Consider the following 54439-nt stretch of genomic DNA (forward strand, 5'->3'; position numbering starts at 1 on the left):
TTATTGATGCTTGTCTTGAAAGTACTATTCATGAAAAGTCTTTGCTTTATGATTCATTTGTTTACTCATGTCATTACCATTGTTTTGATCGCTGCATTCATTACATATGCTTACAATAGTATGATCAAGGTTATGATGGCATGTCACTCCGCAAATTATCTTTGTTATCGCTTACCCGCTCGGACGAGCAAGAACTAAGCTTGGGGATGCCGATACGCCTCCGACGTATCGATAATTTCTTATGTTCCATGCCACATTATTGATGATATCTACATGTTTTATGCATACTTTATGTCGTATTTATGCATTTTCCCAAGCACTAACCTATTAACGAGATGCCGAAGAGCCGCTTGTCGTTTTCCGCTGTTTTTGGTTTCGTAAATCCTAGTAAGGAAATATTCTCTGAATTGGACGAAATCAACGCCTGTGGTCCTATTTTTGCACGAAGCTTCCGTAAGTCCGAGGGAGAGTCGAAGTGGGGCCACGAGGTGGCGACACACCAGGGCGGCGCGCCTAGGCCCTCGGCCGCGCGGCCTGCTGTGTGGGCCCTCGTGACGCCCCTTGACTCCGCCCTTCCGCCTACTTAAAGCCTCCGTCGCGAAACCCCCAGCACCGAGAGCCACGATACGGAAAACCTTCCGAGACGCCGCCGCCGCCAATCCCATCTCGGGGATTCAGAGATCGCTCCCGCACCCCGCCGAGAGAGGGAATCATCTCCCTGAGGACTCTTCACCGCCATGGTCGCTCCGGAGTGATGAGTGAGTAGTTCACCCCTCGGACTATGGGTCCATAGCAAGTAGCTAGATGGTCGTCTTCTCCTCATGTGCTTCATTGTCTGGATCTTGTGAGCTGCCTAACATGATCAAGATCATCTATCCGTAATGCTATATGTTGTGTTTGTCTGGGATCCGATGGATAGAGAATACTATGTTATGTTGATTATCAATCTATTACCTATGTGTTGTTTATGATCTTGCATGCTCTCCGTTATTAGTAGAGGCCTCGCCAAGTTTTTACTCTTAACTCCAAGAGGGAGTATTTATGCTCGATAGTGGGTTCATGCCTCCATTAAATCTGGGACAGTGACAGAAAGTTCTAAGGTTGTGGATGTGCTGTTGCCACTAGGGATAAAACATTGATGCTATGTGATACGTCTCCGACGTATCGATAATTTCTTATGTTCCATGCCACATTATTGATGATATCTACATGTTTTATACACATTATATGTCGTATTTATGCATTTTTCGGCACTAACCTATTAACGAGATGCCGAAGAGCCGCTTGTCAGTTTTCTGCTGTTTTTGGTTTCAGAAATCCTAGCAAAGGAAATATTCTCGAATTGGACGAAATCAACGCCCAGTGGTCCTATTTTGCCACGAAGCTTCCGTAAGACCGAGGGAGAGTCGAAGCGGGGCCACGAGGTGCGCGACACACCAGGGCGGCGCGGCCCGCGGCCCCGGCCGCGCCGCCCGTGCGTGTGGGCCCTCGTGACGCCCCTCACGCTGCCCTTCCGCCTACTTAAAGCCTTCGTCGCGAAACCCCCAGCACCGAGAGCCACGATACGGAAAACCTTACCGAGACGCCGCCGCCGCCAATCCCATCTCTGGGGATTCTCGAGATCACCTCCGCACTCCCGCCGGGAGAGGGGAATCATCTCCCGGAGGACTCTTCACCGCCATGGTCGCTCCGGAGTGATGAGTGAGTAGTTCACCCCTGGACTATGGGTCCATAGCAAGTAGCTAGATGGTTGTCTTCTCCTCATGTGCTTCATTGTCTGGATCTTGTGAGCTGCCTAACATGATCAAGATCATCTATCTCGTAATTCTATATGTTGTGTTTGTCGGGATCCGATGGATAGAGAATACTATGTTATGTTGATTATCAATCTATTACCTATGTGTTGTTTATGATCTTGCATGCTCTCCGTTATTAGTAGAGGCTCGGCCAAGTTTTTGCTCTTAACTCCAAGAGGGAGTATTTATGCTCGATAGTGGGTTCATGCCTCCATTGAATCTGGGACAAAGGATGTAAAGTTCTAAGGTTGTGGATGTGCCGTTGCCACTAGGGATAAAACATTGATGCTATGTCCGAGGATGTAGTTATTGATTACATTACGCACCATACTTAATGCAATTGTCTCGTTGTTTTGCAACTTAATACATCGGAAGGGGCTCGATGATAACCCGAAGATGGACTTTTAGGCATAGATGCATGCCGGATAGCGGTCTATGTACTTTGTCGTAATGCCCAATTAAATCTCAGTAATATTCATCATATCATGTATGTGCATTGTCATGCTCTCTTTATTTGTCAATTGCCCGACCGTAATTTGTTCACCCAACATGCTATTTATCTTATGGGAGAGACACCTCTAGTGAACTCGTGGACCCCGGTCCATTCTTTTACATTGAATACAATCCACCGCAATAATTGTTCTACTCGTTCTTTGCAAACAATCATCATCCACACTATACATCTAATCCTTTGTTATAGCAAGCCTAGTGAGATTGACAACCTCACCGTTTCGTTGGGGCAAAGTACTTTGGCTGTGTTGTGTGTGTTCCACGTTGGCGCCGGAATCTCCGGTGTTGCGCCGCACTACATCCCGCCGCCATCAACCTTCAACGTGCTTCTTGGCTCCTCCTGGTTCGATAAACCTTGGTTTCTTTCTGAGGGAAAACTTGCCGCTGTACGCATCACACCTTCCTCTTGGGGTTCCCAACGGACGCGTGTTGTACGCGTATCACTATGTCCGAGGATGTAGTTATTGATTACATTACGCACCATACTTAATGCAATTGTCTGTTGTTTGCAACTTAATACTGGAAGGGGTTCGGATGACAACCTGAAGGTGGACTTTTTAGGCATAGATGCATGCTTGATAGCGGTCTATGTACTTTGTCCTAATGCCCAACTAAATATCACAATACTCATTATATCATGTATGTGCATGGTCATGCCCTCTCTATTTGTCAATTGCCCGATCAGACTTGTTCACCCAACATGCTATTTATTTTATGGGAGAGACACTCTAGTGAATCGGACCCCGGGTCCTATTCTTTTACATTGAATACAACCCACCGCAATACTTGTTTTATCGCTTGTCGCAAACAATCATCATCCACACTATACATCTAATCCCTTGCTGTAGATGATAGCCGTGCTGAGATTGACAACCTCACCGCTTACAGCAAGCACTTTGCATTGCGCAAGCGTGGCCCCACGCTCGCTGAAACCTCAGGTGGGTGGTAATACCGCCCGCGACAAAGGGCGTGTCCCCTGCGCGCCCCAAGCCTGCCACGTGGTGGACTATATGTCGCGGGTGGTAAGCGACCCGCGACAAAAGGCCTACCTTTTATCGCGCCTTTGTTGTCGCGGCTGGCCGCCCACGACAAAAGGCCCTTACGACCTGATGCGTGTAGTTGACACGTCCGTTGGGAACCCCAAGAGGAAGGTGTGATGCGCATAGTAGCAAGTTTTCCCTCAGAAAGAAACCAAGGTTTATCGAACCAGGAGGAGCCAAGAAGCACGTTGAAGGTTGATGGAGGAGGAGTGTAGTGCGGCGCAACACCAGGGATTCCGGCGCCAACGTGGAACCTGCACAACACAATCACAGAACTTTGCCCCAATGTAACAGCGAGGTTGTCAATCTCACCGGCTTGCTGTAAACAAAGGATTAGATGTATAGTGTGGATGATGATGTTTGTTTGCGAAGAACGGTAAAGAACAATTGCAGCAGTTTGTATTTCAGATGTAAAGAATAGGACCGGGGTCCACAGTTCACTAGCGGTGTCTCTCCCATAAGATAGCAGATGTTGGGTGAACAAATTACGAGTTGGGCAATTGACAAATAAAGAAGGCATAACAATGCACATACATATATCATGATGAGTACTATGAGATTTAATCAGGGCATTACGACAAAGTACATAGACCGCTATCCAGCATGCATCTATGCCTAAAAAGTCCACCTTCAGGTTATCATCCGAACCCCCTCCAGTATTAAGTTGTAAACAACAGACAATCGCATTAAGTATGGTGCGTAATGTAATCAACACAAATATCCTTAGACAAAGCATCGATGTTTTATCCCTAGTGGCAACAACACATCCACAACCTTAGAACTTTCTGTCACTATCCCGATTTAATGGAGGCATGAACCCACTATCGAGCATAAATACTCCCTCTTGGAGTCACAAGTATCAACTTGGCCGGAGCCTCTACTAGCAACGGAGAGCATGAAAGAACATAAATAACATATATGATAGATTGATAATCAACTTGACATAGTATTCAATATTCATCGGATCCCAACAAACACAACATGTAGGATTACAAATAGATGATCTTGATCATGATAGGCAGCTCACAAGATCTAACATGATAGCACAATGAGGAGAAGACGACCATCTAGCTACTGCTATGGACCCATAGTCCAGGGGTGAACTACTCACACATCGATCCGGAGGCGATCATGGCGATGAAGAGACCTCCGGGAGATGATTCCCCTCTCCGGCGGGGTGCCGGAGGCGATCTCCTGAATCCCCCGAGATGGGATTGGCGGCGGCGGCGTCTCTGGAAGGTTTTCCGTATCGTGGCTCTCGGTACTAGGGGTTTCGCGACGAAGACTATATGTAGGCGGAAGGGCGGAGTCGGGAGAGTCACGGGGCCCCACACGCTAGGGTCGCGCGGGCCCCCTCTAGGCCGCGCCGCCCTAGTGTGGCGGCACCCCGTGGCCCCACTTCATCTGCCCTCCGGTCTTCTGGAAGCTTCGTGTAAAAATAGGCCCCTGGGCGTTGATTTCGTCCAATTCCGAGAATATTTCCTTACTAGGATTTCTGAAACCAAAAACAGCGTGAAAACAAGAATCGGCTCTTCGGCATCTCGTCAATAGGTTAGTGCCGGAAAATGCATAATAATGACATATAAAGTGTATAAAACATGTGAGTATCATCAATAAAGTAGCATGGAACATAAGAAATTATAGATACGTTTGAGACGTATCACGACCCGCCAAAAAAGCCCTGTTTTCCACTAGTGCCTCCTACCCTCGCCGCCGCCGGAAGGCGCCACCGGCAAAGACCGGACGGCGTTGGCGGCGGCGAGGACTTCTGCTGCGGGACTCCATCCGGCAGTGGGAAGGCAAAAAATTAAACTAATGCAGTTGGAGCGCCGACTCACCACGCCGGGTAGCAGCTGTTCCGGTTGCACGGCTGGAGCAACAATCGCGTCGGCACCAAGTTTGCCGATGGGCGTCTGCCCTACGGCGACGGAGCATGGACCGTGGGTGCCGGCGCGCGCGTGCGGCCAATCTCTGGCGGCACATGACGCTGCCTTCGGCGCTGAGACTGCGCACATGCTCACCGGGACATGCGTTCCCTACAACGGTGGATCTGACCTGCACGCCTAGATCTCTGGAGGCCATAGGCTACGCCTGTGATTGCGCCCTCGGCTGGCCTCCTGATCGGGGTGGTTCAAGGGAGTCCCGCTGTGTCGATCCTTCTTCGCGCGAGAGGGTTGACGACATGGCTGCGCAGGTGGAGACCAGGGCGTGTGGCGGTGGCGCCGTCGAGTGCGGCGCCGGCGGCGTACGGCAGCGAGGCGGTGCGGAGGCAGAGGCGGCGTGCGGTCCTGTGGCGGCTCGATTCCCATCTTGGGTTCGATCCCGTTCATCGCTGCGTGTGTCGTTCGGGCTAATCTCTGGGCTCCCTGCGCTTGGAGGTCGGCCTTCTCCTTCTGCTCGCCGGTAACTGGCCGGTGCTGAGGGGACTGCTATTTCAAATGAATAAAGTTTGCGGTCCTAGGATCCCTCTTGTGCGAAGATGAATATCTTCCTGATGTCAGCACTTCTTGATCTGACCGGAGCGGGGGGTTCCGGAAGGCTCCGCCGACGAATGTAACAGCGCATATTCTGCCTGGAGTTTGCTGGATCAGGAGGTATTCGGTCGTGCGCACCCATGCTTTTATTCCGGCCGTTTGGTTTTGGAGGGAGTGGCGTGAAGCTCTGTTCTTTCTTGCTATATGGAGACATTCTATTCCATGGCGAAGTTAGAAGCGGGGAATACCATGATGGCAGGATGGAAGTGCTAGCAATGGAGGTTCAAGTCTTTGTGCTATTGAGGGATTTGCTTGGTTTTCTGGGTTTCGCAGCAACGATATGCAAGTGGGGGCGGCAACACAGGTGAAGTTCAGACTCCTACCTCTCAGGGTGAAAATCTAAGGTCTGGCCTTAATTCTTAATTGGTTGTGTCTGGCAATGATCTTGTTGGAGGCATTGTTTTGAGAGTGAGGACTATCTTCAGGGTGAAGATCTAAGATCTTTGATCAGGCGACGATGGCGCTTGTGCCTTTGTTACCTTCTTGGAGCCGTCGCTTATGAAGAGTCTGGAGTTCAGGTGTTGTGTTGGTGGTGGATGTATTGTTGCTGCTAGGACTGGAATACCATAGCAGAACTTTTCTTTTCTTAGTTTTCTTTTCCTTTTTTTGGGTGTGTGCATCTGTACTGCCATTAGGGTATTGCGCTGTTGCAGAGGCTGGGTGTAATTGATATCTTTTGATATGAATATATTCCTTTTATCGAAAAATTCAGATCACTCCAAGTACTCAACCACCTTGTTTGTACCTGTCTACGACCGTGCATACATTGCCATATGAGCACAAACCGGCTAATTCAGGACTTTCAGATAGGATCGGCACGACCAGCTTCAAAGTCGGGCTCGTCGACCATATGAGCACAACCACCTTGTGCTTGTACCACCAGCTGGCAACTCCAGTTTTTTCGCTTTCTTTTTCTGTTGTGGGTGTTCTTGTTGTACTCCTGGCCATGTTGGCTTTGTTAATTCAAAGTCGGGCTCGTCGAGCCTTCAGTTTAAAAGATAGGATCGGCACGACCAGCTTCACATCATGTCATGACCGTGCATGCATTGCCATATTTTAGCAATTTTCCCGTTCTATTAGATAGGATCGGCACAAAAATATATGTGTCAATCATGGAGGGTGTAATCGACGATCATGTGGAGTAATCTAAGAAATTTTGTACTAGATGACATAAATGATGTCATAAACGCACAAGTGGAATTCATTCTTAATTTAATTATTGTTATGTGGAAAATTGCCTTGAAAAATATATGCACACATCTTTCTAATTGTAAACTTTATCTGCAACTTAATTGACTCCAAAACTAATATTTATCAGCGACTTAAAAATATTATAATGGGCATTGCAAAAGGGAAAAAAAATGTGTAGTTTTGTGGTGCACTTGGTGCAGCTGATAAAAATTGGCATGTTTTCTTGATAAATTAAGGGGGAAATTCATTAGGAAAGGAAAGCAACATGTATCTATATTGTTACAGTAATCCAAGTATAAGTATAAAACACAGCCCCACAAAGAAGAGAAATGTACCGTTGTTGATAATAATATTGGACCAAATTCTAACACCAAATTGCATTAGCTACTATTGATGTTGAGCATATGGCTTATTTCTAGATCTTTTTTCTGACTCTTTGTTCAAATTTTTGTGGCATGTTATATGTGAGTTGTGTCGATGTCCTAGCTATTGTCACAGTATTCTAAAATGTGTGGGTTTGATAATTGGGTCGGGTGCATCTGTGATGATGAGCTAGAGTTGGTAACATGTGATGTCAATCCACAATATTTCTTCACAAAAATAGGACTAATTTGAACAACCTTTGATGTCACTTGACACTAGGGGTCTAAATGGGTAGGATAATTTTTACATAGAATTCCTTTCCATGTCCATTTTAGAGAATCCATATCCTGTTTGAAGGAATATGACAGATAAGGATATAAGTGAGTTGTTGAGTCCGTCCATTAGACAATAGCTCACCTATATAGTCACTCTATAGAATATGAATGTTTTGTTGAATCGTTTTATCAATTATTTTTGGTTGTATAGTCTGCGGACTTACTTATGTGTGTACATGTTGGATTAATTTTGTTTGTATCCCGAGTCTGGTAACATATTTTCGGATTCGAATCCGTAACCGGTCATTATCTGACCCGCTCTGAATCCTCGTGAAAACATGGTTTATGATTTGGTAATAGGAAAATCCGATCAAATCCGCTCCCTACTTGACACCGTAAATATGTGTGAAGTACCGCCACTAGGGTCCGCCACATGTCCTGGTGCACGAGATATTCTCCCCCATTGGGACAAGTAGTTACATATCCACCTAACCTATTTGGGTTTTTTTGCTCTCTTTTCCCACATGGAGTGGATTTAATCCGTGGCCAAATGATCAGCTATTTCGTTCTTCCTTTACTTAACACATGTGTACCACGTGGGGTCATCAAGTCTGCGATCTCATATTTCCGGATTCAAATCCGTAACCAGTCATTATCCTATTCGCTCTGAATTCACCGAAAATATGGTACTCCCTCTGTTTCTTTCTATAGTGCCTATAGATTTTTGGCATTTATTTCAGAATATAAGGTTGTAGCTTAGTTTTTTTTCAATTACCCCCTCCCCGTTCAGCTCCCAAATCGTTCAGCTCCCAAAATTGTTATGATAAGTTTGGAAGATATGGATTTCCCAAATTTTACGTTGATCTCAAATCGTTCAGCTAGGGGTCTTGTGTAAAAAATACTCTTGCGCTAATTTCCGTGCCAAAAAACAATAGGCACTATAGAATGGAATAGAGGGAATATATCATATGGTAATAGATAACTCGGATCTGACAACCATAAATATGTGTTTATGGTGGCCACTAGGATGCGCCATATGTCTTGGTGCACGAGATATTCTCCCCCATTGGGACAAGTAGTTACATGTCCACGTCACGTATTTGAGTTGTTTGCTCTTTTTTTTTTACTATAGCAAGTTGATTTAATTTGTGGCCAAATGACTTTGTTCTTAGTTTACTCTTTTTTTTGCGAAACACAATACAGACGTAAACGCTCACATATACACACATATGTAACACGTGGTTATCAAGTTTGCGATCTTATATTTTCATATTCAAATCCATAACCGGTTATTATCCGATCCGCTCCGAATCCAACATAAAAACATAGTATATAATTCGGTAACAGAAAACTCTGGTCCAATCCGATCTGCTCCGATCCATTTAGCGTGTGTTTGGTTGAGGACCAGAGGGTGGATGGGATGGGATGGTCCTAATTTTGAATGTGTTTGGTTGTAAATTAAGAGGGATGGTACCATTCATATAACAGAATATACCACAAAGATGCTGACTCAAGTGATCCCTTTAAATTGGCCGGACCTCTTCATCCACGTATTTCCAATCGGTGGACCGCTCCTAATCTTTTTCTCTAGTGCTAATATCAACACGAGCCGCCCAATCGGAGCACACTGTCGCCGCGGCGCCGCCCCATAGGAGCTCACCGCTGCTGCCCAAAGCCACCACCCCATCCAAGTCCGATCTCCACTCGCTAGGCCACCGCTCGCCGAGACGCCGCCCCAGGCCTGCCCGCATCAACCTCCGTGGCCGCCGGCCGGTTTTAGGGGAGCTGCAGCCGGCCGAGACTAGGGAGCCGGCGGTGGCCGGGAACTGGAGAGCCGATTGCTGCTAGTTCTAATGGCGTCCTGATCCTGGTCCTGGTCCTTCCGAACCAAACAAAAGCTAAAAAATGGACAATCCAAGATTCCCATACTCAAGGTGTGGATGATCCCATCCCATCCCTACAAAGCCATCAACCAAACGCACGCTTACGTTCCTACATGATACCGCAAATATGTGTACTGCCGCGAGGGTGCGCTGGATATTCTCCCCCATTGGGACAACTAGTTACATGTTCACGTAGCGTATTTGGGTCTTTTGCTCTCTTTTTTCAGCAGGGAGTGGATTTAATTCGTGCCCAAATGATTAGCATCCTACGAACGGTCTCTCATCCCGCTTCGTTCTTCGTTTACTTAACACCCGTGTAACACGTGGGGTCATCAAGTGGTGTACCGTACACACCCAAATTGAGTTATGAACGCGCATTCAATCCTATCTTTGATTTGAAGAATCGTTATCTAAAGAAATTCTCTCTTTGAAATAGAACCAGGTGAAGACTGGACAGCTCATGATTGAGTACGTAGGTAGAATAGTAACTCAAGCGATCGAGCAGATTCATTTTGACATTTGAACCTCCGGTGTCAATTTTCTAAGGTTCCGTGAGAGAACCTGCGATTGGTAGCTAGCCAGGGAACGATCGATACGACGAATTTGACCTTTCATATAAGCACAAATTTGCAGCTTGTACCGTTGCTGGTTTAGCTGCTTGAGAGTTCAGACATACAGAGGGGAAAGAACGCGAAATTCACCGCAAAATTCAGTCACGGACCGTCGCAAAAATTAGGACGACGGTCGAGACTGCTATTTTGTTCTACTCGTAGTCGTGGATTTATTCGGACAGAGTGCCGCTAGAGGTAGCTAAGAATTGTTGTCTGTGTTTGCGTAGGCGCAAATAATACTATAAGTAGACGCGGAATTCTTAGTTTGACACCGTGTTTAGTTAGCATGGCATGACATGCGCCTACTTGATCTATCAATGGAAAGGGAAGTATGTACAGATTAATAGCAGTCCGTCCTGTCCTTGCATGCATGCATAAATGCTGATAGTGACAATGATATGACAACTATAGCTAACATCATGCAGTGTGGCGCAAAGAGATCGACAGTGTGAATCATATGTGCATATACATCCATCAATAATATTCTTCAGCTGAAATACACATGGACCACACATTAGAAACCGTTCGCTACGATATTACACTAGTTGATTAGAATTGGACTGACGCGTTCCAGCTAGTTTGTACATAATAATACAGCAATAATTCTTGTATAACTATACATACTTTAATACGTACCTGGCTACATATAAAAAAGGTAAGATGGGTGCATCGATACCCCCAATAATTAAGGTATTTTTTCCCTGAAGTTTTTTTAATATGATTTCAATCCTATATAAAAGAACAATTTTGTTAAGTTAGTGTTGGTTCAAGTTATACACCATTCGATTGCATCCTGATTCATGCAAATAAGTTATAAGTGGGGTTGCAACTGAGTTTTTTTTTTAAAGTGAATTTCATTTTTTACCCCGTAGTTCTGCAGTTGTGACACTAATTGCTCCGTTGAATAAAAAATCATCTAGATTATGCATTTTAGACTATTTGGATCCTCGATTTCTGGTGTGTATTCATTGGGAAAGCTATAAGGTGATTACCTAAGTTCAAAAATATCAATACGGGAACGAGAAATGAAACAATTGGATAAGAGAAGTCTGGACATAATCGTAGACGAGGGCTTCCGATATTTACACATTTTGTCGCACCACATCGACGAAATACATTGGTCATATCTAACAAAAACAAACAAAATGCTAAATTGAGGTAAAACCATGTCTAAACACTCCTAGATGGGATAGTTTTGTAAAAGTTGCACTAAATGGGGTAATATGTGTCACAAATACGCAACTATAGGGTAAAAAGTGGAATTCTTTTTTTTTATTGCAAGTGAGAATGCACCTAGTAAAATGCTCAGACCTTGATATTGATTTATTATTCTTGCTAGTCATGAGTAATGAGTTGATGATGTTAAGTGGATTCATAGTCAACTGGGAACTAGTCAAACCCATAAAAGAAAGGATGTTTTATAATTTATCGTTTCCATTTCTACATATCTCCTTCTCTCTAAATTATCGTCATTTATATATTTTTTATGTTCACTAGACTGCGATGCAACCAGATATATTCGTCACTAGATTGCCAACAACACGTGTGCTAAGTCATCATGACACCATATGTTGGTCATCGACTAAACCTATCCGGTTCTCTAGCTACTCCCTCCATACCGGTTTACAAAGCAATTACGTATTTGGAGAAAAAACTTTGACCACTAATTTAATCAACATATAAGATACATATCACAAAAATTATACTATTGGAAACTTCTTTTGAATATGAGTCCAATGGTATAATTTTTGTAACATATATCTTATATTTTGTTAATTAAATTTGTAGTCAAACTTTTTATCGAAATACGTAATTATCCTATAAACCGGGATGAAGGGAGTAGTAGAAGTTTAAATAATCGATATCATATTTGCCCTGGATTTGTGAAAAAGATCAGCACATCTCTCAGATGGGAACGTGCCTTCATACTGTATTTCTAATTCTGCATTCGGCCAAAATTTCTTGTTTATCTAGTACGGAGTATTCAGGAAAAAGTCATTTGCATAGACCTTAGACTGACATTGACGACAGAGTTCCCGGCCAATTTTATTTTCAAAGCACAATCGTCATGCAATTGCTGCCGTCCACGACCGACGATTTACATCAACCGTCACGCCGTGTCCATGATCGACGTCTAAAAAACGGTTATCTGCCTAGCATTTTCAGAGCAGACGGTGTCACAAGCACTTAAAAAATCATAATTACGTCTGCAACAACGGATCCAACACAAGAGTCGTGCCAGCAATATTTTCCCGGTTAATTGATCGTCTTGTGCTACCATGGACTTGTGTACCGTTTCTCCATTGTCAGTTTACCTCTTCTCCATGGACTGGCATTACAGATTTGGTCTAGGAGAGTACACTTTTGTCATCGGAGATAACCTGAGTAATTATAATTAATCAGCTCGACAGCTCCACATCATGCCTGCTGGGTGCCGTATCAATGCAACCAGATATTCAGATCAGTCCAAGTAATTAACCACCTCGGTCGTGCCCACCTATGACCGTCCATACATGCATTGCCATGTGAGCACAAACCGGTTAATTCAGGGCTTTCAGAAACCTGGCCTAGGCTTTTTTTAGAGAAACAAGAGAAGCTTCTTTTTACGGGGAAACAAAAAAGAACTGCGAACTCGTTTCGCACCCCTCATTTCATCTCACTTTGGCAAAAATGGAATGACATTGATATTTCATTTCATTTTTTTAATTTGAAATTCTAAGCTAAAAAAATCAAGTTTGGCTGCCACAATGATTTATGGAACGATTTCCAGAGGAATAACAGAGTTAAGCACATGAATTGACTTACCATACGATACCAATTCGTGAAATTTACAACTGAAATGACTGTTCCAATTCCATTGCAGCCAAACATGTTATGTATGGAACCTCGATTGAATTTCACAATTCTGGCACGAAATGATGGCTGTCAGATGAGCTCTACATGTTCCATTAATAGAAAGGATATAAGGACCTGAATTCATGTCTACGAACGCTTAATACTCGCACTTTCTCAAAGTGAGTTGGGCCAGCTAGCTAGCTCGGTAATGGTTAGAGTGTCCGAATTTGGAGAGATCAATGGATACCTAGACCTACATCTTAGCCAATATCAAGGAAAGGCAGGTGTAGATTACGCTTTGTTTTAGAGCTGCTTGATCAGCACGGCAGATGGAAAATGGATCTTCTGCAGAAATATTTCGTTCCAGCATATATTAGTAAAATCTTCAAAATCAAAACTTCTTACTTGGTCCCAGACAAACATGGCTTATTTATGGTTCGTAGTGCCTACTGGTTCACCATGGAGGATACATGGGTTTCATCATTGGTTTTTTCTTCAAGTATGGGAACATAACAGTGTGGGATTTCATTTGGAAATCAGACGTGCCACCCAAAGTGCAGCATTTTGCATGGAAGCTTGCAATAAATTCTCTCCCAACATGGTGTAACAAACAGAGACGGAATCTGGAGGTTTCTGATCGGTGTCCTGTATGTGGAGTGGAAGCTGGGGACAGTTTCCACCCCTTTATTCGATGTTCCATTGCTAAGAATCTGTGGATTACTATGTCTGACGTTTGGCATCTCCCTGATATTGACTCAGTTCAGAACACGTGCATTGAGTGGCTTCCCAGCTTGTTATATAATACTACAAGGTGTAGTATAAATATGGTGTTGATGACCTTGTGGAGATCCTGGCATGTTCGGAATGAGATTGTCCATGATAAACCGCCTCCTCCAGTTGAAGCCTCCAAGAGATTTCAAGTAAATTATCTTGATACGTTGATCCAAATAAAATATCATTCTGGGGAGGAAATAATCAAGGGCAAGTTCTTTTCAAATCCTGAGGCGATGAGTAAGCATGACCAGAAGAACAAACGGCAAAACCAAAATCTGCAATGGGTCCTGCTTGCGATAGGGTGGTGCAAGGTAAATACTAATTGTTCCTTTGGAGCTAGTGGAGATGCAGGTTGTGGCGTTGTTGTTAGGGACCATGATGCTACAATTTGGTTGTTTGCCTGTAGACAGCTTTTGCCCTGCCGTGATGCTTTAGAAGCTGAGTTATATGGAGTGTTGGAAGGCTTATCTCTAGCCTTACATTAGTGCAATCAGTAATTGGTAACTGAAATAGATTGTCTGGAGTTGATAAGTCTGCTTAAGAAAGGGGACCTGGATAGATCTGTCCATTCTACTATTATAGAGGAAATGAAAACCTTGCTTAAGATCAGACAAACTTGTGTTATTCATGTTAGTAGATCTTAGAATACTAGTAGCCATTTTATGGCTAACTATGCTAAAACTAGAAACCATACGGCAGTGTGGCTATCCTCCGGTCCGGAGGGTTTAGCGGGCATTTGCAATAACTTTTGTAATCTGAGTATTTGAGTAATACAAGTAATTTTGCAAAACGAAAAGCTAGCTAGGCACCCTTTGCCATGGACCGGAAGTAAGCTTTCAGGCAACGGTGGAGTCGTACGGCTCGATCGATCTGACGAAGTATATGTCCACGCCCCTCTCTCTCTCTCTCCGGACTCCGGAGAACCCAGCTGAGTTAGCACGAGCGAGTAGCTAACTAGCTGATGGCAACACGGAAATCAGCGGTCCACCGGCGGTGCACGCTGTCGTGGAAAGTGGTCAGGTCAGGGCGACGACGCATGACCACACCCGGCCCAAAGCACGTGTCAACGTCCTCTTTTAGCTACTCCGTTTGTCAATTTATTCTTCTTCCTTCTTACTAAGGGTCTATCAATGTTTCTCATCAAAAGGCTTGTAGGCATGAACTTCTTATTTGACAGCATAGAGAACACAGACCACTGAGATTGGACATGCTGGATACGGCAAAATACTACTCCCTCCGATCTCGCCAGGGCTTTAGTTCAAATTTGGACTAAGCCCCCAACACTTATTATGTATCAGAGGGTGGTAGTAATGATCATCACCCACAAATGACTACCATCACAAGCACATAAGATCAAAATGTCTCAAAATGGTTTTCTAAAGAACTAATATCAGTTTTCAAGTTCAGAATTTAGTGTGACACAGTTTGCCCCACATTACATCCTCTCAAGGAAAAAAACCAACTGATGTTCTTTAAAAAAAAAAGTAAACTGATACGTTACAGGGGAGCAACTAGCAGTCTAGCACCATGTATGCGCTGTGGTTTTCATGGCATAGTATCAGAACAGAATGCCTTTACAGAGTAACGGTGTAAAAGCGAGAACGAAGGATTGGCAAACCCCACTCACCAGAGTAGTCATCAACTTGTATCAAAAAGCCTAGTAGCAGGGCTCTGCTACATCATACAGAAGTAACATGCCACCTTGTATGATGTCAACCAAGCTACTCGGCCTCCTTAACATCTGAAATCTCCATGTCTGATGCTTTGCTTTCAGGCACACATTCTGGGTCTACTGTCTCATCCCCACCATCGGGCTGCTCGTCTGATCCATCGCTCTTCAGGCTGGGTTTCCCATCGTCAATTTTGGGGATTTTGAGCCCAAAACGAAATGATATCCTGTCAAGCAGCTCCTTCCCATCCATGGGTGTAAGCATGACACACAGATTGGTCTTTCCTTTCCAACAAACTATGGCGATTGCATTGGGATCCATGCCTATGGATTCTACATCCTGATGCCCTGGAATATTAATAACGAATGTTCAGTTGTCATTAAATCGTGATATTCATCATTTTTAAGGGCCAAAATGAAAAGGAGTGTAGTGTACCTTCGCGCAGTATTACGACACAACAGCCTCGTAGTAGAGCTGAAGCTTCCTCGCCGAATTTTGCATCCACAAAATCAGGAAATTTAATGATTCTGTACTGTAAAAGGTGCTGGAAGTCTATTGCCGATGCATATAGAATCTGCTTGGTGATGTAAGGAAGCAGCAGAGGCAATCCCTCGGATGACAACCTAAATGTGCATGGTGAATCCTCCTTTGTCGACTGCCTTTCCTGAAAGATAGGGGACGGATGAACGAGTTGCAGTGTTAAATGTAAGGTTTGCTTTCTGAGAAAAGCTTGAATAAATAAACATCACAAATTAGTGGGACACTTACAAATATCTTCAGGCCAAGCGACGTAATCTTCAGCCGCTCCCCAACTTTTATATTGAGCTCCAACACTTCTTGAACTGATTTTGAGACATAGTATATTCTTTTAACATGACTAGTATCAGGGTTCCTAGTCACAAGACGACCTTCAAGTTTAAATGAATCCTTGATGCCGTAGTAAGATACTATGCTTCTGATTGTCGCTTCATCTTTGAAAAATATCACAGGATCAACCCCTCTCCATCTGGTTTGGTTTTGGGTCTTTCTCTTATCTCTCTTTGATGCTTGATCATTTTGTACCTCAGCAACAATCACCTTAGATTCCTCAGAACTTCTATCTTCTGAAATTTGATTATCCATGTCTTTGTTTTTTTGTTCATTCAGAACATGGCTGTCATCAACCCCTTGCTGGTTAATAGAAGTTTCTTCAGAGAGCACCTTATCAGATCCTTGACCATTCAGACGATTCAAAGCACTGTCTTTCAAGATACCGCGCTCACCTTTAATCGCTTCTACCACCTGGCTCTCTGAAATTATGTTCAATGTATAGGGTACTTGAGTACTAAGAACCAGCACCACTATGAGATATGATGCAATAATGATTTAAACATATGGAATAGATGGATGAAAAAAGTACCATTCAGCGGAGAGAGTTTCTGCAGTACGGCAATAAAAAATCCTCCACTGTTTTGGTCATGGGGAACAATTCTCATACAACGATGTAGCGGTAAACTTGAATGCTCTGTACGGATGGAGGTTGAATCTGACTTTTCATCAGAGCGCCTTGGAACTTTACCAGACTCAGATTCATCTTGTTTTATCTCTTCAGTATTGGCATTGTTACCATTATTGCTGCCATTGGTCGCTATCTTTGTTTCTTGTTTTCCTTCTACCATATCCCCTGACTCATTCATTTCTGCATCGACCACATCTATGTTGACCACATCACTGCCACCCACTGTACAGCTGTCTGTGGCACCTTTACCTGAGGGGAACATACTTGGTGATATTACCTTCTTCCTGTAGTGAAGTACATCTTCATAAGTGCCCACCCAAGAACCACGATCCCGTACCTGCAATATACAGAAACAATCACGGAAAGGAGCAGAGTGCGAAGAATTATTAGATGCATAGAGGCTAACAGCGGTAGAATAATTGTGTCAGAGGATACCAAGAACAAAGAATAAACTAGGATCTGAAATAACAGCAGCTGGGTGTGGCAAGCTTCTTTTGTCTTTTAAGTGCATGATACACTAGAAAGGAATTATTCTTCCTAGTAGAATATTTACACGAATGGGAACATCCTCTCCTTACAGAACTTCTTCTACATCTCTTTACAGAAATTATATTACGAAGAAAAGAATTACAGTCAATAAAACATATGAATAGAAAATGTTTGAGATATAGTTGTATAATGTGACATGCAAGTGCAAGTCCAGTTTCCACTTTATCCAGCGCACTAAGCTTTGATTATTGTTAGTGCATAAGGTGTCTAATTAGACCACGAAAAAGATGTCCAACATTACAGGTGATGCTATTCGGAAATAGATGGAATATGTTCTGTCTCATCTTACATGATTTGTTTGTACTATCCTCCACAAAGGATGGCACGTTACAAGTTTACAAGAAGCCACGACTTATTAGGAAAAGAAACACCTGGTGGGCAAAATGAGGTACTGTAAACAAGAAAATATGCATGATATAGAAACATGTACACTAACCTTCCAGGTGCTAAGTCCAGGACGGCGGACCAATTCAGGTAGCTCGTTAGAAACATCCAGGAGTTCAACAGAATCCCCACATCTTCGCAGAATCTACATAATTGAAAAAATGGTCAATGTTGCAAAAGGCACAAGACATACAAATCAACAACTATACAAGAACCTCAGAAAGCAATATGCTAAAAGATGAGGTGTCATGTTTGGACATATCACAATGCATTTCTCTGACATCAATTTGCCGTGCACTGAACGGTGAACACCATTTTAAAATTTAATGAACCTATTCAGATATTGTTCAAGAATTTGGCCAAATCACCGATTAAATGGCCAGTTAATCGCTACTCAGTGGCTCACTGAGTAGCCGATAAATGCTGATTACCCGATTAATCGGCCGATTAACTGGCGAATTGGCCGATTAATCGCTATTCAGTGGCCGAGCAAGCCGTTACCAGTTAACGAATTCCTGAACAATGCAGATATACAAAAATATATTACCTCGCCAACAACAGCTTCATTTTCAACAGGATTCAATGAACATGTTGAGTAGACCATCCTTCCACCCACTTTAAGCAAAGCGATACCTGAAACAACGAATATATAAGCCTAACTCCCTGGAGTAGTAAATCATTAACAGGGCAAGTAGCATATAATCAAATATCAAGAAAAAAAAATCAATTGTGCAAGTAGGGGTGGACACAAAGCTCAAGGCTCGAGGCTCGGCTCGAGCTCGATAGGGCTCGGCTCGGGCTCGACTCGGCTCGAAGGTCGGACAAGCCAAGCCTGAACCTTCCGATCAAGGCTCGAGGCTCGACAAGCCCGCTCGATCAAGCTCGCAAGCCGGCTCGAAGGCTCGATGGAATAAAAAAAATTTACCATGTCACTAAAAATGTAATATTTTACAACTATATACAACAATTGAGCATTAATACATCCATAATATTGTATAAGTAGTTTCAGTAATCTTTGGTACTGTTAAGATGTGAGATGCAATGTACGTTTGAAATTTTAGATTTGGTCTTAATGTATATTTTCTGTATGATCTGGAAGTCTAAAAGAACAGGTAAGTTAATGCTCAAATTTTGTAAAGCCCCTAGGTTCGTACTACACTCACATGGAGGAAGAGCTACCATACAGCCCCAGGATCTGAACAATATATTTCCGATATAAGAACTAAGAGTATCATACAGCCCCATGATCTGAATCTAGTTATGGCCTAAGTCTAGTATCAAACACTATTTCCGGTAATGTAAAATTGCTAAAGTCAGTATATACATATGATAATGTAAGCACAGACTAATTACACTAGCAGATCTGGCAATACAAACTATAACAACCAAAAACCTGGCATGTTCTTCATTCTCGTAGGTAACGGAACAAGCTGCAGCATGAAGCGCTTGCTGCTGGCCTGCCACGCGCTGGTCAGAGGAGCAGGTGGTGGATGGCCGGCCGGCAGCGGCCGCCATTGACAACCAAAAACCTGGCATGTTCTTCATTCTCGTAGGTAACGGAACAAGCTGCAGCATGAAGCGCTTGCTGCTGGCCTGCCACGCGCTGGTCAGAGGAGCAGGTGGTGGATGGCCGGCCGGCAGCGGCCGCCATTGACACGCGGCGGCGTGTGCATCTCAGGGAACGGGCCTGGGAGGAGTAGGGGTAGGGGAAGCCATGGGAGGACGAGATAAGGGCGCCGAGCACTGGCTAGGTGGTGCAGGAGGTGGCCAGCAGCCGGCGGTGTGGGTGGCTGCTGGCGTCAACAGCAGCGCCGGCGCTAGGCCGCTAGCCCTGTGAGGGTGCAGGAGTAGTGGACAGAGTTAGGAAATATCATAGGGAAAGAGGAGAAAGGTGCTCTGGGCTTTTGGGGCAGCAGGCTCACGAGCCGCTCGAGCTGCAAGCTCGACGAACCGAGCCACGAGCCTGATTTCTTTGGGAAAATATGTGGCAAGCCGAGCCAGGCTTGGCTCGAAATTTCCCGAGCCTAACCGAGCCGAGCCACGAGCCGGCTCGGCTCGATTCCACCCCTATGTGCAAGGGAGAGACCACCTTAAAGGTGACATAAAATGCTTAAATATGTTTCAAAAAATAAGACCCTAACTTAGAGAACCAACTTGACAATTTCATGGAGCAGATAATTTGAATGGTGTATCTTTTAATCCTTACCACGCATAGCTATTTCCACTTGGAGACGATGAAGTCCATTACCCATGCCAATATTCCTGGGTAGCCAATTCAGTCGATAAGGAATTACAAAGAAAATGGAAGCAGCAAACAAGCTAAACGATACAGTGCTTACCACGTTCTCCACATATCAGGAGCCTTACGGACAGTTCCATCGCCACTGCATGGCACATCACACAATACACAATCAAATTCCAACCTCTGCGGCTTTGACTCATCTACACATGTTTCCGGACAGAACTTTGCAAGACTACAGCCAGGAAAATTTTGGGCTTCATGATTTGTCACTATCAGATTGGCTGTGCACATTCTTTTTGTCTGATGTATTAGAAGGTTGCATCTTTGCACATCGAGATCATTAGCTACCACCTAAGTTACAGAGTAAGAAGTGCAAAGTATTAATAACAGATGATATAATCAACGTATTTTAGAATTGGCAGAAATAATATAATAATAACTATAGCTGTAGATAGATAAATCCACCATGGCATTTGGAAGCATCCCAGGCTTTGTTGACTGGTGGATCATCTCAAGTAACTGGAAAGTTTTAGACCCTGGAGCGGCACACACTGCATAAGGTCACAAAATTCATGAGATATATTAGTTTATTAAAGAAGTCTTCCCTCGCAATAAAAACACTGTACTCAAATACTGTTCTCCCTAGCTAGAGTTCTGCGTAAATAAGTTTAATCCAAAATCAACCAAAAAAGACCTGGCTTAAATAGAGATTCAACTACCTCATGGAGAGTTGTGTAGCTACAATTGCTAGGTGTTATGTTTTTTTCACTTGTTAGAGAATTCCATCCCTAGAAGATAAGGAGACACTGGAGGTGAGAGAAACTGACTAGCATCGGTGCTGAGGGTGTGCAAAACTGAAACCAGCTCAAACAGTGGAAACCATCCAGTTAGTACTTAATTCATTTTCATTCACAGTTTGAATCTCAACTCCGAAGCTAGTACAAATTTTTGAACTAGCCCAAACCGGTCAAACAAACCAAACCGTGTTTGCACAGGCTTAACCGTTGCTAAGGGATGTGAGGTAGGTGCGAAGATAAATAAGTTTTGTACCACCACCAAGCTTATCACCCAACGCTAAGCTAAATAAGACATGTTTTTAAATTGTTATCGTACTCCTTAGAACCCATATATGGTGCTCAGGGATGAAAGTAAGAGAGTTCAATGGACAGAGAACTCTGATTCGCCTACTTTAGCGTCTAATACATACGGATGTGAATGCTCTTATTGCAGTTAGAAAAAATCTTCATACTAGTACTTAAACCCTTTTTTAGCAGCAACTTGTTTTATCGGGCATTTAGGCTATGGACATTATAAACCAGATTATTGGAGTAGCCGAAGTTAGGCAATGAGGCAGTTCAAATGAAAGAATTTTTGTTATGTAAATTGCATGCCGCCAACATGTGAAATGATGGACAAAACGTACTGTCAAGAATATGATGGTCAGGTTGCACTTTCAGAAACAAAGGTGGAACCTGCAAGAGCAATAAACATCATTTAGATAAGATCTGACCAAGACATCACAGATAAACAATATAGGGCATCTACGGAGTAAACTCAAAGCACCTACCATGCTGACAGCCTCTTGCCTAGTTATATTGCCAACTTCATTCTCTTGCTTCAAGAATTCATGGAAACTGTAAAGAAAACGAGGATGTTAAATAAAAAATGATGTGTCACTAGAATATAGTATGAGAACTTCCAGCATTACAAATTACAAATTGTAATCGCAGCACATTACTAAGCGTGCAAAGATTACACAATTTTATTCTCCAAAGAAATTGTGGGGGCAGGTGACAAACATGATCTTCTTTGCCTTTTATAATATGGTTTTACTTATTTGCCAATGCTTCAGCAAATCTAAGGTACTAGAGCTACTCTATCAATTCAGTTAGCACCCTCAAAAATATAATGAGAAACTTCAACAAGAAAGTAGAACATTGAATGTAGGATGCAATATGACATTACATGTTCCCAAAGAGGTAATTGAGAGTTTCAGTGAGCCCTCAATTTCAGATCAAAAAATTCAAGGCAAATAATCGAAGGAGTGAGTTGGTTGACAGTTGATTCATGGGGAATTTCACTCTATTCAGCCAATCAGATTAAACACTTTGGATTTATTAAACAACGTTTAAGGGAAAAGGAAATATCTCGACAGATCATGGATACATAACTTTATGTAAAAAGAAATTGCAAAATTCATTCCTTTTTTATCATACACCAGTTTAACAAGTACCCTATACTGCATAGAGTTCTCCTGTGGCCTCTGCTTTTCGACAGTTCTATTGCAGAAAGCCCAATGTGTTGGCACTTAATGCAACTAATGTTAAGGGAAGATTAGTAATCCTCATCATACAGGGCCATTGCAGCCCATAGAAAAAATCCTTTTCAGTATGTTCCCAGGCGACTTTCCACTAATGCTGCCACAAGAACTCCTCCAATGCCGCCGGCCAACCTCCCGGTGATCATCTTCATTAAGGAGTAAAACAGGAACGGCAAACGCGGAGGCTGGTATCAGCATCGCCGTTTGCATTGAGCGCATTCGACAACCTGGGAAATCAACTGCCTGGGCGCTGGATGATTTTTATTCCACTATGCACCCAACTGGACGAAGCAAACAGCGTGGAGTACTAGCTACTAGACTGATTATTACATATACAAATCCCTTCTGTATTTTGCAGCCTGCATCATGGGGTAGAAGCTCAACACAAAGAAGCGGGAAAACTACTGCAGCCCCACAGCCTCGGCGAGACGACAGATCAGGCCGAAAGAACAGAGCCCCTCCTGCCGGCAAGGCAGGCGGAGGAGATGGAGCTGCCAGATATGCGGGAAGAACTGGGCTGTGTTTAGACTCATCAACGATTCTAACAAGTATGCAGTTTACTAACTACCCTTTCACTAAGCAAAGCAGGTAGATTAGTAACACTAACCACATCTGTTAGTTTGCTCATGCAATTAAACTTCCAGAAAGCACAGAAGCACTTGTTGGTAAGGTTCATTCAAAATAAGCATCAAGCAGCACAAGGTCGGTTTACCTCTCAAGTGCCTGGTTTCTCCTCAGCTGCATCCGAGAAAAGTTCAAATGCCATGCGAGATTGCCAGGGTACCAAGGCAAAGGCCGAATAGCCTCTTTTTCATGCTCATCACTGACCTGTGCATGACAAAAGCATTACAATACAGAAAATATCAAGGGCATAAATTAAATGTATGAACAAGTTGTTTAGAAATAACCTCAGTCTCTAACGACTTCCTGAAGTCATTTTCTAACTGTGATTGTATGTCTTGATAAAACTGAGAGCTGCAAAGCAAATAAAAAGCATGAGCTCAATAGGATAGAAGAATCAAACCACCGGACTAAGAATTAAGTTATCAGCAATTATTTCGGACATAAAAGGAATTAAAAAGGTTTTTTGGTACAAATAACAGGCCATTTTATAAGAGTACATTCTGCTTGAACTATTAGGTTGGTTGTTCATATTCTTCCAAAGCAAACACATATGAAAAAGGTGAGAAAAGTAAATAATAAAGTATCTGATGAACCAAAGCAACCAGCAGGCAAACCAGAATAGAGAGCATATCATCCTCTCATATAGGTTTGATTATATAAGCATGCTTACATTTCAGAGAAAGTAGGATTCAATTACCTCGCATTAATCCTGAAAGCGGCAGGCAATGGCTTCCGGAGCATGCTCATGAAGGTATCCCACTCTTCCTCAGGAACAATTTGCTGCCCCTGTAAGGCATACACATGTTTACACACTCAATAGGATTTTAGCAGAAGCCACATCAAAAGTTTGCAAGTAATGCTACGTCCAGCTGAAAAACTGCAGCAGCCACAACTACTGAAAACAGGAGCAAAGGCAGCTTAGGCCAGCTATACTCGATAGTCTACAGATCAATACTCGATACCTCAATCCATCCATAAAGCTGTGCCTTACAAATAATAGCTTATACTATAACACATCAGCCCCTAAATCAATAAGCCATCACATGCTAAACTGAAATATACTTGCAAAATCCTAGGCTAGTAAGCTCCAAGTCATGATGAAGCCAAAAATGCAGAACGGGAAGCTGCACGTGATCTGAACCAAGCGGCCTGCACCTTGTAGTAATCCTCGAAAGCCGGGTTCTCGGTGGCGAACGGCTGCCAGCCGCCCTCTCCTCCTTCGCCGCCGCCGGCACCGGCGGGAGGGCGCTTGGGGTTGTCCTTCCAGACGTTCTCGCGCTCCTCCTTGAAGTGGCGGCGCTGCGAGCGCCCGCGCTTCCTGCCGCCTCCCATCTCTTCCTGCTGTTGCGGCCTCTCGGTGGCGGCGCGGAGGAAGGTGGCGGTGGCGAGGCGAGGAGTTTGAGCGGCTGCGGCGGTGGTGGGGTTTAGGGAGTGGCGGCGATGGAGGGGGAAGAAAGGTGAGGAGGTCGCGAGCAGTGGGGTATCTTAGGCGGGCTTTGGTTGGTGACGCGTGGGCTGAAATATTACACTTGAAATCGTAACGGGCTTCGCGGTTTAGCTAGCATCCATGGGTCCGTTTTTCAAATTGCACCGATTCATACAAATTGTTTCTCAGAACTTCTAATTGTTTCTCAAAAAATATTAGTAGGAGTAATAATTAACCTCAAGAAAAATTTATACTATTTCTTTATCCAGATTTACTAGTTCATGTCCCGAAGCTTGTTGTGTGATGACATGGTTGTGGCCTCTAGTTGGAGATTCTACGTGTGTCATTTGTCGTGCGCAGACAAGGGCACAATTTAGGAGGAAAATAGATGGAGATTTCGTATTTTTCCTAGATTATTAAAAATCATAATGCAATATTTTGAACTAAGAATAAAAATAATGTTAATTATTTGCATTGCTCTAATTGCCTTTGTCATTGTTTTTGTTTGGACTGCCATGTATCTCATAGTGTACTACCATAATTGCTAATTTTGAATGGCTTTAGTTATACTACAATTTTTTTTGGCTAATGTCATGCTCTAATTATTATTTTGGTACCGCCTTTCTCTCATAGTTGTATTGAACTTAGAGGCATTGAGACACTTCCTTGTCAAATCTCGTTATGGGAAGCTTTGCGAGGGTATATCGCTGTTGTGGGTTAGGGATTTGTATAATCCTCCACCTCCTCAAGACAAAAGTGTAATCCTACGCAATAAAATTCACAAAAGGTGATGCCAGTGATCAGAGATGCGCAACTATATAGTGATCCGGAAGACATAAACCACATTTTCTACTCGTGTATCTTAGCCAAATTTATTTGGAATACCTTGTGACTTGGTAGTAATATGGTTGGTTCAATAGCTTTTGTGTCGTACACTACGTATTGTTTGTAGTATCTTGGCAGCTCAGAGTTGAGTGCTCTGGATCATTAGAATAACCTCACTTGTCAAATGGGTTTTTTCTAGTTCCTTGCCTTTTTAAATTGATAACCATGCTGAAGCTGTCAATGCCATTGGCAAGAAAGACAAGGCGTTGCAAGAGGTGATGATAAGGATACAAGTGACGTCTTCGTAAGCATCGTTGGGATATCATATTCTCCTATCTTATTTCCTGCTAACGGTGACCTTTGTTTAATACGCTTTCACTTGGTCAATATGCCTTTATTATTACTTTGAAACCGGACTCGGCTCGATGTGATGTCATTTCATAGGTACGTAGTAGCTACCAGCTATGACTATGAGGAAAATGTCTTTTTTTAAGAGCTATGTTTGGATACGGTCATGAGGCTGCATTTGATATGATGTTGAGGCACCATTGGTGATGCTAGTGTTATCGCCAAGGAGTTACGACAGAGGATGGCAATTAATTTAGTTGTTGTTTATGGTGCAAGGAGATGAAACTTTCAGTGCTTAAGAGATGAAACTCGCTTGATTCTCCGGAGTACTGTATATATTTCTCATATGAGATGCTAGCAATTTATACGTATAATCAACTCACCGAAGAAAAGATGTGTTGTATCTTACGGTTGAATTGTCTATGACTGCAGTTATGAGCTGCATTGATAACATTTGCATGCTCAGTCAACCGTTGAGAGGGGCAGCCAATCCGCTGAATCATGCTCAGTGAAGCTACAATTGTCTTCCCTTTAGATCCAGCAGCGCCGTCATCTTCGTGAGTAATGTAACAAAACTGTCAATGACCACGAGACATGGAACTCACTGGAAAGAGGCTCACGGACTCACGGTGTGTCCCTGCGTGAATTCCACCGGTGTAACTGATAGGCGGTTTTAAGAGATACTGAATGAGCCCAAGGAGTAAACCAGGGGCGGAGCTCTACAAGCTGTACACGATGTAGATGCATTATGGTCAAAGAAATTCTTTTAGCAGTACTTGTGCGATTAATAATGCCAATGCATCACGTTAAGCTAAAAAGTGTATCAGGGAGTAGAAACAAGGGCTTTTATCCTATCCTCGAAAGTGCTTTTGCACCGGATTTGGCACGAACCGGTGCTAAAGGGGTCATTAGCACCGGTTCGTACGGTCTGCACGTCCAGGGGGCATTAGCACCGGTTCGTGCGGGACCTTTTGCACCGGTTCGTAACACGAACCGGTGCAAAAGGGTTGGCGTCAGCCACGAACTCTACCCTTTTGCACCGGTTCGTGTTACCTCCACCCCCCCCCCCGTGGATCGCCGTTTTTAACACTGTAAAATAGAAAAGAAAATGATAGATTATTCAAAAAATAAAATCTTTTGAGATTCATGTATGTTATGCAACCTACTATTAGGAAAAATTAACAAATTTAAATTTTCACATTTATTGCAAAAAATGTTTGAAAAATGGTAAAACCGCATTAACTTTTGCATACGACGTTGAAAAAAAACGTATAATATATCAAAATCATCGTGGGAAAAAATTACATCCGAATTCACCGGGGTTTACCCGGTTAGCTAATTTTTAGATTTTGAAAATTCCAAATGAAAATATGAAAGCAGGAAGATTTTAGTTTTTTCCAGAAATTTAGGATTTTATATTTTTTTATTTTTTAAAATTAAAATTAATAATTGCATCCTGCATAAAGATTGCTATTACTTTTAGCAAATTATAAGATTCTCAAATTTTTAGGTTTTAGGTTTGGCAAAAAAAAAATTAAAATTAAAAAATTGAAAATAATTAAAAATAATACAAATTATAAAGTTAATGTTTATTTATTTATTCAAGATTATTATTACAACATTACTTTGGTTTATTAAAATAATTATTTGAAATTCGAACAATAAAGAAATATTACATCGATCGACATGTTAATAGGATTGATATGATACTACTATCACATACATGCGCGCGAAGCACTTGGATGCGGGATGGGAAGGAACTTGGAAGTTAAGCGTGCTAGTGCTAGAGTAGTGGGAGGATGGGTGACCGAGCGGGAAGTTTGAGCACGAGTAAGTAATTGGACTAGAGATAAGTTTAGTTAGAGACTAAACTTGTGAAATAACTAAAATATTAGAAATTCTGAAAAAAAGAAAAAAAAAGAGTAGAAAATAATTCGAAAAAAAAGTGTTTTTCTGCCGCGGCAGCGTTTTGAGACGTCTGCCGCTGCAGACCCTTTAGCACCGGTTCGTATTACGAACCGGTGCTAAAGGTCCTCCCGCTCGGACACCCGGGAGCCGCCACGTGGTGCACCCTTTAGCACCGGTTCGTAGCTGAACCGGTGCAAAAGGGGGGGCCTTTTGCACCGAATTGTTTGCACCGGTTGGGCATCCGGTGCATATAGCCCTTACCAACCGGTGCAAAAGGCCCGTTTTCCACTAGTGTTGCAAGGCTGCAAACTTAATCAATGCATGCATTAGGCGATTTTTCCTCTAGCTCTGCCCCTGATTTATGAGAAAACAGCCTGGTGTTGTTGTATAAACTATGGCGTTGACGTACTTTTACTCATTATATAAGTATAACAAATTGCCCGATGTACATCATGGTACATGAACCCATTCCCAACTTGGTTCATCGTGACACCGGATGCCTGCAACTCGCAAGCAAAAAAATGCAGCGGGACGAATTCAAAATGCCATGATTGGCTGTAACACGTTTGGTCAAAGTCAACACATGCAGCCTACGTACCTGTTACTTGTGGAGACTTGGCAGGCTGTCACGCCAGCCGGAAGCACCACAAGCGAAGTCTTACTCCTACGTATTTTCAAAACCAAAAGTCGTAATCTCGTTGCAACTGAGGGCAGACGCGTTGAGTAAACACCGAGTTCCATTGGATTGGGCCTGCAAGTTGCGATAGTCTTCTCACCGGGTTGTACTAATTTGTAAGTTAGAAGATTCTCGTCCGTTAGAGAAGACAACGAACGAGAGATTTTGAACAATATGCATCGAATCAAATGTCTGCAGGTTTGTACGTGATTTAATTACTACTCTCTCCGATCAATAAAAAGTATTGAAAATTCAATTTGGCTTTTGGGTGCATATGCTCTCTTTACCCATAAAAATATATTTCAAATTGTCAAAAAAATTACAAAAATTTCTGCATGTGCATCTCCATAATATATGTGAGTTCACTAAGTTCCATAAAAAACAATATTTTCTGTGGCCTATGTAAAAAAGGAGAAAACTTATCTTGAAAATAGCCTTATTATCAGCACTGAATTTTGTCTTTTTTTGCACACTCCACATGACAAGTCGATTTATTCAGGAACGACTTTGTGAGCGTGTAGCACATGAAAATGTATGTGTGAATTTTTTTATTTTTTAAAATTTTAAAATATGTGTAAGAAAAAGTGAAGGAAGCATATGCTCCCATGTCCAAAACACCACTCCCAGTAGAACTTTTATACTACGTTAAGAACCTTTGTACTAAGTACATCTATGTTAGTGGACCGGAATGATTGGCACCTCGACTTATTGGCATGCATGTCGTGTGTGATGAACTTCCATGTGACATACTCCAAAAATGACAGCAGTAGGATTTTTTTTGCCAATCAAGTGCCTAGCAACGTTCCAATCAACTAAAAATCTCCATAAGAGGTAATATTTTCCTTCATGCATTCTCTGGCCTGTAATTGTGACAAAAGATAACTTTCTAGAAAAACAATCGCAAGGGGTATTTTTTGTTTTGTTCTTTGACGATGACAGGACTATATATATAGTTGTATGGTCAAACATCCACATGCCATCCACCTTGTATCTATCTAAGAGTGTTATAAATATATTTTCACTACTGGGTACACAGTATTGATACAAAGCTGAGATGATCCGGCCCAGATGCTAATCTGGGTGCCGCTCTACGTTGATTCTTATGGCTATACGGAAATTATGTTGTCAATGACATGTAAAAATCATATCATTTGATTGTGTGGAGATGGGTTATCTCATCGGAAAGGTTGAAGCCGAGCATTATTCCGATAGAGATGAACAACGCTGCGTATGAGATAGCTTGTTGTCGTCATAATATTTCATGTCATTCGACGGGCCTACTAGATTTCTTTTGAAAAATCTGGTGAACCTTGTAATTATTATTTGCGATCAATTAAAAATATTATGGTGGTATTTTTCTTATAAAAAATAGAAGGATACCCGTTCGTTGCTGCGGAGATTTGTTGCATTATATTTAAATTATATTAGGGTGTATGGGAGATAAATATATGAACGAATAATATGAGAACTTAAACAAAAAAATATGTGTGGTACATTCTATTGGTTACTATAGTATTGTAAAACAATAGGGGAAAACAATAACTGAATATAAGTAACCGAATATTTGTTAAATTTACTTGGAATTTCCAGGTGGAAGAACAATTTGAATGTAGGGCTGCCTTTTTTTGATAAACTCAAATATATACTTGGCACCCCCTAATGGATGATCCTCGGATGGTTGTGTGGTGTTGTCTTTACATGTGATGTTGCTTTTGAAAGTGATACACTCTGGTGATTTCATAGTGCTGCTCATCTTCGCATCAACCTCCATGCAATTTATACGAGTTTCTCTCGAAGAATGATGTGATGAGGATAGAATATTTAGTTGATGCATTATTTTGTTTCCCGTAGAAGAAAAGATGTTCATTTTGTAAATAACATAGGCATGTATAGTTGAGAAAAGAAACTACACATGCAGTAGAAGAATTCTTTTACAGGAGAACGTTATGTTGCTTTTCATAGAGCCTTTAAGGGACAAATTTGTATTATTAGCAACTATCACTAGAGCCAGATTGAAAAATCGTCCCCAGCTCATTGTGGAGAACCGTCTCTAAATGTCGTTTTTGTGCTAGTGAAATAATTAAGATTGTAGGGAGAAATTTTAGTGGTGAAGCTTTGTGAGAATGCCGAGGCATCGTGATGACCGGGACAACATAAATAGACGGATAGATGGTGAGAATCGGATGGCCATGATTACTTAATAATATGGATAGGCTACATGTGTACATAGATTGTCATAAATAAATCATGGTGGGTTTTATTTTATAAGAGATATAGATAAGTGTAGAACTATGCCTGGTGACTCGTTCCTACGATGCTTATAGCATTTGATCTCTGCTAGTATCATTGGTTAGGTTATAGGGCCAAATCCAAGTCTTAATGTCTCCTCAAATAATCCAAAGGGCGAGCATGTGTGAAAGATTAAAAAAACCATGAACGGGTTTTAGAAGCTATTAATTGTTTGCCTTGATTAGGTATCATATTACATTAAACATAAAAACAAGGGGAAGTGATGAAGTGAAGAAAGCCCTAATTATGGAGAGGATTGCATAATTGGAGAGACTGCTAGAATTGGAGTAAAGCCGTGATCTAGTAGTGCTAGACTGGAGCTAGACAAGAATCGCTGAGCACGAACTTAAGCAATTGAAGAAATCTATTTTGATAGATAATGGAAGAATTCAAATAAGCAAAACTATTGGTTCTATTCTCGTGATGCACCCTCTTGTCCTGGAGTCGGTGGAAAAGGGTGGAATTTCCTATTCCTGGAATAATCAAAAGATTAATAGCATGAACAGCCAAGATTAGTTTTTTAAACAAAGAAAGATAATTTCCATTTTCATTAATTTAGAAATTTTTGGAACATTTGCTTAGGACAAGTTCTAGAACTTTGCAAAAAAGCCTGCTCTTGTGAAATTACATTACTCAAGAATTTTGCACCTACTAATCTCCGATTCCTTGCCTCGTATTTGATCTTAGAGATGATAATGTATGTGGTTGAGGATTGAAGACCCACGGGTTGGGTTCTTTGCAAATTTCTCATTACATATCACAATCGTTGATCTAAATTCATTCTAAAGGGAGGGTAACTTCTGACAAACGGAGCGAGGCCCGTTGCCGGTAGGTTTGGGCCGATGCCACCGCCTATATATACCTCTTGTAAGCCGCCGGATAGGGTTTATTAGATTATAAGATAACCCACTGCAGTTGTAAACACTCCACGATATAGTGAAATTTTATGGGCTAGCGCCCGAGGTTTTTTCCATCTGTGTTGGAGGGGGTTTCCATGTTAAAATCTCTTGTCTCCGCTACATTTTCCTTTTCATTCTTCGTTATTTGCTTGTCGTGTTTATAACAATCTTGAGGCCGTTTCTTTTCTCGCAGATCCTTGTGCACCACTCTTCTACAGAAATCTCATGGGCCTATTGCGCAAGAAACATGTATGCACACCACACCAGCATAGGATTAATTTAGGCCAAAATTCTTGTGGCGGAACGACATTTCAAGAGAAGGTGTGCAGCCAATTTTTGGACTTGGTTGTATAGAGGGCAATTCCCACAGCTGGGCCACCTATACTATTATGCATGACCATCCAATAAAAAATAATCATTTTGAGGGAGCACAAGTTTGCCACAATGTGGCATACTGGCGTTCAAGGAAGTTAAACTGGTGCCTTTGAGTTCGAAAAGTCCCTTTGGTACATGAGCACGAGTGCCCCTGGTGCCTTAAAATCATATTATTTAAATTTTAAAAGTAATGAAATTAAAAAAAATTTCTTCGAAATGGGGAGTATCACTCCGGCTTCTGCATCATAATGATGCACACAACCATTTATTAATAAATCCAAGTTAAGTGCAGTTTTACAAATCAAGCATCGTCTGGAATTGATACAACAATCAACCAGCGAAAAACACACAAACTACTCTGAGTAGCCATCATAGAAATCTCCTAGTATGACGCCAGCCAGTCTGGCACCAGATATCCTGAGAGATCATCTGGAGCCGTGTGCATCCAGAAAATATGGCATCCCGCTGTCCCTTCGGTGACAGAAGAGCTCAAAGCCGAACCCAATGGAACACCATATGGATAACCTACAAGAAATGGAAAGATTGTTTTTTCTTAAAGGTAATATTATTTCTGACCCTCCATATAGATCAACATAAAGCAGAAACCTCAATCCGGATAAAAGCCTTAGATTGTCTATCTACTCCATTCAACCAATTAGCAAACATATTAGTACTATTGGTTGGAGGTGAAAGATCATATGTAAAATTCACTGTGCGCCAAAGAAGCTTAGCTACAGGACACTCAAAGAATAGGTGCTGAATAGATCCTTCTTCTCCATAGAAGACACACTTCGTGCACCCATTCCAGTGTCATTTGGCTAGATTATCTTTAGTTAACAGAACCTTATTACTCAAAAATCACATGAATATATTTATCTTTAGTGAAATTTTAACCTTCCATAGATATTTTCTTAAAAAAGGGATATGATCACTCATAATATCCTCAAACATTGATTTGACCGTAAACAACCCATTAGATGTGAGATTCCACACAAAACAATCACTTTCTTCATTCAAAGTGACCGTCATAAGTTTGTGACACAATTGTAACCAAGAGGTCCATTTGTTACCGTTCAACACCCGCCGGAAACTATATTCAAGGGGGTTTGGGCTAACACATGGGCTACTGTTACATTTTTGTGATGAACAATGTTATACAAAGACGGATATTGTTGAGCTAAAGACACTTTTCCCAACCAAGCATCTTCCCAGAAACGTGTACCCATCCCATTTCCCACTTTAAAAAAACCTAGAAAAAACTCTTCCTTAACCCCCATCAACCCCTTCCAAAAGGGAGAATCAGTAGGCTTAACTTGTACCTCAGCTAAAGTCTTTTGTCTTAAGTATTTGGCTTGTAGCAATTTTTGCCACACCCCGTCCTCATTCAGAAGTTTAAAAAGCCATTTGCTCAATAAGCATATGTTTTTTATTTCAAGAACCTCAATACCTAAGCCCCCTTAATCTTTAGGCTGACATACAATATTCCATTTCGTGATTCTATATTTCTTTTTCTGTTCATCAGATTGCCAAAAGAATCTACATCTATAGAAATCCAAACGTTTACTTACCCCAACAGGTATTTGTAGAAAGAACAACATAAACATCGGTAAGCTAGTTAATATTGAATTGATAAGGACTAACCTATCATCATAGGATAGTAATTTACCTTTCCAGCATCCCAACTTGCTCTCAAATTGGGTTTCCACCGGATACCAATCAGAAATTTTGGAGAAAAATATATTATATTTTGAGCTATACAAAAAAGACAAATTTTTGACAAATATGCGTTTCTATACGTAGCCACAAATTTGGTTTTTTTACTGTAACTCAAAATACAATGCAACTTCTAGCGAAACTTCGCACGAGTATTCGGAACATATATATGCATTCATGAAATAAATGTGGTGATTTTTTGAAACGCAGATACACAATTTTTGAAATATTTTAAAAAATGAGAGCACTGGTGCTCATGTGCACCGAATCTGTTTTCCTTTGAATTATTTGTAGACTGGCGACCGTGCAATATATTTTTCACCATTTCTGAATTTCCGAAGAATACAATCGGGGACCTTTGTGAGATAGGTGGTGACAAAGGATTAACTTATCAATGCCTACGGGTTGTAGACTAGGGTTTAGTTGGAAGTAGAGGGCAAGTAGATCTCGAAGGTTTCAGCCGAAAAGTACTCGACGATTATGAAAACTAGGGTTTGAGAGACAATGATTCGATGCTTTCTTTGTCCCTCGACTCCCCCTTATATAGGAGGCGGAGCCGAGGGATTCGCAATACACAAGTTTACAGAGTCCGGGAGGGTTTCCAACCCATCCCGCAAGATTACAAACGATGACTACTATTACAACTCTAGCTTTCCTTAATAGTATCTTGGGCTTCCGAATCTTCTTATTCTTCGGGTGATGGGCCTTCAGTAAACCCCAGGTACCATATTCGGCAGGCCCATTGGGTATGGCTATGTCAGTAGCTCCCGAGATTTTGCTTGAATTGCAGAGTCAGGGAAAATCTCCACCTTTATATTTACTCGACAACTTTAAACTTCTCTATATTTCTTCATATGAATTTCTATATTGTACAGGGATAATGGTAATTGGGGCTAGTTCATCTGACGGATTAGGTACTAGTTAACTGCTCTAGTGGCAATCCGCACAAACCTACTTCAAGATCACGTCCCCGGACATGATCTCGGGATACTGGTGTAAACTTCGACAGGTGTCGCTTAAGGTCTTACCATTCTGTCGAGTCCCAATTATATTTATCGGGTACCTAACGCGTCCGTTAGGATTTTTCTTCGTATCTGTTGATACGGATAAAGTAGCAAACCGACGTCAGAGACGGCGCCACGCCACTCAGAACGGGTCTGGGGTCTTACCTTCGCAAAGTTTTGCGGCATTCAGAAATTATTCGCAACTTTGGGGTCTTACCTTCGCAAAGTTCTGAGAATATATTGTCGAGTGCTTTATTCGGCTGTTGGAATGGCACATTTTATCGAGTCAACGGATGACTTATATTGCTCTCCCGATGGGAGTATATGCAGAGTTATTTTATAACTCGAAATATACTCTCTTGTTCTTCTTTCTCTCTTTTTTTTTATAATTTCATCGGGCACGCGAACAGCGTTCCCGATGGGAGTAGCCCCCGAGGCTACAGCCAAGGACTTGTGCTTGGGTGTAGGCTCCACGCCTTATGCCGCTATATTTTTCTCTCCCGAAACTTCCAAATCTCTCGGGTGCGCGAACAGCGCTCCCGATGGGAGTAGCCCCCGAGGCTATGAACAAATATTTGTATTTGATCATAGGCTCACACCATTTCTATTTTGTCTTTCTCAAATTTTTCTTTTTTCCAAAGTAGCCCCCGAGCATTTGGGCAAAAACTTGTATTTGATCAAAGGCTCTCGAAATAATCAATAATCTTTTGCTGTCGAAAATTTCCCTTGTCAAGGTGACATCATTGCTTACGATAGCCACGATCAATATATCGGGAAATCCCGAGAGCCTTTCCCTCTCTCTTGCTTGTGGGCCGAAATTTCGCACCATTTTGACACGTCGCGCAAGTGGGGGACACATGTCCTCCACTTTTCCTAGTGCACGTACTGTAGTTGCTGCACTTTCTCGTCCATATGAAATTACCGTTTACCCCTTGTTCACGTGTACACCATCTGTGGCGTAATTTGTCAATCGAACGGCGTGACGATTCATCGCACCTCTATATAAGGGCGTCGTCTTCCTCCTCTAGTCCTTTCGCTCGCGCCGCACCTCTGTTCTCCTCTGTCACAAATCCTCCCTTGCGCCGCAAAGCTCTTGAGCTCAACCATACTCGCACCTTACTCCAGCGCCATTGTTGATGCCTCCGCGCAGACTCACCAGGCACAGCACGCCTGAATCGAAGATGGCAACTGAAGATCTGGCGAACACAGAGTGGGAGAGATCCAAAATCTCCTCACAAGACATCAACCTGCTGAAGAAACTGGGGATCAGCAAGAAGCAGGACGCGCTTCGCTTCCCCAGTGAAGAAAGTTATCCAACCCCTCCAATGGAGTACCGGGTTAGTTTTGTCGATCATCTCATCCGCGGTCTTTCTGCCCCCATCCACAATTTCTTACGGGGGTTGCTTTTCATGTATGGACTGCAACTTCACCACCTTACTCCCAATTCCATCCTCCATATCTCCATCTTCGTCACGCTTTGCGAGGCTTTCCTGGGAGTCCAGCCTAACTGGACTCTTTGGAAACGCATTTTCTTCTGCCGCCGTAATGGCTCTGCCAATGTTTCTTATAACATTGGTGGCGTTGTTATCTGCGTCCGCCCCGACGTTGAGTACTTTGATGTCAAGTTCCCGGACTCGAGTACAAGGGTGGCGCAAAAAGTGGTTGTACATTCATGAGGAGAATCATGGCTGCGTCGAAGATAACATCCCTCCTTTTGATGGTACCGAGAACATTTGTCGCCGTCGTTCCTGGGATGCAGAGGTTACCGACGAAGAAAGAACGGCGACGGAAGCCTTGATGACACGCATCCATCAACTCCAAAACACCCGAGGACAAGAATTATCGGGTGTCCAAATCACGGCGTACTTCCTTAGGATCAGGGTGCAGCCTCTGCAAGCCCGAAAAAATCCCCTTTGGATGTATGCTGGTGCCGAAGATATAGATCGCTTGTCGACAGATTTATCAGTCAAGGACTTAGAGAAACTTGTCCGAAAAATCTCGTCGTTGAACAAGAAAGACACCGTTCCTTCGACTTGCCGTGTGATGCCATTCAGCGCCACCAACGCACTTCCTCAGGTGATATATCTTTGTCATATGTTTAATTACAGACTCCTTCTTTTTCCTCTTTGGTACTGCTAGTTTTTGAACTGCTATTACTGATATGAATCTATGTCGAAACATTTCTATGTTGTGCAGAACCATGACACTTCATCACCTCTTCCTCCCCTTCACGAAGGTGGAGATGTCGAAGAACGGGCCGTTGTCACCGACGACAACCAAGGTACTTCTCGCCTTGAGAGTGATGTCGCAGGTTCTCGAAAATCCGCGGCATCCTCTGAAAAAGAGATTGAAACTGAAGCCACCGAATCAACACGCTCTTCTCTCCCAGCTGCTTCCCCGAAGAATAAGAGAAAAAGGGAGAACGTCGTTGATTCCGGCACCTCTGAAGCCGGTGCTGCTCATGGCAAAGGGCCTGCGCTTGATGCTGGAAAGAAAACCTTTGATCCTTACGAGGCTGCTCTTTTCAGCTCGTAAGTATTTATCTTGCTTGTACTTGTTTATTTTTTTATAATGCTTTCCTATGTTCCTTATCTTGGCGCTTTATTTTTGTAGTGGCGAGGAAGATGAAGATACACCTATTGATGCGACTGCTCGAACGAGCACGTCCCGTACTTTAGTTGTTTCTGAATCTCGACTTGATGGGGACGAAACTTCGCCTCCTCAACAAAACGTCGAGCAGCCACCACTAGTTGAAAACCCACGAGCTTCTTCTCCAAAAAGAGCGAGGGTCGAGCCATCCAAGGAAACTATCCAATTCCCTGGTAGTTCGTCGACACCTTCATTGAGTGATGTAAGTTCCAAGCATTTTAATGCTTCCGTCTCCTCTTTATTTTTTTGCTAGGTGTTGTCAAATTTATTCTGATTATATTGACTCCTGTTCTCCCTTGGTTGTCTCTTCAGCCTTTGATGAAGGAATTTATTCGTCTCGGTACTCAATTCATCGGGTACCGTGACCATACCAAAAAGCTGGAAGGTATTACTTTTATTTTCCTCCTCTGTGGCATGTGTACCATTATTTCTTGTCATGATGTCTGATTGTCGTTCATTTTTCCAGGAGATCTTGCGGAGGCCAACAAGCGTGCTGACGCTCTTGCTACTAGGTTAGAGCAAAGCGAAAAGGCTCGCGAGAAAGCTGAAGAAGATGCCAAGAAGGCCAAGGAGGATGCCGCCACTGTCGGAGAACTCCGAAAAAGACTTCACGACGCAGAAACTTCTCTGAGTGAGAACATAACTCAACAATCTGCGCGTGAACAGGAGATCCTTACTCGCCTAGAGTCGCAATGCCGACGTTTTGTTAGTAAGTATTCAGATCCTTGCTGTTTCCTTGTGTCGTGTTTTTTCCCTTTTTCATTTGGCCAACTGTTGTTTTCACTTTTGCTCAGGGAGAACCGGTCAAGAGTATGAACTAGAGGGTGCCGAAGGTGACCAACTCCTTGATGCATTTTCTCTTCTGGAAATTCATTGTGATGAAGCCCGCGATGGCCTTACTGAAGCGAAAGTTGGGCTGTCGCGGCTTTTTCCGTATTTTTTCAAGAAGAAAGAAGTGCCTGCAACTTTTGTCGCTCTCGCCAAGTGCTTCAGTTCTTGAGATGACCTTGGACTCCAACTTCGCCAAGAAGGGTTAAAAGTAGGAGTTGAAGGTACAATTGCCCTGGTTGCTGACAGCCAGCAAGACGTTGACTGGGCAAAAGTTGGCGACACAGAGGAAATGGAGACGAAGAAGTGGCAGGCGCTGATTAAGGCTGCTAAGCCTAACTCGAAGAAGATCCTTGCCTATCTTGGATATGATCCAACTCCTGCGCCTAGCTCGTCGAAGCCGGAGGTCAAGTAGACCATCTTGCCTTTGCTTCTAGTTTTTAACTCTCTTTTGGCGCTGTTGCCTTTCTAGATTTGACGACAACTACTTCAGTAGTTCTCTAGGAGTCCTTCTTTTGTAATAGCTATGTATATATTTGAAGAATTAATGGAAATCTATCTTTGCTTGATGATTGATGTCGAGAATCTTTATTTTTCAGTTGATTTCTGACAACTATACTGCTACCCCTCCTTCCGATCCTTTTCCTGCGTCCCGTTTAAAGAAACCTGTGGCTGTCGAGCAACTTGAAACTCATCGAATAAACATTCGACAGAAGACCTGGAAGAACTTCGCCAACCGCTTCAGTCTCTGAAGAAACAATCACTTATGATAATGGAGCAATCTCAAAAATCTTCCGAGAGAGAAAAAGTGGCACTCCAACAGGCTCGAGATGCCATAGCTGCTAAGGAAGCCGCCTTAAATGAAGCTGCGAAGGCTGCTTCTCGAGAAAACGCCCTACTTGAATTAATGATTGAGGCAAGCTCGGAAATGGCGGGTATGTTTCTTGGACTAAATCCTTCTCTCCCTTTTTCTACTTTGCATGTATTCTATCTTTAACTGATGTACTGTTACCAAGCAGGTCCCTTTTTAGATGCTGAGGCCGAGGATCAAAGAGTGGATACAAAATCAAACTTTCTTATTAACTTGGCTCTTGATCATGGTGTCCTCTTCTGGGCTACACCTGAACGTACCCGACAGATTGTAAGATTCCAAGATCGCTCGAGCCAAGTTCGAGGATTTCTTGAGTTTTGTTCCAGCACTCTATCCAAGATTTTCAATGCTATGTTTCCTCGGAATGTTCAGCCAAAATCTCTCCTCGAACTGATGGAAAAATTTAAGGATGTGCAGAGAATCCATGGCTTTGTAAGAGCTCAACTGATAGCTGGTGCCAAGGTGACCCTCATTATGCTTCAAATCTATCACCCGAAACTTGACATGAAAAAAGTGGTAGAGACTGTTCATACAAAGCTGAGGCAACGGCGAAGAGGTGTTGATAAAATCAATGCGCGGATCACTGATGACCCACAAGTATTGGGGATCGCAACAGTCTTCGAGGGAAGTAAAACCCAATTTATTGATTCGACACAAGGGGAGACAAAGAATACTTGAAAGCCTTAACAGCGGAGTTGTCAATTCAGTCTGCACACGGAAACGAGACTTGCTCGCAAGAGTTTATCGGTAGTAACGAGTTTTATAGCGAGTAGTGATGAGTAAAATAACAGCAGCAGAGTAACAAAGACAGCAGTGAGTGATTTTAGTAAACAAGCAGGATTAAAATACTCGTAGGCACGGGGACGGATAACGGGCGTTGCATGGATGAGAGAAACTCATGTAACAATCATAGCAGGGCATTTGCGGATAATAATAAAACGGTGTCCAAGTACAAAGCAATCAATAGGCATGTGTTCCAATTATAGTCGTACGTGCTCGCAATGAGAAACTTGCACAACATCTTTTGTCCTACCAGCCGGTGGCAGCCGGCCTCAAGGGAAACTACTGGATATTAAGGTACTCCTTTTAATAGAGTACCGGAGCAAAGCATTAACACTCCGTGTACACATGTGATCCTCACGTCACTACCATCCCCTCCGGTTGTCCCAATTTCTGTCACTTCGGGGCCATTGGTTCCGGACAGCGACATGTGTATACAACTTGCAGGTAAGATCATAAACAACGAATATCTTCATGAATCAATAACATGTTCAGATCTGAGATCATGGCACTCGGGCCCTAGTGACAAGCATTAAGCATAACAAGTTGCAACAATATCATCAAAGTAACATCTACGGACACTAGGCACTATGCCCTAACAATCTTATGCTATTACATGACCAATCTCATCCAATCCCTACCATCCCCTTCGGCCTACAGCGGGGGAATTACTCACACATGGATGGGGGAAACATGGCTGGTTGATGGAGAGGCGTTGGCGGTAATGGCGGCGATGATCTCCTCCAATTCCCCGTCCCGGCGGAGTGCCAGAACGGAGACTTCTGGCTCCCGAGACGGAGTTTCGCGATGTGGCGGCGTTCTGGAGGGTTTCTGGCGACTTCGACTTCTCCACGTGCGTTTTTAGGTCGAGGCCAATAAATAGTCCGAAGGAGAGCGTCGGAGGCCAGTCGAGGGGGCCACACCATAGGGCCGCGCGGGCCCCCCCTAGGCCGCGCCGCCTTATGGTGTGGGGCCCTCGGGCCTCCACTTGATTTGTCCTTCTGGCTCCGTCAGTATTCTAGGAAAATAGGGCCTTCCGTCAAAATCCCGAGGTTTTTCCTGAAAGTTGGATTTCGCACAAAAACGAGACACCGGAACAGCTTCCGCTGAAAACAGCGTTAGTCCGTGTTAATTGCATCCAAAATACACAAATTAGAGGCAAAACAATAGCAAAAGTGTTCGGGAAAGTAGATACGTTTTGGACGTATCAACTCCCCCAAGCTTAGCTTATTGCTTGTCCTCAAGCAATTCGGTTAACAACTGAGCGATAAAAGAACTTTCACGAACACATTTGTTCATATGATGTATATATTCTCATGATATGGCTAATACTTAAGCAGTTCATAATAGGATACATGCAAATAAGATCATCTAACAGCTATGTCAATCATGAAGAGGTACCAACAATTAATAATAAGCATCGGGAATCATGTATATAAGCGGGATTGCAATGTTCATAAAAGAGTATGATAGAGTGGTATCTCGCTTGCTCGTATTTGATCGGCAAAACATAAATGCCCGGGCACCTCTGGAGTTCATAGAAAGACTAGAAGTAGTGATTGTCAAAGATAAAAGCATCAAAGTTATACCACAATCAATCATATTTTGAGACAAGCATATTATACTAAGAATGACAGTTGTGCTCTCAAGAAAGTGCTCAAAGAAAGGATGGAGACACAACATAAAAGTAAAAGATTGCCCCTTCGCAGAGGGAAGCAGGGATTAACATGCGCTAGAGCTTTTCATTTGTAAATAAGGAGTAAAATTATTTTGAGAGGTGTTTGTTGTTGTCAACTAATGGTAATGGGTACACCAACTACCTCGCCAACCGGGCTTTCAAGAGCGGATCCCATGAATTATTTGCATTTTTATGTGGCACTCCTTCCAACCTTTCTTACACAAACCATGGCTAACCGAATCCTCGGGTGCCTGCCAACAATCACATACCATGAAGGAGTGCCTTTTTAGTTTAGTTTTATTATGATGATGACACTCCCCCCAACCTTTGCTTACACAAGCCATGGCTAACCGAATCCTTCGGGTGCCGTCCAACAATCACAAACCATGGAGGAGTGTCTATTTAAATTAATTAATTCGGGACCGGGAATCCCATTGCCAGCTCTTTTTGCAAAATTATTGGATAAGCGGATGTGCCACTAGTCCATATGAAAGTCCGTCAAAAGTAAATGACAAGGTTGAAAGCTAAACACCACATACTTCCTCATGAGCTATGAAACATTAACACAAATTGAGAAGCATTTTGAAGGTTTTAAAGGTAGCGCATGAGAATTTACTTGGAATGGTTTGAAATGCCATGCATAGGTCTTTGTGGTGGATGATACGTCTCCGACGTATCGATAATTTCTTATGTTCCATGCCATATTATTGATGATACCTACATGTTTTATGCACACTTTATGTCATATTCGTGCATTTTCTGGAACTAACATATTAACAAGATGCCGATGAGCCAGTTGATGTTTTCTGCTGTTTTTGGTTTCAGAAATCCTAGTAACGAAATATTCTCGGAATTGGACGAAATCATCGCCCAGGGTCCTATTTTGCCACGAAGCTTCCGGAAGACCGAAGAGGAGTCGAAGTGGGGCCACGAGGCGCCGCCACCATAGGGCGGCGCGGCCCAGGCCCTAGCCGCGCCGACCTGTGGTGTGGGGCCCTCGTGTGGCCCCCCACGTTGCCCTTCCGCCTACTTAAAGCCTCCGTCGCAAAAACCCCGAAACGAAGAACAACGATACGGAAAACCTTCCAGAGACGCCGCCGCCGCCAATCCCATCTCGGGGGATTCTGGAGATCTCCTCCGGCACCCTGCCGGAGAGGGGATTCATCTCCCGGAGGACTCTTCACCGCCATGGTCGCCTCCGGAGTGATGAGTGAGTAGTTCACCCCTGGACTATGGGTCCATAGCAGTAGCTAGATGGTTGTCTTCTCCTCATTGTGCTTCATTGTTGGATCTTGTGAGCTGCCTAATGATGGCGTGTAATTCACACGTTCGTTGGGAACCCCAAGAGGAAGGTATGATGCGCACAGCAGCAAGTTTTCCCTCAGAAAGAAACCAAGGTTTATCGAACCAGGAGGAGCCAAGAAGCACGTTGAAGGTTGATGGCGGCGGGATGTAGTGCGGCGCAACACCGGAGATTCCGGCGCCAACGTGGAACCTGCAGAACACAACCAAAGTACTTTGCCCCAACGAAACGAGTGAGGTTGTCAATCTCACCGGCTTGCTGTAACAAAGGATTAACCGTATTGTGTGGAAGATGATTGTTTGCAGAGAAAACAGTAAAACAAGTATTGCAGCAGATTTGTATTTCAGTATTAAAGAATGGACCGGGGTCCACAGTTCACTAGAGGTGTCTCTCCCATAAGATAAAAGCATGTTGGGTGAACAAATTACAGTCGGGCAATTGACAAATAGAGAGGGCATAACAATGCACATACATGTCATGATAAGTACAAGTGAGATTTAATTGGGCATTACGACAAAGTACATAGACCGCCATCCAACTGCATCTATGCCTAAAAAGTCCACCTTCAGTTATCGTCCGAACCCCTTCCAGTATTAAGTTGCAAAGCAACAGACAATTGCATTAAGTATGGTGCATAATGTAATCAACAACTACATCCTCGGACATAGCATCAATGTTTTATCCCTAGTGGCAACAGCACAACACAACCTTAGGGGTTTCGTCACTCCCCAGGTGTCAATGCGGGCATGAACCCACTATCGAGCATAAATACTCCCTCTTGGAGTTACTAGCATCAACTTGGCCGCAGCCTCTACTAATAACGGAGAGCATGCAAGATCATAAACAACACATAGGTAATAACTTCATAATTAACATAACATGGTATTCTCTATCCATCGGATCCCGACAAACACAACATATAGCATTACGGATAGATGATCTTGATCATGTTAGGCAGCTCACAAGATCCAACAATGAAGCACAATGAGGAGAAGACAACCATCTAGCTACCGCTATGGACCCATAGTCCGGGGGTGAACTACTCACTCATCACTCCGGAGGCGACCATGGCGGTGAAGAGTCCTCCGGGAGATGAATCCCCTCTCCGGCGAGGTGCCGGAGGAGATCTCCGTAATCCCCGAGATGGGATTGGCGGCGGCGGCGTCTCTGGAAGGTTTTCCGTATCGTGGTTCTTCGCATCAGGGGTTCGCGACGGAGGCTATAAGTAGGCGGAAGGGAAACGTGGGGGGCCACACGAGGGGCCCACACTATAGGTCAGCGCGGCCAGGGCTTGGGCCGCGCCGCCCTATAGTCTGGCCACCTCGTGGCCCCACTTCGACTCCTCTTCGGTCTTCCGGAAGCTTCGTGGCAAAATAGGACCCTGGTTTTTGATTTCGTCCAATTCCGAGAATATTTCGTTACTAGGATTTCTGAAACCAAAAACAGCAGAAAACAGCAACTGGCTCTTCGGCATCTCGTTAATAGGTTAGTTCAGAAAATGCACGAATATGACATAAAGTGTGCATAAAACATGTAGGTATCATCAATAATATGGCATGGATCATAAGAAATTATCGATACGTCGGAGACGTATCAAGCATCCCCAAGCTTAGTTACTGCTCGTCCCGGCAGGTAAAACGATAACAAAGATAATTTCTGAAGTGACATGCCATCATAACCTTGATCATACTATTTGTAAACATATGTAATGAATGCAGCGATCAAAACAATGGTAATGACATGAGTAAACAAGTGAATCATAAAGCAAAGACTTTTCATGAATAGTACTTCAAGACAAGCATCAATAAGTCTTGCATAAGAGTTAACTCATAAAGATATAAATCAAAGTAAAGGTATTGAAGCAACACAAAGGAAGATTAAGTTTCAGCGGTTGCTTTCAACTCGTAATATGTATATCTCATAGATAATTGTCAACATAGAGTAACATAACAAGTGCAATATGCAAGTATGTAGGAATCAATGCATAGTTCACACAAGTGTTTGCTTCTTGAGGTGGAGAGAAATAGGTGAACCGACTCAACATAAAAGTAAAAAGAATGGTCCTTCAAAGAGGAAAGCATCGATTGCTATATTTGTGCTAGAGCTTTTATTTTGAAAACATGAAACAATTTTGTCAACAGTAGTAATAAAGCATATGAGTTATGTAAATTATATCTTACAAGTTGCTAGCCTCATGCATAGTATACTAATAGTGCCCGCACCTTGTCCTAATTAGCTTGGACTACCGGATCATCGCAATACACATGTTTTAACCAAGTGTCACAATGGGGTACCTCCATGCCGCCTGTACAAAGGTCTAAGGAGAAAGCTCGCATTTTGGATTTCTCGCTTTTGATTATTCTCAACTTAGACATCCATACCGGGACAACATGGACAACGAGATAATGGACTCCTCTTTAATGCATAAGCATGTGGCAACAATTATTATTCTCATATGAGATTGAGGATATATGTCCAAAACTCGAAACTTCCACCATGAATCATGGCTTTAGTTAGCGGCCCAATGTTCTTCTCTAACAATATGCATGCTCCAACCATTAAGGTGGTAGATCTCTCTTACTTCAGTACAAGACGGACATGCATAGCAACTCACATGATATTCAACAAAGAATAGTTGATGGCGTCCCCGAAGCATGGTTATCGCACAACAAGCAACTTAATAAGAGATAAAGTGCATAAGTACATATTCAATACCACAATAGTTTTTAAGCTATTTGTCCCATGAGCTATATATTGCAAAGGTGAATGATGGAATTTTTAAAGGTAGCACTCAAGCAATTTACTTTGGAATGGCGGATAAATACCATGTAGTAGGTAGGTATGGTGGACACAAATGGCATAGTGGTTGGCTCAAGGATTTTGGATGCATGAGAAGTATTCCCTCTCGATACAAGGTTTAGGCTAGCAAGGTTATTTGAAACAAACACAAGGATGAACGGTGCAGCAAAACTCACATAAAAGACATATTGTAAACATTATAAGACTCTACACCGTCTTCCTTGTTGTTCAAAACTCAATACTAGATATTATCTAGACTATAGAGAAACTAAATATGCAAACCAAATTAGCAAGCTCTAAGTGTTTCTTCATTAATGGGTGCAAAGTATATGATGCAAGAGCTTAAACATGAGCACAACAATTGCCAAGTATCAAATTATCCAAGACATTTTAGAATTACTACATGTAGTATTTTCCAATTCCAACCATATAACAATTTAACGAAGAAGAAACTTCGCCATGAATACTATGAGTAGAGCCTAAGGACATACTTGTCCATATGCTACAGAGGAGCGTGTCTCTCTCCCACAAAGTGAATTCTAGGATCCATTTTATTCAAACAAAACAAAAAACAAAAACAAACCGACGCTCCAAGCAAAGTGCATAAGATGTGACGGAATAAAAATATAGTTTCAGGGGAGGAACCCGATAATGTTGTCGATGAAGAAGGGGATGCCTTGGGAATCCCCAAGCTTAGACGCTTGAGTCTTCTTAGAATATGCAGGGGTGAACCACCGGGCATCCCCAAGCTTAGAGCTTTCACTCTCCTTGATCATATTGCATCATACTCCTCTCTTGATCCTTGAAAACTTCCTCCACACCAAACTCGAAACAACTCATTAGAGGGTTAGTGCACAATAAAAATTAACATGTTCAGAGGTGACACAATCATTCTTAACACTTCTGGACATTGCATAAAGCTACTGGACATTAATGGATCAAAGGAATTCATCCAACACAGCAAATGAGGCAATGCGAAATAAAAAGCAGAATCTGTCAAAACAGAACAGTCCGTAAAGATGGATTTTATTAGGGCACCAGACTTGCTCAAATGAAAATGCCCAAATTGAATGAAAGTTGCGTACATATCTGAGGATCACTTACGTAAATTGGCTTAATTTTCTGAGTTACCTAGAGAGAATTAGACCCAGATTCGTGACAGCAAAGAAATCTATTTCTGCGCAGTAATCCAAATCTAGTATTTACTATACTATCAAAGACTTTACTTGGCACAATGATACGTCTCCGACGTATCGATAATTTCTTATGATACATGCCATATTATTGATGATACCTACATGTTTTATGCACACTTTATGTCATATTCGTGCATTTTCTGGAACTAACCTATTAACAAGATGCCGAAGAGCCGACTTGTCGTTTTCTGCTGTTTTGGTTTCGTAAATCCTAGTAACGAAATATTCTCGGAATTGGACGAAATCAAAACCCAGGGTCCTATTTTGCCACGAAGCTTCCGGAAGACCGAAGAGGAGTCGAAGTGGGGCCACGAGGTGGCCAGACTATAGGGCGGCGCGGCCCAAGCCCTGGCCGCGCCGACCTATAGTGTGGGCCCCTCGTGTGGCCCCCCACGTTGCCCTTCCGCCTACTTATAGCCTCCGTCGCGAAACCCCTGATGTGAAGAACCACGATACGGAAAACCTTCCAGAGACGCCACCGCCGCCGCCAATCCCATCTCGGGGGATTCTGGAGATCTCCTCCGGCACCCTGCCGGAGAGGGGATTCATCTCCCGGAGGACTCTTCACCGCCATGGTCGCCTCCGGAGTGATGAGTGAGTAGTTCACCCCTGGACTATGGGTCCATAGCGAGTAGCTAGATGGTTGTCTTCTCCTCATTGTGCTTCATTGTTGGATCTTGTGAGCTGCCTAACATGATCAAGATCATCTATCCGTAATGCTATATGTTGTGTTTGTCGGGATCCGATGGATAGAGAATACCATGTTATGTTAATTATGAAGTTATTACCTATGTGTTGTTTATGATCTTGCATGCTCTCCGTTATTAGTAGAGGCTCGGCCAAGTTGATGCTAGTAACTCCAAGAGGGAGTATTTATGCTCGATAGTGGGTTCATGCCCGCATTTACACCGGGACACCGACGGAAAGTTCTAAGGTTGTGTTGTGTCTGTTGCCACTAGGGATAAAACATTGGCGCTATGTCCGAGGATGTAGTTGTTGATTACATTACGCACCATACTTAATGCAATTGTGTGTTGCTTTGCAACTTAATACTCGGAGGGGGTTCGGACGATAACCTCGAAGGTGGACTTTTTAGGCATAGATGCAGTTGGATGGCGGTCTATGTACTTTGTCGTAATGCCCAATTAAATCTCACTATACTTATCATGACATGTATGTGCATTGTTATGCCCTCTCTATTTGTCAATTGCCCGACTGTAATTTGTTCACCCAACATGCTTTTATCTTATGGGAGAGACACCTCTAGTGAACTCGTGGACCCCGGTCCATTCTTTTAATACCGAAATACAAATCTGTTGCAATACTTGTTTTTACCGTTTTCTCTGCAAACAATCATCTTCCACACAATACGGTTAATCCTTTGTTACAGCAAGCCGGTGAGATTGACAACCTCACCGTTTCGTTGGGGCAAAGTACTTTGGTTGTGTTGTGCAGGTTCCACGTTGGCGCCGGAATCCCCGGTGTTGCGCCGCACTACATCCCGCCGCCATCAACCTTCAACGTGCTTCTTGGCTCCTCCTCGGTTCGATAAACCTTGGTTTCTTTCCGAGGGAAAACTTGCTGCTGTGCGCATCATACCTTCCTCTTGGGGTTCCCAACGAACGTGTGAAATACACGCCATCAAGCTCTTTTTCCGGCGCTCGTTGCCGGGAGATCAAGACACGCTGCAAGGGGAGTCTCCACTTCTCAATCTCTTTACTTTGTTTTTGTCTTGCTTTATTTTATTTACTACTTTGTTTGCTGCACTTATATCAAAACACAAAAAAAATTAGTTGCTAGCTTTACTTTATTTACTGTCTTGCACTCTATATCAAAAACAAAAAAAATTAGTTTACTTGCATTTACTTTACCTAGTTTGCTTTATTTACTATTGCTAAAATGGCCACCCCTGAAAATACTAAGTTGTGTGACTTCACTAGCACAAATAATAATGATTTCCTATGCACACCTATTGCTCCACCTGCTACTACAGCAGAATTCTTTGAAATTAAACCTGCTTTACTGAATCTTGTTATGCGAGAGCAATTTTCTGGTGTTAGTTCTGATGATGCTGCTGCCCATCTCAATAATTTTGTTGAACTATGTGAAATACAAAAGTATAAAGATGTAGATGGTGACATTATAAAATTAAAATTGTTTCCTTTCTCATTAAGAGTAAGAGCTAAAGATTGGTTGCTATCTCTGCCTAAGAATAGTATTGATTCCTGGACTAAATGCAAAGATGCTTTTATTGGTAGATATTATCCCCCTGCTAAAATTATATCTTTGAGGAGTAGCATAATTAATTTCAAACAATTGGATAATGAACATGTTGCTCAAGCTTGGGAAAGAATGAAATCTCTGGTTAAAAATTGCCCAACCCATGGACTGACTACTTGGATGATCATCCAAACCTTCTATGCAGGACTAAATTTTTCTTCGCGGAATTTATTGGATTCAGCTGCTGGAGGTACCTTTATGTCCATCACTCTTGGTGAAGCAACAAAGCTCCTTGATAATATGATGGTTAATTACTCTGAATGGCACACGGAAAGAGCTCCACAAGGTAAGAAGGTAAATTCTGTTGAAGAATCCTCTTCCTTGAATGATAAGGTTGATGCTATTATGTCTATGCTTGCGAATGATAGGACTAATGTTGATCCTAATAATGTTCCATTAGCTTCATTGGTTGCTCAAGAAGAACATGTTGATGTAAACTTCATTAAAAATAATAATTTCAACAACAATGCTTATCGGAACAATTCTAGTAATAACTATAGGCCATATCCTTATAATAATGGTAACGGTTATGCTAATTCTTATTGGAATTCTTACAACAATAATAGGAACACACCCCCTGGACTTGAAGCTATGCTTAAATAATTTATTAGTACACAAACTGCCTTTAACAAATCTGTTGAGGAAAAGCTCAATAAAATTAATATTCTTGCTTCTAAGGTTGATAGTCTTGCCTCTGATGTTGATCTTTTGAAATCTAAAGTTATGCCTAATAGGGATATTGAAAATAAAATTGTTACTACAGCAAATTCCATCCAAGTTAGAATTAATGAGAATATAAGATTAATGGCTGAACTGCGTGCTAGGTGGGATAGAGAAGAAAATGAAAAACTAGCTAAAGAGAAAAATGTAGCTAAAGTTTGGACTATTACCACCACTAGCAATGCTAATGATTCACATGTTGCTGCACCTCATACTATTAATGGTAAAATAATTGGTGTTGGCAATGCTTCTACTCCTAGTGCAAAGCGCGCAAATTACCCGAAACTGCTAAAGCCATTGAAATCGCTCGTGATAAAACTGCTGAAATTTTTTCCAACCTTGGGGATGATAATTCCATTGCTTTAGATTGTAATGATTTAGATTTTGATGATTGCCACATCTCTGAAGTTATAAAGTTCTTACAAAAACTTGCTAAAAGTCCCAATGCTAGCGCTGTAAACTTGGCTTTCACAAAACATATTACAAATGCTCTCATAAAAGCTAGAGAAGAAAAACTAAAACTTGAAACTTCTATTCCTAGAAAGCTAGAGGATGGTTGGGAGCCCATCATTAAAATGAGGGTCAAAGATTTTGATTGTAATGCTTTATGTGATCTTGGTGCAAGTATTTCTGTTATGCCTAAAAAAGTCTATGATATGCTTGACTTGCCACCATTGAAAAACTGTTATCTGGATGTTAATCTCACTGATAATGCTAAAAAGAAACCTTTGGGGAAAGTTGATAATGTTCATATTATGTTTAAAAATAACCTTGTCCCCGTTGATTTTGTTGTCTTGGATATTGAATGCAATGCATCTTGCCCCATTATATTGGGAAGACCTTTTCTTCGAACCGTTGGTGCTACTATTGATATGAAGGAAGGTAATATTAAATATCAATTTTCTCTCAAGAAAGGTATGGAACACTTCCCTAGAAAGAGAATGAAGTTACCTTATTATTCTATTATTAGAACAAATTATGATGTTGATGCTTCATCTCTTGATGTCACTTGAGTTACACTTTCTGCGCCTAGCTGAAAGGCGTTAAAGAAAAGCGCTTATGGGAGACAACCCATGTTTTACTACAGTATTTTTGTTTTATATTTGAGTCCTGGAAGTTGTTTACTACTGTAGCAACCTCTCCTTATCTTAGTTTTGAGTTTTGTTGTGCCAAGTAAAGTCTTTGATAGTAAAGTAAGTACTAGATTTGGATTACTGCGCAGTTCCAGATTTTTTTGCTGTCACGAATCTGGGTCTACCTCCCTGTAGGTAGCTCAGAAAATTAAGCCAATTTACGTGCATGATCCGCAGATATGTACGCAACTTTCATTCAATTTGGGCATTTTCATTTGAGCAAGTCTGGTGGCCTAATAAAATCCATCTTTACGGACTGTTCTGTTTTGACAGATTCTGCCTTTTTATTTCGCATTGCCTCTTTTGCTATGTTGGATGAATTTCTTTGATCCATTAATGTCCAGTAGCTTTATGCAATGTCCAGAAGTGTTAAGAATGATTGTGTCACCTCTGAACATGTGAATTTTTATTGTGCACTAACCCTCTAATGAGTTGTTTCGAGTTTAGTGTGGAGGAAGTTTTCAAGGATCAAGAGAGGAGTATGATGCAATATGATCAAGGAGAGTGAAAGCTCTAAGCTTGGGGATGCCCCGGTGGTTCACCCCTGCATATTCTAAGAAGACTCAAGCTGTCTAAGCTTGGGGATGCCCAAGGTATTCCCTTCTTCATCGACAACATTATCAGGTTCCTCCCCGAAACTATATTTTTATTCCGTCACATCTTATGCACTTTGCTTGGAGCGTCGGTTTGTTTTTGTTTTTTGTTTTGTTTGAATAAAATGGATCCTAGCATTCACTTTATGGGAGAGAGACACGCTCCGCTGTAGCATATGGACAAGTATGTCCTTAGGCTCTACTCATAGTATTCATGGCGAAGTTTCTTCTTCGTTAAATTGTTATATGGTTGGAATTGGAAAATACTACATGTAGTAACTCTAAAAATGTCTTGGATAATTTGATACTTGGCAATTGTTGTGCTCATGATTAAGCTCTTGCATCATATACTTTGCACCCATTAATGAAGAAACACTTAGAGCTTGCTAATTTGGTTTGCATATTTGGTTTCTCTAGAGTCTAGATAACATCTAGTATTGAGTTTTGAACAACAAGGAAGACGGTGTAGAGTCTTATAATATTTACAATATGTCTTTTATGTGAGTTTTGCTGCACCGTTCATCCTTGTGTTTGTTTCAAATAACCTTGCTAGCCTAAACCTTGTATCGAGAGGGAATACTTCTCATGCATCCAAAATACTTGAGCCAACCACTATGCCATTTGTGTCCACCATACCTACCTACTACATGGTATTTCTCCGCCATTCCAAAGTAAATTGCTTGAGTGCTACCTTTAAAATTCCATCATTCACCTTTGCAATATATAGCTCATGGGACAAATAGCTTTAAAAAACTATTGTGGTATTGAATATGTACTTATGCACTTTATCTCTTATTAAGTTGCTTGTTGTGCGATAACCATGCTTTCTGGGGACGCCATCAACTATTCTTTGTTGAATATCATGTGAGTTGCTATGCATGTCCGTCTTGTCTGAAGTAAGAGAGATCTACCACCTTAATGGTTGGAGCATGCATATTGTTAGAGAAGAACATTGGGCCGCTAACTAAAGCCATGAATCATGGTGGAAGTTTCAGTTTTGGACATATATCCTCAATCTCATATGAGAATAATAATTGTTGCCACATGCTTATGCATTAAAGAGGAGTCCATTATCCGTTGTCCATGTTGTCCCGGTATGGATGTCTAAGTTGAGAATAATCAAAAGCGAGAAATCCAAAATGCGAGCTTTCTCCTTAGACCTTTGTACGAGCGGCATGGAGGTACCCCATTGTGACACTTGGTTAAAACATGTGTATTGCGATGATCCCGGTAGTCCAAGCTAATTAGGACAAGGTGCGGGCACTATTAGTATACTATGCATGAGGCTTGCAACTTGTAGGATATAATTTACATAACTCATATGCTTTATTACTACCGTTGACAAAATTGTTTCATGTTTTCAAAATAAAAGCTCTAGCACAAATATAGCAATCGATGCTTTCCTCTTTGAAGGACCATTCTTTTTACTTTTATGTTGAGTCAGTTCACCTATCTCTCTCCACCTCAAGAAGCAAACACTTGTGTGAACTATGCATTGATTCCTACATACTTGCGTATTGCACTTGTTATATTACTCTATGTTGACAATTATCCATGAGATATACATGTTACAAGTTGAAAGCAACCGCTGAAACTTAATCTTCCTTTGTGTTGCTTCAATACCTTTACTTTGATTTATTGCTTTATGAGCTAACTCTTATGCAAGACTTATTGATGCTTGTCTTGAAGTACTATTCATGAAAAGTCTTTGCTTTATGATTCACTTGTTTACTCATGTCATTACCATTGTTTTGATCGCTGCATCCACTACATATGTTTACAAATAGTATGATCAAGGTTATGATGGCATGTCACTTCAGAAATTATCTTTGTTATCGTTTTACCTGCTTGGGACGAGCAGAACTAAGCTTGGGGATGCTGATACGTCTCCGACGTATCGATAATTTCTTATGATCCATGCCATACTATTGATGATACCTACATGTTTTATGCACACTTTGTGTCATATTCGTGCATTTTCTGGAACTAACCTATTAACAAGATGCCGAAGAGCCGATTGCTCGTTTTCTGCTGTTTTTGGTTTCGAAATCCTAGTAACGAAATATTCTCGGAATTGGACGAAATCAAAACCCAGGGTCCTATTTTGCCACGAAGCTTCCGGAAGACCGAAGAGGAGTCGAAGTGGGCCACGAGGTGGCCAGACTATAGGGCGGCGCGGCCCAAGCCCTGGCCGCGCCGACCTATAGCGTGGGCCCCTCGTGTGGCCCCCCACGTTGCCCTTCCGCTGACTTAAAGCCTCCGTCGCGAAACCCCTGATGCGAAGAACCACGATACGGAAAACCTTCCAGAGACGCCGCCGCCGCCAATCCCATCTCGGGGGATTCTGGAGATCTCCTCCGGCACCCTGCCGGAGAGGGGATTCATCTCCCGGAGGACTCTTCACCGCCATGGTCGCCTCCGGAGTGATGAGTGAGTAGTTCACCCCTGGACTATGGGTCCATAGCAGTAGCTAGATGGTTGTCTTCTCCTCATTGTGCTTCATTGTTGGATCTTGTGAGCTGCCTAACATGATCAAGATCATCTATCTGTAATACTATATGTTGTGTTTGTCGGGATCCGATGGATAGAGAATACCATGTTATGTTAATTATCAAGTTATTGCATATGTGTTGTTTATGATCTTGCATGCTCCCCGTTATTAGTAGAGGCTCTGGCCAAGTTTTTGCTCTTAACTCCAAGAGGGAGTATTTATGCTCGATAGTGGGTTCATGCCTGCATTGACACCTGGACGAGTGACGTAAAGTTCTAAGGTTGTGTTGTGCTGTTGCCACTAGGGATAAAACATTGGCGCTATGTCCGAGGATGTAGTTGTTGATTACATTACGCACCATACTTAATGCAATTGTCTCGTTGCTTTGCAACTTAATACTCGGAGGGGGTTCGGACGATAACCTGAAGGTGGACTTTTTAGGCATAGATGCAGCTTGGATGGCGGTCTATGTACTTTGTCGTAATGCCCAATTAAATCTCACTATACTTATCATGACATGTATGTGCATTGTTATGCCCTCTCTATTTGTCAATTG

The 54439-nt window shown here is 42.4% G+C and overlaps 1 protein-coding gene across 1 annotated transcript; it reads right to left on the reverse strand.

The window, feature by feature from the left end:
- Positions 1-15289: 15289 nt before the first annotated feature.
- LOC124653455 (RNA cytosine C(5)-methyltransferase NSUN2-like) lies at positions 15290-24446 on the reverse strand. Its single transcript, XM_047192518.1, has 15 exons — positions 24255-24446; positions 23797-23885; positions 23384-23450; positions 23188-23303; positions 21723-21789; positions 21579-21627; positions 20621-20706; positions 20253-20506; positions 20120-20175; positions 18461-18546; positions 17966-18058; positions 16882-17317; positions 16251-16771; positions 15918-16146; positions 15290-15829 (listed from the first exon to the last, which is right to left on the reverse strand). The coding sequence occupies exons 1-15, from the start codon at positions 24429-24431 to the stop codon at positions 15534-15536; spliced, it is 2622 nt and encodes an 873-aa protein (XP_047048474.1). The 5' UTR covers positions 24432-24446; the 3' UTR covers positions 15290-15533.
- Between the last annotated feature and the right edge of the window lie 29993 nt (positions 24447-54439).

This window comes from Lolium rigidum, chromosome 5, assembly GCF_022539505.1.
Source record: "Lolium rigidum isolate FL_2022 chromosome 5, APGP_CSIRO_Lrig_0.1, whole genome shotgun sequence".
NCBI classification, from domain to species: domain Eukaryota; kingdom Viridiplantae; phylum Streptophyta; class Magnoliopsida; order Poales; family Poaceae; genus Lolium; species Lolium rigidum.

Coding starts and splice junctions, on each gene's coding strand:
- LOC124653455 (XM_047192518.1), bottom strand. CDS start 24,431: ATGGGAGGCGGCAGGAAGCGCGGGCGCTCGCAGCGCCGCCACTTCAAG. Junction 18,059..18,460: donor ATGAAGCTGTTGTTGGCGAG/GTAATATATTTT, acceptor TCAATTATGTAG/ATTCTGCGAAGATGTGGGGA. Junction 17,318..17,965: donor CTGGACTTAGCACCTGGAAG/GTTAGTGTACAT, acceptor TGTATATTGCAG/GTACGGGATCGTGGTTCTTG.